The 69,665-nt window shown below is 50.7% G+C and overlaps 1 protein-coding gene and 1 long non-coding RNA gene across 2 annotated transcripts; both read left to right on the top strand.

The window, feature by feature from the left end:
• Positions 1-16,671: 16,671 nt before the first annotated feature.
• On the top strand, positions 16,672-18,894 carry LOC133208775 (uncharacterized). The gene is made up of 2 exons (XR_009724509.1): positions 16,672-16,943; positions 17,593-18,894. It is a non-coding gene; the product is annotated as an uncharacterized LOC133208775 (long non-coding RNA).
• Positions 18,895-30,584: 11,690 nt separating this feature from the next.
• DUSP7 (dual specificity phosphatase 7) lies at positions 30,585-38,667 on the top strand. Its single transcript, XM_061347013.1, has 3 exons — positions 30,585-31,233; positions 33,387-33,815; positions 36,251-38,667. The coding sequence occupies exons 1-3, from the start codon at positions 30,822-30,824 to the stop codon at positions 36,556-36,558; spliced, it is 1,149 nt and encodes a 382-aa protein (XP_061202997.1). The 5' UTR covers positions 30,585-30,821; the 3' UTR covers positions 36,559-38,667.
• Positions 38,668-69,665: the final 30,998 nt, after the last annotated feature.

Here is a 69,665-nt window from a genome sequence, read left to right as displayed (position 1 = left end):
GGGGCTGCACTGACCTGGGATGGAAGCTGACAGGCACCCAGAGGTAACCTGAACACTGTTCTTGAAGCTGAAGGTGTTCAAATGGGTCTTGCTGCATCTAAGCAACAGACGGGCTGCTGGTGGAACTGTGCAAAGGGTGGGAGATGGGGTTCCCAAGAGGCTTTCTATGGGGTCGTGTTTAATTCTGTGCTCCCTGTTCTCGTGCCATGCAGGGATGGAGTCCATCAGGTGGCTGCTGTGACTGAGGGACGATGCGCACATGGAAACCTCTCATCACCCTCTAGTGTGACACCCAGGTAAAGCCACAGAAACGATGTCAGGAGCTCCAAGGGACGCAGGAGATGTGAAACCTCAAGAAACGGGGTCCCAGCCCACCAGAGAGCTGCCTGCTCACAGGGCCCGAGGGGCCAGCTCTGGCTTGTGTCTGCTCCTACCCACCTGTGGCCTCTGCCAAGAGCCTGGCCCGGTGGAGCTGCGTTCCCAGAGCTGTGTGTGCTGTTTCCCATCACACCCGGGCATCTGTGGGGTCCTGCAGGCCCCACGGCTCAGGTCCTGCCTGGAAGGTGAAGCCTGGTTGAGAGGTTCGGGGTGGTCAGTGTGTAGAGGAAGGGGACCAGTGCCAGTGACACGTGGGAGCCCTCCTTCCAGATCCTCTCACTAGCATCAGGGCCATAACAGTTTCATCTGCAGAGACAGAGGGTAAATCTCCCTGCACTTTCCTCTGCTCATAGATCATGGCTTCTTATCCTTTCTAGGTGCGTTCTGTCTGCTAGGGTTCCCCCATGAAGGAAGAGGCTGGGTACAGAGAGGCTTTTGCAGCTTTCAGGGCCAGTCCTGTGAGCTAGACCTGACAAAGCAGGGCTGGAGGGAAACCACGCACTGCTTTAGTGTGCTGGTATTGTTCTGGGGCATGATATTCAACATTCAGCTGTGGATCTCGCCCGTGAGTCAACCTCATAGTGCCCAAAACGGTCCTTTGCTCCAGCACAGGATCCATGGAGCCCCCCCACATCCCTGCTGGTAGGTTTCTCGGTGCTCCTGTGTGATGAAAACCATCACGGAGATGACATGTCACATAATGACAGCATTATGCAAACAGCCTTGAGATCCTTGCTGGAGCCCTGCGGGACAGGAGAGGTCCTGCTCGTTCGAGCATCCCTCATGGACAGGGATCCTGACTCACTGGAAGGTGGAGTGACTTGCTTAAGACTGGGTAACTTGTCCACACACGGTCATGCTGCAATCCCCAGCTTGGACATGGAGAAGCAGGGTTGGTTTAAGCTGGCTGGGATGCTGCTGGCAGTGCAAGCACGGCACGGCTGGACCATCCGGCTGGTTTGCCACTGTCTCAGCTGATGCTTGCAGCCTGCGTGGAGCTCGGCTCCTGCAGCTGCAGTGTCTGAGCCAGCAAGAGGCTGATCCAGGATCAGCACCTGTGTTCCTGTTTCTTTTGGCCAGGCCATCCCATAGGACGCTCCTGGGTTTGCCTACTGGAAGGTGCCCCAGTGTTTGGGCACTGGATGGGGACACGGCGCTGTGGGGGAGAGTTTGGTTTGGCTCTGGGCTCCCTGTCCTGAGCTGGAGCTGGTGAGCTGTGCCCTGAAAACGTAGGCCTTTTTCTCCCCTAGACAGGGATAGTATTTCTATTAACAAGGTGGTGTGAAAGTCAAAGCCAAGTGAGCAGAGACCCTGCTCAAAGACCTGCAGGTGTTGGACAGCTACAGCAAGTCCACACTAGGGTGATGTTCTCCTTCCTGCTGATGCAGCCCAGGAGGCAGAAACAGACGTTGCTGAGGGTGAGCCAGTCTCTTTGGAGACTGCAGAGCAGCATCCAGAACACAGAGCCTCACAGCTGCCTGCATCCCTCACCGGTGTCTGTGCTTGGCTGTGGAAACTGCTCGTGCCCATGTTGAAATGCATGTGGTTGGGTCGCAGCCCAGGCGTGGAGCTGTGGCTCAGTGACTTGGCTTGACTGGTGGAGGAGAAATAGCATCTCCCATTGCCCAACAATGGTGTGTTCCTGATAATGGGCAGTGGGAAATCACCTCTCAAACCTGAGCCATGGAGCCTGTGCTGATGAGATAATAGTGTGCTGACGGGATCTGCCCTGGTGGGCCATGTTACACCCGTGTTACACAGTGGGTTGATCAGGGGGTGTTACTTCCTCCTTTAACACATTGGGGTGACACCCAGACTTTCACCATCATCAGGGTGGCTCCGGACACGAGGAGAGGCCAGCGCAGCAGGCAGGAGAAGGAGCCAGGGGTGAGGCTCCCACTGCTGTGGAGCAGGAGCATTTCAGGGGTGCTGTTAATGGGGAGTCCACAAAGCTTGGATGCGCTCAACGCCTGCCCCGATGTGAGCTTGACCTGCAAGACGCCAACCAGCAGCTCAGCTCCCCCTGAGCCCTGTCGCTGTGTGGGGCTGCGGGGAAGCCCTGCAGTTGGCATTGCTGCTGCCCAGGCACAGGGAGGAGCTCGTGGAACCCCAGCCTGGTTTGGGTTAAAGGGACCTTAAAGCTCCTCCAGCTCCAACCCCTGCCACGGGCAGGGACCCCTTCCACTGGAGCAGCTTGCTCCAAGCCCCTGTGTCCAACCTGGCCTTGAGCACTGCCAGGGATGGGGCAGCCACAGCTCCTCTGGGCACCCTGTGCCAGCGCCTCAGCACCCTCACAGGGAAGGATGCCATTCCTGATGTCTAATCTCCATCAGGTTAAAGCCATTCCTCCTCATCCTGTCACTACATCCCCTTGTAAAAGGTCCCTCTCCAGCTTTCTTGCAGGCCCCTTTAGGGACTGGAAGGCTTCTCTAAGGATTATTGAGTCTCAATTACAAACTGCTTTGGTTCCTGCTGCCAGCAGAGAGCCTGGGGGTCTGTGGGGCACCCAGTGTGGAGGGTGAACAGTGCTCTGGTGGTGTCTGTGGTCAGGCCAGCATGCAGATTGTGGGGGCAGATTAGGCTGCATGGGAGGCATAGCCAGGATCTTTCCTTATCTTAAATGATGTCTCTTATCTAAATGCCCTCAATTGTGTCTTCTGCAACGAAAGCTTCCGGGTTTGAGCAGAAATGAGGTTCCCAGGTGGCTGCTGTGGTGGGGAAGGGTGAGCAGCAGATGCCTGGCTGCAAAGAGGAGCCTGCAGTGACTTGTCTTTGGTGTGTGGTGCTTGTGAAAAGCCTCTGGGCTGGCTGTTTCAAGCAGTTGGTTTCCCTGGACCCCATGCCTCAGGCCTCTGTGCTGCCTGGAGCATGCGGGGTCGCCCTGGGGAGCAGAAAGTGGCAGTGAGGATGTGGTGAACGGAGGGTGGGCTTCCAGCTTTGCTCTGGTTGTGTGGAATCGATCCTCTGCAGCATCAGGACACGCTCCGCTGGTCTGAGCTCTAGGTGAAGGGTACCGGTTTCACTGCAGCACGCACGTCCCCTCCAGATGCCTCGGTCCAGGGCACGTCTGCTGTGCCCAGAGCCCACCCCGTGTTTCTGGAGGAGCTCCTTTTGGGTGGGATGTTTCAGAGCTCTGGCAGTTGCTGTTGCTGAGCATTATGACCCACATCAATACAACTGGTTCTTGGCTCCCGCACCGAAGGAACTGGTGCCGCTGGCAGCAGTGCTGAGTGTGCCATGGTCACGTATGCTCCATAGAATCATAGAATGGTTAGGGTTGGAAAGGACCTTAAGATCATCCAGTTCCAACCCCTCTGCCATGGGCAGGGACACCTTGCTCTAAACCATCTCACCCAAGGCCTCGTCCAACCTGGCCTTGAACACTGCCAGGGATGGAGCATTCACAACCTCCCTGGGCAACCCATTCCAGTGCCTCAGCACCCTCACAGGAAAGAATTTCCTCCTTATATCCAATCTAAACTTCCCCTGTTTCAGTTTTAACCCATTACCCCTTGTCCTGTCACTGCAGTCCCTAATGAAGAGCCCATCCCCAGCATCCCTATATGCTCCATCAGGAACCGAGCTGGGTCGACAGGAAGCACTGACTGATGGGTGCTTGAGAAACAGGTCGAGCTGGCAGCTCTTGGAAACGTGTCCCACCCACTGCAGGTGCTGAGGACGCGGCCAGGTTTCAGGGTGCATCCAGGCGGGTTGGGAGCGGGGCTGGGCAAGGAGGAGCAGGTACCCACTGGAAGTGGTTATAGGGCTGCCTTCCCAGTTAGCCATCTTTCCCAGTCCCCCCAAGCTGGGTACGTGTGCACAGGAGAGCTCTGTGGATCTTTTGCCATAAAACGTGCCCTTTTTCCAGCTGACCCGAGATCCGATAGGAATGTTTTGGGGTGGGAAGGAATCCGCCACCCTTAGCACAAACTCAGGTGGAAACGCAAGCATAAGGTGTAATATGCACAAGGATGCCAGAAGCTTTGAGCCTTAGTGCTCTTTTAGAGGTAATTCTGATCTCCCTTCTTCATGTGACATAAATGATATATATGTTTTCATGTGCCTGGGGAGTTGTGTTACAGAAGGATGCACTCAGCAGCAGCTTTCTGTGTTTCATTCACCATTTAGGGAGAAAAAACAGTGAATATTGTTTAATGACAGAGGGGAAAATGTATTGGGTTCTTTTGAAGCTGCCTGTTTCTTACTGCTGAGCTGTTCTTAGCCCTCCAAAAGGCCAAATGGGGTTTTGCTGTGGTTGTTGAAATCTAATAGAAGGCTTCCAATTGGATAGCACTGGGGAGAACTCTCTTTTCCAAAGGTGGAAATGATGGGAGTCTGTTAGGTGCATCAGTGGGAGTCTGTGGGGCTCTCATTCCCCCACTGATCTGCACCAGCCGCGTCGGTTCGGTTCTGGTGGTGGTGTTGGTGTAAACGGGGTTCTTGATCCAATAGTCATCATCCCTTTTGTTGGTGTCCTCTCCTCTGCAGGCTTCCGGGAGGGTGAGTTTTGTTAGCAGAAAAATCTGTTGTTTTCACAAAATGATGGGGTTTTTCTCTTGTTTTCCCTTTCTGGGTCTGTTTTAATCCTTCAGTAGAAGCTCAACATAAAGAAACATCCATATTTTAGGAAAAAAACCCACATAAAACTGAAGGGGGAAGGTGGAATCCAATTTGATGAGTAATAAATAATCTTGGGCTCAGAAAAGCCTCAGCTATTTTTCCCACAGCAGCCAGTGCACCACCAGCTTGCATGGCTGCTATAAATACTGGCCAGGTTCTTTCAACCCTTGTGAAGGTAAATGAGCAGCAGTTGCCAGCTTTGCTTGGTATTGCATGATGAAAGGGCCAGAGAACCTGGAGATGTGTGATTGCGAGTGGGGTGCTCAGCCATGTGGTCTGGGAGATCGATGCCAAGGTGCAGCAGGGAGGCTTGTGCTTGATGTGGGATCTCCCTTCGCCACGGTTCCTACCTGCCTGGAAGGTAACTGGCGCTGGCTCCGGATGGGAGGATGCTGAAAGCGTTCTTGCCCAGGTGAAGAGCTGAACCTGGGTGACGTGGCACCGGGTGCACCTCCAGCATCGCTGCTCAAGGCTAACACTGCCCATGCATCCCGTGGTGATGGAGCAGTTGGACATCAGTGGGCAGGCTGGTGCTGTGATGTCTTTCCTTCCTTCCTCATGCCGTAGAGGAGCAGTTCTGCTTCCTCAAGCCCCACACATGGCAGCAGAAGCTTGGTTCTCTCTCTGTTTTCAGTGAATCAAATTCTTATTCTGCTTTCCTTCGCAATCTGCTTCAAATGTAGCAGAGCCCCTTCTGCTTGACACCCTCAGAACTCTTAACTCACAGGACTTGCCTGTCTCTGCATCTCTCCATGCTTACAAAGCCCTTGCTGCTGCCCAGCTCCAGGGCTGCCATCCTCCTTCCAGGGCTGGCTGGTCTAGGACTCTGTGTGGTCCCTTTTGGCACAGCCAGAGCCTTGGATTTGGGCTTCTCCCCAGCCCTGTCCAGCACAGGCTTGAAGGAGGAGAGGAGTGCAGCCTTTATCAGTCCAACTGGAAGCATCTCCTCTTTCCAACAGCAACTGTGAGGGATGCCATGGGGTTAAAAGAAGAATTAGGGGCATGTGTAGACCCGTCCTTCCCCAGCAGGCAGCCCTTGGCCAGCCATGGTTTAAGCTCCACTTTGCAGCATAGATGGTTTCCAATCCATTGTGCTTAAGAGAGGATGGCTTCTTCTCCAGGAGTTTATAGCCTCCTTTTTCTGTCACAATTTCGTCTTGTCCTCCAAGCTCTCTTGAAATGCCCCAGTCACCAAAGCTGCTGTTACTTTCCTGAGGGATTATTCTATACCCTGTTGTTTGGGATCCAGGCATTGCCCACTGCCAGGAGGAGGACAGTGAAGACCTTTCAATTGCTTCCTGCTCTTTCACTTCCAGGTTCAAGACTGAGGAGGATGTGTCAGGCTGGGAGATGCCTTGCTCTTCACTGCATCGTCCTCTGTTTCCTGTGGTGGGTGATAACGCACCCTCACAGGGCTGGCTTGACTGGCCAAACTGCTGAAGAGACCAAGTCCTTGAGAACAGTTATCTGAAGAACAAGAACCATTTGGGGGTGTTTGTCCCTTGGCTGCCAAAGGGTTATTAATGACTTTTCGATGGAGCTGGTTAGGTAGGTGCATTGATAACGGCATGGCTACCAAGAGAAGCATCAAGTGGGCTTCCACTGGGTGCTACCTTAAGGGCTTGAGCCACCGTGGAGCCCTCTTGTCCGCAGTCTGAGTCTGAGGTGGTTCTGGGTTGGTTTTCAGTAGCTTGGCCAAAGGGGGTTCTCCATCAGCTGTGCTGCAGGGAGCCCGGCCGCGGTCCTGCCTCTGCCCGGCCACCAGCCCCGTAGCATCGCAGCCGTTTCCATGGCAACGTCATGTGCAGGGCCACGATAAAGTGGGGTTGCAGCCGCTTCCCTGCGTGCAGGCAGGAGAGGGGTTTTGTGGGATAAGAGCCCGGGTGAGTTGCTGAGGAGCGTTTTGGCTGGGGAGAGGCAGCTCCCAGCAGGCAGGGAGGCTGTTTGTGCGCTGGGAGGAACGCAGGGAGGCTGTTTGTGCGCTGGGAGGAACGCAGAGGGAGTTCTCTGGGATGTGCTGTTGCTCTGCCAAGCACACTTGTCGTAGGAGCTAGATTTAAAGGGTGCCTGTCCAGAAACGCCTATGGAGCAGGTCTCTGAAGTCTCTCCCTGTCCTACAGGGCCATAACATGGGCTGTGTGTTTTCTTAGTTGCTTTAAAGGTTGCTGTGGGATCCAGTCTCAGCTTGGTGGCTGCTCGTCATGGGCCAAACGCTGATGGCCAGGCTATGGGGAGAGCACACAGCCCCTGAGTTTGATCTCCTAAGAGCAAGAGCCAGGCAGGACTGTGTTTTGGCTTGGGTAGTGATGAAGATGAGACCATGTTTGCTCTCTTGCCATGGCCAGCCTGGAGGACAGAGCTGCTCTGTTAGCAGGGTTACCAGCATCCTTCAAGCTGATGGGGGGGGAATTGAAAGGTTCATTTGTTCTGCAAACCCTGGTTCGTGCTGCCCTCCTTCCATCATCCTTCTGGGGGAATCAGGGCACCACCCCATCTCATGGTCGGTGTCCTAAGGAGCCTTGGGCCAAAGGACTTGTGTAGTCCCTGTTCCCGAGTATCGCCTGCCCTGGCACGGTGGCAGTGCTAGTGAGATGCTCTTCAAATATCAGTAAGTTTTGGCAGCTTCTCTTCAGCAAAAGGAGGCAGGATCTCTGGAATCCAGCTTTGATTTCTGCACCCAGATCTTTTCAAGACGTCTCCCCCTTCTGCTCATTCTAGGATTAGGAAGGTTGGGAGTGAAGATGCTAAAAAAGGCTGCAAATATTGCTTGTGTTGTAGTTGAGAAATTAGAGTTTCTTCCCTTTCGTAAATGACTTCCAATGGTTTCAACATCATCTTTTTTGGCTTTTGTTTATGTTGCAAAAAAAGAATGAAAAGGCCAAAATGTTTCATGTTCTGGTTCATCTCTGAAGAGCTTTAGAGAGTAAAGCAGTGGCTCAAGCTGATTCCTGGGAAAAGGAAGAGAAATTCCATTTTCTCCATGTGATTTTTCTCTTTTGTTTCTTTTCCCCTACCCACTTGGAATAGTTCATCCTGCCTCTAATGACAAGGTTTGGTCTGGGACCTGGGGCAGAATGGGAGCGTCTGTGGGTGTGTGGGCAGGGCCATCCTTAGTGGTCCAAAGGTTTTGGAAGGGCAGGATGAAGCCCTGGCACTGCAGGATGGGCTATACTGGGGTTCTCACTGGGTGAAACCACAATGGGTGCTGCTGGGGTGGACAAGGAGGTGAAGATGCCAGCCCAGAAAACCTTTAAATACCTCCAGCACAGGAGCTCAGACCCCACTGCTGTTAATGTGGGATCTGCTCCCAGCTGCTCACCTAGAATCATAGAATCATAGAATAGTTCGGGTTGGAAAGGACCTTAAGATCATCAAGTTCCAACCCCCTGCCATGGGCAGGGACACCTCGCTCTAAACCATCTCACCCAAGGCTCTGTCCAACCTGGCCTTGAACACTGCCAGGGATGGAGCATTCACAACCTCCCTTGGCAACCTATCCACCTGGGGATGCCCCTTCCAAGGGTCAGCAGCCCGGGCACCCAGCATCCTCCAGGACAGCTCCTTGCCCTCCCTGCCCTGGGCATTTTGCTGGGCATCAAAGGGATCAGAGTTGAAGCCCAGCTGCAATGTGGGGTGTGCGTCCTCCCTTCCCATCGGAGCCCCTCTGGAAGATGTTCATCACTAACGCCATGTTTCTCGTATTTAAAAGAAGGTTTCTGCATCCATGTGCATCCCCACTCAGGCCACATGGGTGTCCACTGCAGGACCTTGCCCTCGGGGTAAACAGAGGCGTTACTGAGCTGTGAGGTCCTGGTTATCCACAGCATGAGGGTGCTTCCAAGGCGGGCTCAACGAGAGGGACCGAGTTGGGTGAGTTGTTTCCTTCCTGCCTTTTCTCAGCCTTTTCCCACTGGTGTCGCCCAGCTCCTCAAGCATCAGCCCTGTGGGGCTGCTTCTGCATGGCAGCTTACTGGGAGCAGAGGTGTTGGGTGCCCGGAGCTGCCGGGAGCAGAGCATCATCTGCTGGTGCCTTCAGGAGCCCATCCTGCAGCAGGGACCCCTCCTGTGCCTGCTTTCCCCAGCTGATGGTGTTGGAAGCAGAAGCCTTGCTGGGAGGGAACCACTTCACAGAGCTGCTCTGGGAACTGGTCACCCTCTCCTCAGAGCACGGGCTGCTGGACCGGAGCCCAGCGGAGCGCTGCCAATGGTGTCTTCATCCTCATACCCTGTTACAGCAGGGTGTGCAGACGCTGGGGCGATGCTGTTCACTGAGGAGGCAGCCAGCTCGGCCAATGGTGTGGCTCTGCTCAAAGCCCTGCGAGCCTCAAGGTGTGTTTTGGGTGATGGGGTTGGATGGGAGTGGATAAATGAAAGGAGGAAGCTGTTTGGCTGCTTCTCTGAAAGGAAATGAGTTTTGCCTGAGTGATGAACCCACTGTGGCTGCTTCTGGACCCCCAGCTCTGCAAGATGAGCATTTCCCCACTGACGGGTGTAATGATGGTCTCCAGCTGCACCTGAAGCACAAGACAGGAATCTCCTAATGCAGCTCAGCAACCTTGGGCTCAATTGATCATGGTAAAACAGACCCAGGCCTCAGCACTAAGATATCCCTGCAACCCACAGTCACAACAGAAGAGCGTGCAGAAACACTCCAGTCCTGGTACAAGGGCTGCACATGGCTCATCCGCTGTGTGTTGTACAGGGAGAGCTCCTGTCTTGTCCCATATCCCACACTGGGCTGCTTTTGCAAGAAGCATCAAAGGCATCTCTACTGGAGAGCCAAAAATGCTTTAAAATTACCTGTTTTCCATTGGGAAGGGGAAGAACTGCAGAATAAATGGTTCTTGTGAGTGTCTCACATGAAACACCCAAGGATGGAGGCGAGTAATTCATGGATAATTACTTAATTATTGGAAGGGTGCTGGCCACAGCGCTGAGAAGCAGCTATGGAAGGCAGCTGCCTTCCTTCCTTTGATCCAAACCAATGTGAGCACCCATGCTGGCCATCCAGAAACAGGCTCATGCTGGGATCCTGCAGTGCCAGAACCTGAGGTGAGTGATGCTTCTCTGAGTCAGGATCAGTAACCTCTGGGTATAACCAGAAACAAACAGGCGTCCCCCATGCTGTCCCATGGAGAAGATGTGGCAAAACCTTCCCTGGGTTCTGGTTAGTGCTCTAAGAAGAACAGGGGATGTTCCCAGCAGCCTGTCTTCCAGGCAATGAACCAGTTTCGGTGCTGTGGTTTATTGTATTAAACCACGATGGGATTTAGCTCATTTACCCTGTGCTTTTTCACACCCTAGGTGACCGCGTGGTGGCAAGTACAAGACAAAGCAACAGGAGGTGGGCTCCATGCCCAGCTCCACCACAGCCACCGGACACCACCATGCCTCCAGCCCTCCACCCGGTGATGGTGAGCTCAGATGTTTACACTGGCCGTGCACTGGGCATCCCTAGCAGGGGATCATGGAGCAGTCTGGGAGCCCTGGGAAGCTCCGGTGTGCAGGGAGCTGTTGCATCTTGCTGTGTAATGAAACCCTACCACACCTGTGCAAATTTCCCCATAGCCTGGGGCTAGGGTGGGAGTGTGTTGGAGCATTAAATCAAGCTCCTTCAGAGCTGCTTGAAGATGGAAGATGTGAAATCAGGCCTATGAAACGGAGATCGTGTCCAGGCGATCCCCTGAGCATCTGCTCTTTGCAGTAGCTCTGGTTCTTGGCTGGTGCCCCTGGAGGGACAGGCAGAGCTTGCTGGTGCAGAAAGCCCAGCTGTGCTTCTGCTCCGCTCCTCCAGAGCAGTTGGGGCTTGCCTGGAACGGCCGGGATGTCACCTTGCATTGAGGAGCCAGCCAGCGGGCTCAGGGCTGTCCTGCCTGTTAGGACAGGAGCTAAGGGGGACCTAGGCAGAGGCAGGCGGAGCTGGATGCAGACTCCAGGTCTTGAGGCAGCGTCAGTCCTGCTTTGTGGAAGCATGGATCCCTAGGGTTTGTGTGTTGCTCCTTCACATTCTCTTCCCAGGGAGTGAGACAACCCGTAGAGCCAGGACTGTGCGCTGGGGTCTGGTGATGCAGTATCTTTCCCTTTGGTAAAGACTGCAGGGTAGCAAGCTAACTGCAGGGGAGATTCCCCACCACATGGTCACCCTGCAGCTCCTCAAGGCACAATGCCATACCTTACCTTACCTTACCTCTGCGTGAGGGGATGGATCCGATCACAGCAGCCACAGTTTCCCCTTGGAGACCTGTGCAGAGCTGAAGCAGCTCCAAGCACAGCTCCCAGGCTCGGTGCCAGCCCCACGCCAGGCTGCGCTGGTGCAGGGGCTGGTGGAGGAATCCAGGCAGGCTGCTGGTGCTGCAAGGGCTGCAGGATGCTGCTGCCAGACCAGCTGAGCTGCTTCCTTCAGAAGAGCTGTCTGCTGCGGTGCAGAGCAGGGCCAGGCACTATTTACGGGTAAGGGAGAGGAGAACGGGCTCAAAACTAGGATTTTGGGAGTGGTTTTGCTTGGAGTTTCTGTGGTAGCTGTGGGGACCATCCACAGCATCTTGATGGGTCAAGTATCCCCAGCCCATGAGCATGCTTTGTAAGGCTGTTCTCTTTGGTGCTGCCTGCTCTCTCCATACAGCTTGTTACTAACGGGTCTCTGCATCCTCCCTAGGAGACAGCTGATGCTGGTGCAGCATGAGCCGGGCTACGGGTGGTACCCAGGGTGCCCAGTGGCAGGGCTGTCACGTTGCATCTGAAACCCAAACACGATTCACCCGGTGCCTGCTAAGCTGCAAGGACCAGGCACAGGCTGCTCCCCTGCCTGCAGGAGGCACCTGCAGCAGCCAGTAAGCGGCTGCTTCTTCCTGCTGAAGCATCACTGATATTCACCAGCAGCTTCTCCTTTCTGTACCCACGGCTCCGAGGCACTCAATGAGCTGGGGCCGAGGGAGGGGGAGCCGAGGGTGAGGCTGGTGGAGGAGCAGCAGGATTTCAATACAAACACACGAGACACAGGCAGCTTGTTTTCCTCCTGCTTTGCCCACACAGTGAGATGTCAGGCTGGCATCTTCCCCTTGTGTCTGTGTGGCACCGGGTTGCTCTGCAGATCCCTGTCCCCTCCATGGGGACAAGTGCAAACGCACTGCCTCTTCGGGTGATGCTCAGCACACGCTCCCTGCGTTCCTGCCGCCTCCCTGCAGTCATAGCTCAGAAGCTCAGGCTGGAGCATCCGCTATCTTTAGTTGTACAGCTCCAAAACGTGTCTTGGCTTCATCACATGCTTAACACTGTGGGATATGCCCAAATATTAAGTAACTTCCCAAGCTGGGTCTAGCTCAGATTAATGGGACCTAGAACTGGTTTCTTTCCACTCGGGTCACAGAGAGCATTTGGATAGATAATTAGAAGAGATGCTGCCCTCCCCAGCTTGCTGGTGGGAGAGGCAATAGTAAGGAGGGAAGTGGGTTGAAGCTTCACTGGGCAAGTCTACTGGAGATGTTTCACTGGGCCTGAAGGTACCTGGAGTCTTTTGGAGAGGATCAAACCTGATGCTCGATGGCTGCCCATCACTGTCAGAGGGGATATTCGGAAGCAAAAACCCAACTCCAGAGCTTGATTTTGGGTTCCTTTTTCTTATGAAGGGGGCTCAGCATTTGGGACCTGCCTCTCCCCAACAGGAAAGGGGCTGGGCAGCCCAAGAGGGTGAATAACACCATGGCTGTACCCCCTCATCCCCGGGGCAGCCTCGGGCAGCTCCCATTAGGTCATTTTCAAGCCAGCCCTGCTTGGCCTCTGTGTCCGATGTAATCAGCATGACCGAATACTTGCCCACGGGGAAGCCTTGTTTGACTCTGGAGGTAATAAGATGATTCGAACACAAGAGCTGATAGTTTCAAGTAAGTGAAACTTAACCTCGCCGTATAAAGCGTTATTGTCCTGGCACAGAACTCCTCTGTCTGGGAGAGCGCAGCTGTGGGGACATAAATGCTGCTCTTCTCTTCTCTTCCCTTCTCTTCCCTTCTTTCTCTTGTTGCTGTTTGTTTGTTTCAAACACGGGGCCCTCGGGTTGGTTTGCTCGTGTTGGCTGTGATGGAGCCGTTGGTGGGATGTGGGCGCTAAGCGCTGCCCAGGGAAGCAGGGGACTGGCGGGCAAATTCCCTTTAGTCCAGGGAATTAAACCCCAAGCAAAGCCATTGATGGTTGTGAATTTAGTCGAGATCCAGGCCAAATCCTTTCCCCATTGAAGTTAAGTGTGAGCTTTAAGTGGTTTCAGAGGGGTCAGGGCTGGGACCTGCAGCTGTGCGCGGTTCAGGCAGGGTTTATGAAGGAAAAGGGGCTTTTGCTTTTTTTTGCTTAGTTTTGTTTGTTTCAAACTTCCTGTTTTCTGGAATTCCTCACCCACGCACATAGGGCAGACAGGCAGGGCTCGGTCCTGCTGGGTTTGGCCACTCTCAGGAATCCCCATGGGGGTTTGCCTTCTGGCAGAGCTGGGATGCTCTCATCCCGCTCATAGCTGACATAAAAACATTTCCTCCGACAGAGCTGCACTTAATTTATTTGTCCAAGCAGAGCAACCCAAGGCTCTTGGTGTGTGCTGCAAACACCACTCCTCCACCCCTGCTAAATAGCTGAAGGGTGATACAAGGATGAGCAATCCCTGGCCAAGGGGAACGCTTTGGAGTGAATGAACGGGAGTTGTGAATGGGAATGGCTCTGTGTGAGCAGCGCTGCAGCAGGGGTGACTTCACCCCGTGTAAGAGCAAACCAACCAAGGCCATGCCCTTGTGTCCCAGGGCAGAGGCAAAGACCCTGAGCTGCCTGCTCAAGCAAGCTGCTTCATCCAAGGTTTTATGCTGGCATGGACCGAGGTCTGCATTAGTGCTTGATGGTTCATGCTGAAATCCGTGCTTAACTCAGCATCATCCCGCAAAGAGGAAGCAGTGATTGGTAAGGTGCTGTGGGACCCAGCTGCCCTGCTCACCAAAGCCTCAGCTTGCTCACAGCACGTTTGTTGAAGGTGTTTTACTGCTCAGGACTGGCATAATGTCACTTTACCATCAATAGCCAGGGAAAGGCTCCGAGGCTGTGTCTGTACTGAGCAGTGGTTCATGTGCTGGTAAAACCCTGCTGGTGTAAGGCATTTCTCATAGTGAGACATATGAGGTGATGGGGTTGCTGAGGTGCTGTAGCTCCCAGTGCACACCAGCCAGTGGTGGAAGGAGGAGACATCAGGTCCTGAGCTCAGCGCTCATTTTCTCCTCCTCCCCAGGTGATACCAGGGCCTCTCCTCCATGAGCACATGAGACCCAACCCCATGAGTTGCTTTGCATCCCCTAAGTTATTTTCCCTGGTTTATGGCATCTTCCTCAGTCCTTTTTTGAATGCTTAAAACCCTGCAGTAGGAGGAAATGTTTTTGACAGAAGATCCAGTCTTTTCCTTGCGTGTCCTCAGCACAGGGGCAGCCACTGCTAGCACAAAACCCCGGATATTTTCTGGGTGATGTGTTTCCCATCTGCCACTGTTGTGGGCACAGGGAGCTGCAGGAGCACTTGCCCAACAGCCGCTGTAAACCCTGCTCTGCTGCCTGCACCCAGCATCTGCCCCATGCTCCTCTTCCCCAGGGCTGCAGAAACTCAGTCTCCAAGCTCACACCAGTTTCCTGGTCCAGCTTTCCAGGCCCACACCACAAGTGGCCCAGCCTGGCTCTGCACCCTTGGAGGGGCTTGAGATGGGGGTTCCATGGTCCTGCACCCCGCATCTCTCCTAGCCCCATCTGCAGCTCCCTCAGGGATTGCTGGTGTCCCAGGACCGCAGCACTCCTCAACCTGAACCTCTAGCCCTTCTGTGCTTCCTTTCTTCCTTCTGCTGCCCATAATTAGGGGCAGATCGCAGACAATGGACCCACGTAGGAATGGGAACAGTAGTCGATGTGGTTTGGGCTGGCTAAGGAGCTCAGTAATGGGTAAGCCCAGGATGGCTGTGATCTCCCTAAAGGCCTCCCGGAGTCCTTGTCATCCCAACTCAGGGTCCTTCAGCAGGTGCCAGACTCAGATCCCAAGAAGCTCCAAGTCATGTTTCACGTCTGCAGAGCCTTGGCCTGCCCATCTCAAGCCAGAGGTGGCTGATGAAGCTCCTGGTGTCTTCCACAGGGATCCAGAGCAGGGGCCCTGGCTCTGCTTGCATTTCCCCAGGTAGGAAAACTAGGCTAAACCAGGGAAACTGGCCCAAAACATGGGTGTCTATCTGCCTTGTCTCTCAAGAAATCTTCTTTCTGTGTTTGGTGACCTGTGCCTTAGCTCAGCTGGAGAAGAGAGCTGCTTTACAGTGCATGGCTGGAAAAGAGAGGCTGGATCAGAGTGTTGGCAGGGTTTGGCTGAAGGTGGGGTTTGAGCACGGTACCGGTGGCAGGAGATGCAAAGGCTCAAGCAGCCCCCGTCAGCCTCCCCATCTGCACCTCTCCTAGAGGCAGCCCAGCACTGGAATAGGGATTTCTCTGTGTGTGCTTTGATGTGAGAAGGGCTTTGTTTCTCATGGGGAGGGTTGCATGGGAATAGCCTGATGTGGGAATCTGCTCATTTTACCAGAAGGGTTAAAGTCTGCTCCCTCCTTTCAGACTGACCATGGAAAATACTGGTCATGCCAGGGACTAAATGCAGGACAGGAACTAGGGCTCCTAGGATACTGTAATACAAATAACACAGCTTGTTCCATGAGCTGTGGAAACCAGCAGTGCCTGGTTTCCAGTGGCGTTGGGTCGCAGGGTAGAGGGTGCACATGGGCTCTTGCTGGCTGGTAGGAGACAAACACGTGCTCAGCATCTTCCCATCAGCCACCGAGCTTCCCAAAATTGCACTGGTACAATGACTGGGAGCCCCTGTACAGTGTGGCTGGAAGCATCCATGAAAAGGGGAGGCAGAGGGGAGGGGTGTGCGGATGGTATGGCTGCATAAACCCTGTTTCCATGGAACACGAGGCTGTGAAATAACGAATGCAGACAGAGCATCCTCTGGGGAAGTTTAATGACATTTCCACCAGTTTCTGCCCCAAACTATGCATCCAGTTTGTGATGATGCTCATTTTGCTGGAGGCAAAGGCACCTTGAAGGGCAGGGTGTTGGGCTGAGGTACTTTGGGTTCACAATGAGTGGAGGTGGTGTGGAGCCTCTGGTGTCCCCTCTGAGTGGGGAGAAGCCCTGGCAGAAACCTGTTCTTGAGAGCCCTGTTCTTGCCCTTACTCACCTGGGTAGGAAGCAGCAGGGTCCATACCCCTCTGCCCACCCTCTGAACCCAACTGGGGGAGTCGTGGCTCTGGTGTGTGAGGCCTGCCCCAGGTAGGGGGTGGGCAGGATGCTCCCTGCATTGCTGAGCAGGGCAGCCTGCAGGACGGCCCCGGCTGCGGTGAGTGCTCGCTGTGGGCACACTGGGCGCTACTGGGGTGTCTGTGAGGTTAACGGGAAGGGAGGAGAGGGTCCTGTGGTGAACAGAGCACCACGCAGGCGCAGCCTCCTCTGAGCCTATTTATATAACCCATGTGAAACCCAATTGACATCTCATCCATCTGCTGTGCCGCGTCGCTCCTCACCAGCACAGCGCGCCGGGGAAGGGTCTGAGCCCCGGCAGATCTGCCTCAAGCGTGAGACAGGTTGCTATGCAAACCCCGGAGCTGGTGGGAGGGCTGAGATGATGCTGCAGCGTCCTGCAAGGCTGCAGGGCACGCTGTCACCTTATCCTCCACAGCCAGCAGTAATGACACCAGGGGCAAGCCAGGAAGAGATGTGGATGCTCAAGGAGGAGCCTCCAAGGCTGCCCACTGTATGCGGGAGGACAAGGGCTCACCTCTGCCTTGTGCGTGGCAAAACCATGGGTGAAAGTGTTGGGCAAGGCCGTCTCTGCCTGACTCCTGGACCCAAAGCCAGTGCCCAAACCCTGCGGTGAGCCTGTGGCTTAGCAAAGGGAAGAAGGTAGGGAAATGTCCTCTGGGCTTTCCTGTGTTCTCTATTCATAACAAAACCGGGCTTTTCAGCCTCTCCCTCAAGCAGGCTGTGAGCCATGTGCTCACAGATGCTCAGTGCTCTGCTCGGGGCAGCTCAGCAGGGGCAGACGTGACCACAGGCCTTTGCCTCCCCTCATGTGTGGTCACTGAGACTGGGAGCGTGCTCCCTGCAGGAGCATCCATGGGCAGTGAGCGCGGGGCTGCTGCAGAGGGGTTGCTAGGAAGCATCTGCCTGCACACACAGGAGCTCCTTTCCCTATTGAAGGTGACTCACCCAGGGATCTTCGGACCTCTCTACCCAGTGATGCTCTGATCCAGGCTTTCAGCACTGAGGACTTCTCCTGGCCTTAAAAATAAAAACCTACTTTATTTTTTCCCTATTCCCTCGCAAATTGAGGCTTTCATGAACAGTTTGGGGGTAAACAAGCGACGCTGACACTGTGGAGGAACAGTTGGTCAAGTTTGCAAGAGATGGAGCCAGATCTAAATATGGCACAGCCTCGCTGGTGCAGAGCAGAAGGAAGGCAGCATATGTGTCTGAGCAGTTGGGTTGCTGCATACTCTGTTAGATTTCCTTAACATCAAGTGCGTCTCTTCCCTTTTCCTTTCTTTTTTAGCAGTAGGAAAAGGAGCGGAAGCTCACCAAAAATGTCTTTGGCGGAAACAAGGATGGGCTTCCAGGAGGTGATGGACCCTCCGTGTCCCCACTGGTTCAGCTGCAGGCAGATGAGTCTGGATGAGATGCTCTCCTGCCAGGATGACACCAGGAGGCAATGGCCATCTTCAGCTCATCTCCCACTCCAAAACGTGGCCTGGCAAAAGGCTTTTTCCTGTGTGACCTCCGTGCTGCTGCCAAGTGTGTGGGAGTGATGGAGGGGCTGCTCCAGTCCGTGTGTCACACAGAGCCCAAGACCTGCAAGAGGGAGAGAAGGTCACTAGTGCTCATCTGGAGATGCTGCACACCATCAGCCTTCCAACGGGACCTCTGCACACCAGCAACAAGGCGTCTTTCGCAGGTGCCCTGGACCATGCACTCAGAGCATCTCCTCCAAAGTCCCAGGCCACTTTGTCGACAGAGAAGCGGCTCGTCAGTGTGTTATGCAGAACGTGAGCTCCACTAAAAAGCCAATATTTGCCAGCAAATAACATATGTTTCTTTCTCTTGGTTTAATTGCCTCAGAGTCCGTCTCCTAATCTGCATTTTAGTTCAGAGGCCTCAGAATCCTCAGCACAGGAGAAAGAGCTACAGAGAAAGGATGAAACAGAGACAGATTCCAGAGCACTGGTTATGCTGTCTGGTGCGTTACAGCAATGCAGCTGCCTTAGAGTAGCACCCCAGTTTGCTTTCAGCTGTTCCTCCTGCCCTTTGAAGACCTGGGTGCAAATGACTATGAAGCAAAGTGCTCAGCCTGCTACTGGATGAGTAAGAGGCTGTTGGTGGAAGCTGCTTCAATGAAGAGGCTTAGGATGGTCCCTGACTCTCTGCATTCACATCCTGGGAAAGCAGGTGGAAAATGGTCCTGGTTTGGTTGTCCACTGCTCAGCTACTTCTTAATGTCAAATATGGGAGTAAAAAGAAGTTTAAGAGCTTTAATCACATAAAATGGACGTGCTCAGTGTTTGCATAAGGAGATGTTTCACATGCCCTTTAACGAGTGCTGAGATACATCTTGTTTCAAGGGGTAGAAACAGAGGAATATAAAAGCAGAATCTTCTGTGATGCAAAGCTGCTGCTTGTTTCCTGGTTCTGCTTAATTCATTTGTACAAATAGGCTTTTAATTCAGCTTAACTCAGTCTCTTTTCTCCCCCTGCTTCCCCTATGCAAGGCAAGCCCATTTGCGTCTAGGTTACTGGCAACCAGTATATCAAGCTCCCGCCAAGCATGTATTAAAATAAAGCTGCAATCTGCTGAAAAACAGGTTTTAAGATGGAAACAAATAATTAGAAACATACAAATTAGTGTGTGTGTGACAACAGGTTGAGCTCTGCACAGATTTAAACAAAGCTGCAATGGCAGGATGTGAGCGGTTCGAACCGGAGGCATGGATGAGTGTTGACTTCAGTGGGAGATGTGGGGAGGGAGCAAACCTGGGTGGGTTTGTTTAGGGCTGAGCATCTGAACTGTGAGATAAAATGGCAGCACTCGGGGGCTTTGTGTAACTCATGGCTGAGGACCAAAGCCTTGGATGAAGCAGGAGCTTTTAGCTGGTGGTACCAGTGCTGCTGCAGAGCCTTGCCTCCGCGCTGCTCCTCGCCTGCTGCCTGCCTGCACTGGTGCCCGTTCCTGGCACACCAGAGCTGCTTCGCTGGGAGGACTGGAAGCGCTTCCTCTGGTTCTGCAGCTCTGTTGTGGGGTGATTTATGCCTGCAGGCTCCAGTGGCCGGGCAGTGACCGGGGCAGGAGGCTCCCCGAGAGCCCTGCCCTTGCCCCTTGGCTGGGCGATGTCAGCAGCTCCCTGCGGAGATCCCATCGGCTGCTGGCAGCAGCGCTCTGCTCATTCACGGGCAGTGCTGGAACTGCCCCCCGCAGCACCGGCTGCGCTGCACACATCGCGATGGGAATCGCCTTGGAGACTGCTGCTCCCGTGTGCATTTGGGAAGCGTGAGGGAGCTGCGGGCCTGGAAACCCCCAGCACTGCCCCTTCCTCCCGCGGCACGGTGGAGCCCTGCGGCTCTCTGGCAGGGATGGGGCTCGGGGTGTTCCTTTGGTAAGGCAGGGGAAGGATCCTCGGGAGGAGAAGCCCCTACAGCGCCAGTCTCCAAGGAAACCCTCGGTGCTGCGTGGCTCAGCCTCTGCCGCACGCCCCGAGTTCGGGCAGTGGCTCACGTGTCCCAGCCTTGTGCCCGAATCCATCCTCCATCTGTCAGAGGCACTTCGGGAGTGCAAACGGCCCCGGTTTAGGAAAGGTGTGGGGATTTCCTACCCCTAGGTGCCACTTTACCTCGGAGATGCTGATGGTTGTGCTGGTGCACAGGACAAGCGGTGTTCTCCCATGAGCTCGAGAGAAACCAGCCCTATCTCTGTTTCGAATGCACATTCCTCACTGCTGAGCCTGAAAGGAGAAGCCTTTAATGCTCCCACACCTCCAAGCTTCTCAAGAGCTGGGAGCTGTGGTTGGTACCGGGGAGCTTGGGCAGCAGATCCGCTGCCATCAGCCCGGTAGCAGTGCCCGAGCCAGAGCGAGTCAGCCCCAGCTGTGGGGAAAGGAGGGCTGCCTCTGCCCACCGCAAGGCAGGAGGGGCAGGGCAGAGCAAGCAAGTCGCTACCTTAGAGGTTTCCAAAGCACCCTGGCCAGCAGCACAGGCGGGTTCACTGCGCACCCCCATTCGTACTGGAATGCTCAGACTTCACCTCAGTTTTGACCAAAAAACTGAGCTCTTTTCACCTCGATTAATTACAAACACAGGCAAGGTTTGCTTCGTTCAGGCTTTGCCCGTGCTCATCATCCCTGCAGGACCCTGCCTCCAGCCTGTGCCCAGGAGCTTCCTGCAGCCTCAGCTGATGAAAGGGAAAAGCGTGGATTCAGTGACCTTTGCTTAACTGCTGCCCACAGCCCCTGCTTGACATTCAAGGAGCTGAGTAAGTGCTGAGGAAGGTGCATGGTGATGGGGGTGATGGGGAAAACCAATGAACCTCAGTTGTTGGCTGAGTATCAGGGTGAGCCATGGTCTGTCCTTTCTCAGGAAGTCCCAATACACTTGCATGGTGGTGTCTCAAGAGGAACCAAGGACAAGAAACCTCTCTCCAGCTCCTCCCTGGCCTGGCAGAGAGTTTGGCCATAGTCTGTGTATTCCCAAGACCATGTTGTTGCCCAGAGCAGCAATGGAGTTGGAGCAGAGTGGGGTGCTTGGCTCTCTGGTTGATCACTGCGGGTGTCATGGGATGGGGTGAGAGCTGGGAAGGGACCTTGTCCTCACAACAGGGATGCTGGGAGTCACGAGGAGGTGGCTTGGTAATTGGTGGAAGGGTAATTCTTTGTGTTTTATATTCTGAGCCATTTAAGGTTATTTTAGCTCCCTTGCCAGTTTATCTACTGCACTTGCAATGGTCGGAAGTGTTCTTTTATTTTGTTTTCTTTGCTTTTAATATGAAAACTGAGCTTTTGGGGTTAGGGAGCAGAAGCTTGGCCACAGAAACTGACAGCCCTGGGCTGTGCCTGGCCATGAAAGTCAGATGCCTTCGCTGGACATCTGGCTGCTTTAGCAACAGATAGCAGTGAAGGGCACTTCAATATTTATCCTGAGCTAAAAAAACAAGCAGAACAGAGAAAAACACACAAAGTAGGCCATGAAAACAGGGTTTGTGAACAGCTGAGATCCGCTCCTAATTAATAGCAGTTCCCATCCCAGAAATCATGCCATTCAGCAAAAGTTAATCATCTTTGCTCATACATACAATACACTTCGAGAGAGAATGAGTCACCCTCATTGAAATGTCTGATGTTATGAAATCCAGTGTGACTGATGTAACAGACCCGGCTCAGCTCTCCAAGTTGGCCGGGCACACCAGCAGCGAAGCACAGCCCGTGTTTAACTTGCCTTCAGTGAGTTCTGCTTGCTCGTACCCGGGCTGGATCCCAGCCTTAGGTGCCTCAGAGCAGAGGTCCCACAGGCTGAGGGTGGGCAGGAGGTGCTGGTGTCACCAGGCCCTGGTGGTCCTCACCGGGGGGAGCCCATGGAGCCCATCCCCACCCCAGGGAGGAGCCCATGGAGCAGCTCTGCACAGGGGCCCTGCTGCTGCCGTGCCTGAGCACTGGGGTCATCCCCAGCTCCGCTGGGTACCGGTGCCAGCGCTTCCATCACAGTGCTCTGTGCCTTCCACCATCCACAGCCCTCAGGATTTACTCTGCATTCCTTGGTTCAGAGAGGAGCACAGGTTGAATTCAGCACTGAGATCCTGCCTTGATACCGGCTGTTCCCTCTTAAATTAAGCATTGTTACCTGCAACCACTTCCTTTTAGCACTGAAGCCATTCGCTTGCTGTTAAAATGTCACCATATGAATTACTGAAAGTAATTTAAATATTTAAAGACATCTACTTCAAGCCTGATTTTATTTGTAGCTCCTGAGCCAGACTCGCAGCTGATGCAGCAGATAACAGCTCGGTCCCGCTCCCCTGGGCCCTCTCCCAGCCCTTTAAATACATCCTTTGCATTTCCAGCGCCTTTCACCCAACGAGTCTGGGCTCTGAGATACTCCTTTTCTACTGTCACATTTGCTTCTATCTTTGAGGCCTTGCAGCCCTTCTACGGTGGGTGTGAATCCCTTGGTAGGTTCCTATCCCATCCATCCATCCTTGGCTGCCCTTCTGGGACATCTGCCCCATAGGGCAAACCCTAGGAGATCTAGCATCAGAAATGCCAGGTCCCCAGCAGAAAAGACAGCAGCACGCTCACATTTCATGTTTTCTGAGTAGAGATCTCCCTCCCTAGACAACCTTTTCATTTCTCGTTATCTTTATGAATAGCTAAAAAAAAGGTATCATTTCTGGCACATTGGCCATGCTGCTGAAAAGCTGTTCCTCTTCCACCTCCTCCTTCACCCACTCAGATGAGAAGCTCCAGGTAATGTTGGGGAGTAAATGAAAGGCTTTCCATGGGGAAATCAGCTAAAATAGTAAACAAAAGGCTAATTCTTAAAAGCAAAACAGCTGAAGATGTTACCAGGAAATCACGGTGATGAAACACTCCTGGTCCTCGGAAATTACCTTATATGCTCTTGGAAATTACCTCCTGACTCAACCGGCTTAATGTGTCTGACGCCACTTTGCTAGTAGCTTTTGCTTGGCCTGAATACCCATGGTTTACAAGGAAATAATGTTTCCCATGAGAAATGCCACCACCCTCACCCAGCCTCCCCTAGTTTTCCTAAGAAAGGCTTGGGTTAGGTGTGTGCTCCTGGGAGCAGCCTGCCCCAATGAGCTGTGCTCCCACCACTGTGTCCTCATGGGCAGCTGCTTTGCAGGGCCAGGGCTGACTGGCTGCGTGCTGAGCTGTGTGGGATCCAAGCCGGTCACCCCTCTGCCTGCCATCTCCAATGGTTGCCCTAATGCAAGGGCCCGGTTGCCTTTTAATCCTGCTGCAGGGACGTCCCCAGAGCGCTCTCCTGCAGGATGCCCTGCCCTCTGGAGATGAGCCTGGCTCCTGACGCAGAGCCGGTGACTCACTCCTCAGGATGTGCTTGCTTCAAAGCTGCCCGCTCCCCTCTCCATGGTCACTGCTCCAAGCTCTCAAATCGGGAGCAAAGAACTGGTGGCACACGGGCACAATGCACGTGTATGCTCAAACAGCACAAGATGCTTGCAGGATCCCCCTTTCCTTGTGTGTCCCCAGGCCACATCCTCCTCCCCTATCGTGGTCAGTGGTCGCACATCCTTTTCTCCTTTTCTCCCTGCTCCAATACTTGAGCTATTAAATGATGTGACCTCTCCCTGTCCCTACCAGCTTTGTACATGTCCTGGGGCCATCCCAGCTATAGCAGCTGCCTGTAAAAGCCAGGCAGTTGTTACAGCTGGGAAGGCTTCCCCCAGGTCCCCTTTGGCCACCAAAGCTGGCCCCTCCAAGCTACTTCCCAGCAAGCTCTGGACCCTCAGGAACCCATCAGAGATGGTGCTGTCAGCAGACACAGCAAGACACGTGCTGTCTCAGGCAGGATCCAGCAAGGGCCTTCCATCAGGATCACTTGTGCATTACTCCTTCATGCTAACACCACCCAGTGTCTTGTTTACTGGGGTTAGACTGGGCTGAAGGCCCAGCAGAGCTTCCAGGGCAGGCTGACCATAAGCCAGCAACAGTTTGGGCTGCAGTAGGAAGAACACTGATAGCAGGCCAAGGGAGAAGGAAGAAGGTTTTGATTCCTCCTTTGTCACCAAGCACTGCTGCCACTGTTGGAAACGGGATCTGCACCTTGGGGGTGTTTCTTGCCAGCTTTTGGGTCCAGGAAAATGCTGCATGAAGGGACTTTAACCCCATCTCAAGGGCTGGGAAGCAGGACACAGAGAGAGGGAAGGGACCTGCGCAGCATCACACCATTAAGTCAGTGGTGAGTGGGAAGGGACCAGTCTCTCTCCTGACACCTGTGTGCTGGATCATGTTCTTGCAGGTCACAGATGTGTACCCAAAAGCTGTGAGTGTACCCAAGAGCATCAGACGGGCTGGACCGGGGACTGGCAGCGATTGCTGAATGAGTTCACAGAGAATTGGAGCTTTGTTAAGTGCATTTAAAAGAAAGCAAGTGAAAAAGAGCCTGTTCCAAGAGCCACTTTGTGTTCAAAAGAAACCTCTGTTTCCTGGAAACTAAACTTTTTCTGGGGAAAAAAGTGGGGTTCAGCTGAACGTTCCTAACACTGGGAGGAAAACAGAAGTTGGTTTACAACGCTCTGAGAAGGGAACCAGCCCCTTGCTCCCAAAACGCTTCACAGAAATGCCTTCTTGGGGTTTCTTTTATGCTTTATTTTAATTTCAATGAGGGGTTGAAAAACCAGGGGACTTGGGCAGGAAAAAACCTCCAGGAACTAGAACATCTTCATGGATGACTGACAAACTTCTCAATGTAAACCAGTGTTGCCGCACCATGAGAGGCGAGACCTTAAAGTGGGGCAGGAGCCTGGGTTGCTCATCCATTCATAGCCACCAAATCCATCCAAACCAGAACAACTATGTGTATGACAAGCAGCATGGTGGGGGGACATGCCCTGGCTGGGAGACCTTCCTCCTCGTTGGAATGAAAAGGTATGAACTATAATTGTCTGCTTGCACCCATCCCAGGCTCTCCACATCCCTCTGCTTCCCCTGCCCCAAGCCAGCACCCTAAGAGCAGCTTGGGAGAGATGGGGCACAGAACTCACCGCTGGGCATGGATGGATGGGGAGCTGGGTTAGGGATGCAGAGCTGGGTGCAGCCTGTGCCCACTGTGCTCATTCACAGCCCCTCCTGGTGGGTGGGGAAGCTGCTTTCGCAGGTGTTTCCTGTGCAAACCCACACGAGGAAGCTGGCCACTGGGATCCTTAGGGAAGAACTGGTGCTCTGCAGGAAACTGCTGCGTGAAAGCAGCCTGGGAGAAGCTGTCGAGGAGCTGACGTGTGCAGGGCAGGCAGCCCAGGGTGCTGCAGAGCTGGGGAAGCGATGGAGACAGGATCAGAGGGGAGGTGCTCAGATAGCACCACCAGGTCCTGCACTCACTGTCTTGGGGCATTCCTCGCTTGTCTGACTGTTTTCCAAGGAGGAGAGGCTTTTTGGCATGCAGAATGAGGAATGATTGTAATTGGGGTATGTAGGTATATATTCAACTATACTCTGTGCAGTCTATATCCAACACATGTATGAGAGTAGATGTTGGCTTTTCAAGTCCATGTGTGCTCCGTCACTGCAGTGGCAGCCTTAGTGGTCTAACGCCAAAGGGAGCACTGGAGCTGCCCCCTCCTCTAATCCTCTGCAGGGAAGGCTTTGTAAGCATGGTAGCACACAGCTTCTGTACCTGCCCATTTAAAGCCCATTGCTAAAAGGATAAATAGTCTTAAACCTTCTCAAGTTCTCCCTCTGGAAGGAGCCTGGAGCACAGGAAGCAGAGGCAGGGAAGAAGGGAAGCCGTCATTGCTCAATGATGTTTTCCCACATTAGATTGGAGCTGCTGGTGGAGCCCATTGGGGCCCTTGGCTACTGGTTACTTATGAGCCCCCTTTTCTCTCCTTCGTTCCCTGGAAGTCATAGTGGCCTCCTGAGTTTTTGGCTATTCCAGCAGGGGGGAGATGCTTGTTAGGGCTCAGCATCCTCACAGGATGGAGCCCACCAGGGGCTTTGCCCTGAAGAGGGGCTGTGTTAGGAAGAGTGAATGTGTTCCCATCCCTGGGTTAGATGCCTGCTGGTGCTCCACAGGGCCTCTTGCTGCAGAACAGAGAGCCCTGAGCATGGATCCTCCCTCTGAGTGTTTGTGGGTGAAGGATTCACCAGGCCAAAGTCATCTGACGCTTCTCTTGGGGGCGGGTGAAGCTAATGAATCCAGATTAGGCTGCGCGGAGGCCGGGCAGCGAGCTTTCTGCTGAATATATATGAAGACAAATGTAAATTCTAAACTTTCTAGGGAGTATTTTTACCCTGGCTCAGTGCTAACGTTGATAAAAATAGTCACAAATTAGTGCAGGAGTAGAAAGCAAATTTGTGCCTTTCTCTCTCTTTTTTTTTTTCTTTCTGTTAAAACCATGCATCTATTTCTTCTACCAGGAGTTAACCTCTTACGTACATGAAGGAAACATGGGGTAAACCATCAACAAGTGCCCTTCCCTGACAAAACCACTCCTACCTCAATTAAGTCATTAGGAAGGAAAGCTGAAGTCAAAGAAAAAGTGTGTTAGGTTGGTTTTGGGTTTTTTTCTTTTAGGTAGAATAAAAGCCATTCAGTCCAAGGAATTCAGCACTGCAAGGGGATGTTAACATCACACCAGCCCCCTGCTTGGTTCTCTAGCAACCAAATGCCTGCAAAGGTGATGGGGAGGCACCAGCCACATTCCACAGATGTGAAGGCAGCAGTACAGGGAACTGATTTCCCTCAGCATCACAGAGCAAACCAGAACTACCCCGGGAGCCCAGGTCATGCAAGCAAGTTCCCAGCTGAAATACGGCTCGCAGAACATTGCCTCCAGCTGCCAGTCCATCCACCATCAAGCTGACAGGCAGAGCATCCTCTCTTGGTACTGATGGGTATTTGACCACAGGCACCTGAGACAGGTGAAGACAGCTGCTAGAAGGAGCTTAATAGCTTTATGGATTGTATCTGGGCCATGAATCATACCCGATGCTTGTTATTAGATGTTGCAAACAGCTGACTGAGCAATGTGAAGTTAAGTCCTAGGAAGGTTTATCTGCTACAGCTCGGAGTTGTTGGGGGAAGGGAGCTTTGGCAGCTGAGACTGGAAGGAAAATCTTTTTGGGGTGCAATGCTGCTGAGAAAGTGCCTGTTAAAAATGAAAACAAAAAGCAGAGGTGTTTTTCAGAGGTTTCTTTTGAAGAAGAAAATGTGGTTTAACTTCCAACCAGGTTCTGATTGCAAATTCTTCTGCTTGACTCTTCAAATCCTTGGGAACCCTAGCCCCCACCTCAGCCGTACTCAGACTCTGGTTGCTCTCTGGTGCAAAGTAGTGTCTGTCACATCCTTGGGAGCAATGCCACCGGTGTGCTAAGTCAGGACCTGGACTGAGGTTTGAGTAAACATCTAAGGATGCATTTACCTTGTGTTCTGCCATGATTCATGGGCTTTGTTTCTAAAACGCAAGACAAGGATCCAGGTGGAAAAGAGACATCAAAATACAGCCTGAGGGCTTGGCATTCGGAGAACGTGGGAGAAGAGTGGTGGTGGCAATGGAAATGAGGAACCTGAGATGGGAGCTGCATTGGCATCATGGGAGACCAGAATGGGTGAGCACAGAAGTAATCTGAAGCCAAGCTGACACGATGTGGCTGTGGGCATGGGATGTTACTGATCACCATCGAGTAGAAAGACTGTTGGAGGAGTCTTTCCACATCAGAACAACAGCCAGGAAGATACACACAACCCTGTGCATTAGAAACCCGACGCCAGCTGCAGTCATACAGCAGAGACGATGGCAGCCCATCTGTAGAGCAGTTACTGCTTTGTGCTGTCCTTGTCACAAGCACTTGGGGCTCTGGAGTTGAGTTAAGCTGCTCATTTCCAGACACATGCTGGTCTTATGGCTCTCAGCAGAGCCACGAACGTGGGGAGGCAAACACCTCCGAGACCCTTGAGCTGCCAGCCCTGCTGTGCTGAAGGAGGTGCTGGTGCACAGCATCCGTGTTTCGGGAAACCTCACGTGCACGAGATGCTTTCTCCTTGGGAGGGCACCTGAGGGGGATGCACACAACGCCCTGCAGAGCAGGGGGTTCTCTTTTCACGGGAGAAATCCCCCTGCATGGCAGCATCCCTCTGCTGCGGGGAGGACGCGAAGGGGCCGGGCAGAGGGATGCTGGTGACTCGGCCCGGTTTTCGGCCGAGGTGCATTTTGGAGCGGCTGACTCCAGAGGGCAGCACGCCGACAGGCTGGCACCCACCGGAGCCTGCCCTGCCTGTGCCTGCAGGGTGAACCGTGATCCTGAGGGCCCGGAGGTGGGAGGAGGATCCCCCCCGTGTCCCTCAGCTCCTGGCTGGGCAGGCAGGTGATGCCGCACCAGCGCTCACTGACGTTACTTTACTTTCGCCCTCCCCAGGGTGAAATCTGGTCTTGTCTCTGCAGGTGACGCGCCCGGAGCCGGTCCTGAAACTGGTGCGGTTGCTAATGCGACCGCAAAACGGAGGTGAAACGTTTCATCCTGGTTTCAGAGCACCGCCTCCTTCGGTGGGGTCCCTATGAGATATCTGGGCACTGTTTTCAGTCCACCAAGGGCTTTTGACCCAGAGTAAGTTCTTTGTAACCACCCTCTGTTCCCTGTATGAATTGAAGGTGCTTTGATAAGCATACTGAAAGGTCAGCTATTTTCACTGTGACTGGGGCTTGCATAAGAACCTCAACGTCCTCCGCTGCAAGAGCGGCGTTAGTAACTTCCTACTGCAACACTGAATCACAATAGCTTCCCACAGCAACCAGCAGTAAAAATAAACTGGGCAAGGGGAAGTGGACAGCTTCTGCTGTTCCGCTTTCTTGGGCACACTTGAGTCACAAAAAAAGCCACGTCGAACACGGCGCTTGTTTTGCTGACGCTGATGAAATCCACAAATGGTTCGGAGCATCCGAGCACAGAGCGTTTTGCAATAGGGTGCTCATCCTGCTCGCAGGGCTGTGTTGTGTCTGTGTTTTCATGAGGATCCAGACTTACGAATAAGGCTAAGAGGAAACAGGGAGCCCAGCGTATACGAGTGCTGCTTTGGTACTAAAGACAGAGAAAAACGTCCTCTTTGGGATATTCTGTGTGTCAGTGTGTGACAGTGGCTCTGTTACGGTGTCAGTAGTAGATCTTGGCTTTTTGGAAAAGCAGATCCTGACTGTCTGAAAAGTACCTTGAAATACAATCCAATTTGTACTTTTTGTCTGAGACATCATTTGTTCAGCACAGTTTTAAGCTGTGTTACAACTATGGTGCTGTGTGTGTGCACGTTTGTTTGTGTATTTTAAAGAACAGTATCTTTCCTGTTACACAAGATACAGCCCAGGTCTTGAAACGCAGCCAGCTGGGAAAAAGCCCTGTCAAGAGGGTCGGGCCAAGGTTTCAAGGCAAGGCTGGGCAGAGCCTTGAGCTACATGGTCTAGGGTGAGGTGTCCCTGCCCATGGCAGGGGGTTTGAGCTAGATGATCTCAAGGTCCTTTCCAGCCATTCTATGATTCTATGAGACACAGTCAGGTTGCCAGGCCTGGGAATCAGCTGGTGAGGCAGATCCTGGCTCTTCCCTTTGTAACAGTGTTTGCTGAAGAAGTTTATAGTGAGACACCAAAGAGAACAGAAGTTAGGGCAAAAAAAGAGAATGTCTCGTTTGTCCCAGAATGGGGAAGGGGGAGCTGTTCCCTCTCTTACTCATGTCCATGGATATTTGGAGAGCAAGGGCTTGTAGGATAACCCAGGTGAGAAAGGACCACAGGAGGGCTCTAATCAAACCTCCTGCTTAGATCCAGGTCAGCCCTGAGGTCAGACCGGGTTACTCGGGGCTGTTCTGAGTCTGATCTTGAAAACCAACAGGGGGGGAAATTGCACAGCTCTCTGAGCAGCCCATCAGTGTTTGACTGCCTGCATGGTGAAAATAGACTGCCATGGAAGCAGTTCACACAAAACCACATTTTTAATGTCATCCTCCTCATTAAAAAGAGAAAGATCAAATCTATTTTGTAACAGGAACAGTTTGTGTGAGGCATGGAAAACTTCTGGAACCAGGGGACTGATTCACATAAAAAGGCATGTAAAAGATGGAAGGAAACCAGAAGGATGCCTCCAATTACATTCCTGCCTTGAAATTTCAGTATTGCGGCACAAAAGGTTTGTATTTTTAGTAGTGGATAGCAATGGGGAAGCTACTCTAAAAATAAACGAGAACGCACAGATAAAATAATCTATTTTGAAGCTCAGTCTGAGAACGAAAGTGACTCCGGAGGCTAATGAGTGGCAGTCAATTTAACTTCGGAACTGTGCGTTGCTGTCAAAGACCGAGGCAGGGCTGGGCATGACCCACTCAAAACCCACGCAGGCTCCGCACCGCCTGCCTGTGGGCCGCGTCGCTTCACTCCCAGTCCTTTTTCCTGCACTTTTGGCTGAAAACAGGGGGAAGGCGGTGGGAGGCATGGCCCGCCGCGCCAGCACCGAGTTCGCGGCCCCCCGCGCGCCTTCCCGCGCTCTGCCCCCGCCACGGGCGCGGCGCGGGCCCCGCCCCCTGCCCATATTGGGCTAACCCGCTTTCCGCCGCCGCGCCTCATTGGCGCAGGGGGCGTGGCCGGAGGCGGTGACGCGCGGCTGGGGGCGGAGCCTCCTCTCGGGGGCGCGCCGCCCGGTGCGTGTGCGCGGTTCCGCGCTGAGGCGCTGCACGCCGGCCGCGGCGGGCGGGGCTTGCTGCCGCTCGGCCGGCCCCGCTGCCCGCCCCGCCTCCCGAGGCATGACACGCCGAGCCGCCGGCGAAGCCCCGCTTTAATTGAGGCCGCCGGGATGGGGCGCACCGCGTAAGGCAGAGCGGGGGCCGCCGCGCTCCGGGCCGCAGGCAGCGCGTACCCAGGGCCGTACGGAGCGGCGCCGCGTCCCGCACAGCGCTAAGCTCACCCCGGGCCGGAGCCGGGAGGAAGCAGCGGAGCCGGAGCCGCGTCCGGCCGCCGCGTGGGTGGCCGGTGGGGCCGGGCGCTAGCGGCCGCCGCTGCCGAGCCCCATGAAAACGCAGGTCTGGGGGAGCTCCCCGCGGGCGCCCATGGCTGCGGCGATGCCGTGCAAGAGCGCGGAGTGGCTGCAGGAGGAGCTGGAGTCGGGCGGCGGCCGCTCGCTGCTGCTGCTCGACTGCCGCCCCCACGAGCTTTTCGAGAGCTCGCACATCGAGACGGCCATCAACCTGGCCATCCCTGGGCTCATGCTGCGCCGCCTGAAGAAGGGCAACCTGCCCATCCGCTCCATCATCCCCAACCACGAGGACAAGGAGCGCTTCGTCAAGCGCTGCAAGGCCGATACCGTGCTGCTCTACGACGAGGCCACCGCCGACTGGCAGGACGGCGGCGCCGCCACCTCCGTCTTGGGGCTCCTGCTCCAGAAGCTGCGCGATGACGGCTGTAAAGCCTATTACCTGAAAGGTGAGCTGCCCCCAGCCCTTTCTGCAGCCCTTGTACGGCTGTCCCCCCCCCCGTAGCTCCCGGACGGCCCCTGCATCGCCATCCCTTGCGCGGCCGGGGGTGGCTGGGTTGTTATTATCCTCCGCATGATTTGTTTGGATGGTTAGGTACGTACTGCGCGCACACGCGCTGCATCCCGCTTTAATCCCCCGCACAAAATGGTCGCAGGCTGGAGGCGCTGGGAGCGCTCCGCTCCTTCCTGCCTCCCCTCCCCTCCCCGGCAGCAGCAGCAGCAGCGAGCCCCCAGCCCCGCCGCGGGGGCGGCCCCTCCGCTACCCTGTCCCGAGCCGACCCCGGCCGGGCGCCCCCCGCCTCCGGTCCCGGAGAGCCTTCCGAGGGCTCCCGGCGCTGGGCTCCCCTCCGGAAGCGATGCTCAGTTTAGTTCTTGATGTGGGGAGGGGCCCTCCCTGGTTTTATTTTGTGCCCCCCATCTCCGCTTGGGGTTCTGCCCCTCTTTCGCTGGCAATGCTGGCGGGGCTGGTCCCCCGGGCCGGACGATGGAGGAGCGGGGAGCCCAGGCCCGCAGCCCGGGCATCCCCTTACGAGAGGGCGTTTTGTTTTGTTTTTCTTAATGTTTTCACGTCTATATGCCTGTATATACACGTTTGTAGGTATATTTGTATGTTTGGGGTTTTTTGGTCATTGAAAGATCTCAGCGGGCCCCCGCAGCGAGCTGGGCAGAGCTCACAGCTGGGCTGCTGGGAGCCTTCCTCGCAGTGCGGTCGCTGGGTGGCGGGTTTGAGGCAGGAATAGCAGCAGAGCGGAGGCGTGTGTGTGTGTGTGTGGAAAGTTGCCACTTGCAGCTCTTTAAAAAGCATTGCTGCTTCTCCATAGCCCCCTTTTTGCGCAGCCGGGGGAGCCCCTGCGGTGACGGGGAGGCAGGCAGGGATTGGGGGACCAGCCTTCAGGGCTGTGCTGACAGCACCTTAAAAAAGGTGACATGGAAGGGATGCACATACACAAGCAAGCACGGAGGTTGAGCCCGTTCCCCATCATCCCTCCGTTCCTTGCCAGTGCCAGAGGGTGAGTCCCTATCCTATCCCGATTTGGGGTTTCCCTATGGCTCCTTTGCTGTGTTTTCCCATGTCTCTCCTCATCCCTGGGAGGAAGGAGCAGCTTTGCAGTTACTCCTAAGCTCTCCCGTGGGCAGGGGAGGAGCTGAGCCCCTCTCTCTGCCTTCTTCCAGGAGCCTCGGTGGGAAATGTTTCCAATTAAAATTCCAAAATGGCTCCTCGGCGCTGCCTGCCGGTGCGGGGGGAGCAGGAGGAGGAGGAGGAGGAGGACGAGCCTTTCTCATGAATGGATGTGGCAGGAGCTGTCTGTCCTGCGCAGTGACCCGCCACAACCACCGAACCCACTAACAAAGTTTCCAGGAGGCCTTTCTAATGAAACCATTTGTCAGTGTCAGAACCGATGGCTGAGCCATGGTTTAATATTGCCTGGAGAGGAGGTAGATCTGGGGGGGTTTTGCTTCCCTGCCTCTGCCTTCCTTCCCAAGCTATTGGGGTGAGAAGCTGAAGAGCTGAAGGGTCCCATCCCTCCTCAAGCCTGCTGTGGTTTGGGTGAAGAACCAACCTGTGACACTGCTCTGTCACAAAATGTGTTAGTAGTGTGCAGGTTACTTAAGACCTTTATTCCTGCTTGAAGGAGAATGCTTTTTATTGGGTTTTACTGCCTGGGCTGGGTATTTGGTGCTGGTTCTTTATCTTTTTAGATGCAGATACTTTTTGTGACCAAGTGGCATAATAGCTCTTGCCTAAACTGCCCCAGACCCATGCTGCTGAGAAGCAGAACAAGGCAAGATTGTCTCTTGCCATTGATTTTATTTTTGGGCTTTTGTTTCTTTTGTGATTGAGATTTGGACCTTATTTGTCACAAGCAATATCAAACTTTGTAAGAAACACTCTGGTTTCTTGGGGCCTGTTTGGGCAGTAGCAGTCTGCCCAGGGAAGATGAGAGAACAGGGAGATGCCTTTCTTGGCGTGAAGTTGAAGGCTGGCAAAGACTTAGCTAAGTAACATGTATATATGTCCATGTAGAAGGGACTTACCATTCTGAACAATAAAACATCTTTTTCTCTCTGCCTCTCCCCTCTCTCCTTTCCCTCTTCCCAGGTGGCTTTAACAAGTTTCAGACTGAGTATTCAGAGCACTGTGAGACGAACCTTGACAGCTCCTCACCCAGCAACTCCCCCCCAGCATCTGTCCTTGGCCTGGGAGGGCTGCGGATAAGCTCTGACTGCTCAGATGGCGAATCCGACAGGGAACCCAGCAGTGCCACGGAGTCGGATGGGAGCCCCATCCCTAACAATCAGCCTGCCTTTCCGGTCCAGATCCTCCCTTACCTGTACCTGGGTTGTGCCAAAGATTCAACCAACTTGGACGTCCTGGGCAAATACGGCATTAAATACATCCTGAATGTAACTCCCAACCTGCCAAACATGTTTGAGCACGACGGAGAGTTCAAGTACAAGCAGATCCCCATCTCAGATCACTGGAGCCAGAACCTCTCGCAGTTCTTTCCCGAGGCCATTGCTTTCATTGGTAGGTAGTTGGCAGAACATCTCTTTTTGTACTCACTGCTTGGGAATGTGGCAAGCTGCTTCCCAGGGCTGTTGCTCATCTCTAGCCTCACCTCTCTGGGGCACAGCATCAGCTCATGCTGCCAAGGTGGCACTTCTGGTCTGTGTCACCTGGCTGGGTTCAGGGAAGCCTCCCCTTCCAAAATTCAGCCCTCTTACAGCACCTCAAGTTACCCGCAGGTGTGAGACCAGCCCCTCTGTCTCTTGCTCTCCTATGGTATTTTCAATTGTGTGGAATGGATGCAATGAGGCGGTGGGGAGCTCCTTTGCCTGCTTGCTTGGAGGAATGAGTGATGATGGGAATTGCATTAACATGACTGGCACCAGCAATTCCATAGCCCCAAGTGTGGTTAAAATCTGGGAGGGGGGGGAGAATGTTCTTTTCCTGAGGGGATTTGCTAGTCTAGCTGTGATCCTGCTGTAAGTCTCCCTAGCATAACTAACTCCTTGTATGGATGCTGCTCCCAAGGTAAGTGTCAACACAATGAGTTAGTGATTATAATTACACTGCAAAGCTCAGCTGCCCCTGAGAGGGCTTTGGCTGGTCATGGGGGAAGGCTGCAGGGAGGCAGATCTCTTCTCCCAGGCTAGCACTGGCTTTAAAACATGCTTCTTATTCTGTGAGAAGTGTCTGTTGGGCTGCATAGGGATGTACACTTGCAACATGAGCTGTGCTGTCTGCTCGTGATGGTCGTTAGCCTAATCAGTTCTGATTTATGGGGGGCAAATGGCACAGGTAGTCATTACCACCATTAAAAACCCGATGGCTCGATATCTGATTAAAGACATTGGTACTGGTAAAGGAGAGGGGGATCTTTTCCGTCAGGCTGAAATCTGTGCAGCCTGTTTCAGTGTTGCTTCGTTGACCCTGCTGTATGCTCTTGCTGTGCTGTAAGGCCTGAAATGGGGCAGGGCAGTGGCAGGTCCTCGGCTGCTCTTCAGCCATCCTAAACCCCTGGTGTCCCTGTGCTCTCCTTTGCCCCCAGCTTCTGTCCTCCTGTAACATGACTGTGGTCAGAAGCAGCTTCAGTGGGGCAGCAGGGACCCATCTGATGTCCTGTCTGCACTTCCCTCATGGACCGTAGTCAGGGGTGAGGCGTTTGGGATCTGTCGGCTCCAGTCAGCCGACGGCTCTGTGAACACTGCGCTTGTGCTCCAGTTAATGACAGGAAATGGAGGATTACCTCACTCCAAAGCCAAACACCAAGAAATGCGGCGCAGGTCAGATGAAAAGCAAAAATGGCTCAGAAAAATGTTGAATGGGGAGGGCTGGGTACACAGGGGGGTGATTCCCCGCTGTACTGGAAATTCTCGCCTGGTTTTGGAGGCTGGGGCAGAAAACCTGTTGTGGCTCTGGTCTGGGTTTTGTTTTGTCTCTGTCTTCTTTGCCCTTCCCTGTGCTTGTGATGCCAGAGTGTCTCTTACCCCTGTCTTTGCCTGAGGATCCTCTTTCTCCTGCCACCGTCTCCCTCCCTAACAAGCTCTCAGTCAAATGACTGACTTCAAATAGGGCTGCCCAGAAGTAAGCAGTGCTGGGTACTTGCATGCATTCAGTGCTCTCAGTGGCGTGTCCCTCTTTGAGCACTAAGATGTCGATTCATAAAGGGATCACGCTGTTCCGGCTGTGCGAGAGACAATGAGTGTGTGTGTGCTTTTCAATCGGTGGCAAGGGAGGGGAAATCTCCTCGCTGTTCTCTCGCCATTTTTTGGTCCAGCCTGCATTCCTGCTCCCTGCTACCATTCATCCTAAGAGGCTCCTCCAGCACAAGCGTTTGTTTGTAGTGAAGGGCATTTCTGTCGATCCTAAACAACGATTTCACAATAAGGGAAGTTCCTGCACTTCAGGCTCTGCTTCAGTTCCCTTTGACTACATTCACGTAACTTTCTAGTGGAAGGAGGACAAGAAAAGCAGAAGAGAATAGCTTGTGTGGTGCTGGGCTGCAGCCCCACATCGAGTGCCTAGCCTTCCTTGGTTAGTTGGTGTTGAGGTGGGTGTGCTGTGCCTGACCGCCAGCATCTCCCTGGAGCTGTTGTCTCCAGCTCCGCCTGCCTTCTGTGGGATTTTCCATTTCTCTGTTTGAATAGAGGGTACTGATGCTCCTGAGGCAAGGGATGCGTTGCTAGGCTTGATTAATAACACTCGAGCACGTGAGATGGTTGGTCTTGCTGCGCGGTACAGCGATGTGCATCTTCACCGTGCAGTGGGAACATCTCAGAAGCCCTCTGGGGAGAGATGTGGGTGTCAAAGGGCCATGAGATGTTGTCACTAGGAGCTGGGATCCAGTTCTGGCAGTCATCCTGGTCCTGGGAGCTTGCAGCTGCCACCTGGCCCTGCTCCAAAGCCATGCGTTTTTGGTGCAGAATAATAGACTCCCCCTTCCCCTTGTCTTGTTTCAGATGAGGCCCGTTCCAAGAAGTGTGGGATCCTTGTTCACTGCCTCGCTGGCATCAGCCGATCCGTAACAGTCACTGTCGCCTACTTGATGCAAAAACTCAACTTGTCCCTGAATGACGCGTATGACTTTGTGAAAAGGAAAAAATCCAACATTTCCCCAAACTTTAACTTCATGGGCCAGCTCCTGGACTTTGAGAGGACTCTGGGACTCAACAGCCCTTGTGACAACCGCTCGCCCAGCGAACAGCTCTACTTCACCACCCCTACCAACCACAACCTGTTTCAGCTGAACACTCTGGAGTCCACATGAAGGGGGTGCTGCCTGGTTGGGAACTCGAGCATCAAATGGCTTCTCTTGAGCATTTCAACCCTTACAAAAGTATCTGTCTTGCCAGGCGGCTCTGAAACGACTAGCTTCTCTGGGCAGAGGTGCCTGATCGCTGCTTTACGAAGGCTAATGCCGTTCATTAGTATCCTGATCAAAGTGGTTTGAAGAGGTAGTCTTTTTACAGGGGGTTATTTAATATGGGCGATGTTACAGCGTTTTGAACGCAGCTGTCACCGGCAATAACCGCTTTCCTGGGTGCATTGGGACTGTCAGAACACGCACATGTGCGAAGAGCTACCAGGGGTTAGCTTGTTGTGGAAAGCGAGGAGATTTATGCACTTGGAAACCTTGAACAAAAGGTGTTGGGCCAAGACTGTTTTAAAACCCAAGTTTACTTTTATTTTTTTCTTTTTGATTAAAAACAAAAAAGAAAAGGTAGATCTTACTCGAGCTTTGGGTTCAAACTCTTTTTAAATATGTAAGTTCCTGACTGTTTGTACAGACGAGGTTGCAAAACCAGTATTTTATTCTGTTTCTTGGTTGATCATTTATTATTTTTTTTTAATCAAATGTTTATATTGACCAAATGCATTTTGCACACTTTGTGAAGCCTTGGTATGTCCTGGCATATTACTGGGTACTCCAGAGAGAGAAACATGCTGCTGCTGTTGTTGTTAGCATCTGGTAGGAAGCTTTGTTATGTGTGAAGGCCAGTTGGGCTTAAACGCAACCCCTTCACCACTCCTGCACTCACAATCACAAACTGCACTGATTCAGCCAAGGTGACTAAGCCGCAAGCTTTCTTTAATGCCACCTCTGCCAAAACCAGTTTGCTGTTGCCAGAGGTAAAACTCTTGCAGCCTCCAGAGTTGGTAGAAGCATGTCTGAGCCCAGCTTCATTCTCTGCTGCCTGTTGACTGACTTAACGTCATCCAGCTGGCCCGAAACCATTCCAGCTTCCCGAGTACAGAAGGTAGTTGTGATGCTGGCGTTTCTTGTGCACACTCGATCCTTTCCCACGTGTGCAGGGCAGAGGGGGGAACCCAGCGAGCGCCTGGAGCAGAGCAAGGATTGTGTAGCGGGACGGGACTGAATCGTCACGCATGGAGCGTGTGAGGGGAGTGAAGAGATGTGGAAATGATGAGGAGAGCGTTGTAACAGAGTTTTTTTTATATATATATATATATATATGAATATATAAACTGGCAAATTCTGAGATGATTGGAGCTTTCAACAGAGGTTCTGATTTTTTTTCTTTCCTCTTTCAAATAACTTTATGCTGTGCCTTCTATTCTGAGAAGACTTGTTTATATTTCTGGCTAGTGTTTGGCAAACACCTTATACCAAGCTGGGAGGGGAGGAAGTGGTGATCATTTCTGGGAGGAGGGCAGAACGGAGTTGGAAATTTCTTTATTGGCTGCAATGTAGTCCCTCCTTTCTCCCCCCTCCCTGTCCACTTTAACTCTCATGTAACTGAAAAGAACAAAAAAAAAAGCCACGGATTTTTTTCTAAATATCCAGTTTTTTGTACTTTTTTCAAGAAAAAGAAAAAAAATTAAAAAAAAAGTCCATCTGGAGGAATGTTTGACGCTGTCACATCCCGAAACCGGTCTTTTTTTGTTAAAGATGTTACCAGAACGTTGGAATGAGCTTCTCTTTCTTGTTTTCTGGTTGTTTTTTGTTCGTTTGTTCATTGAGTTTTGTTTGCAGCGATGTTGGGATCGTGGGTCATTGGAAGTTAGAATGGGTGTAAGTACAGTTGTGAGTGAGAAAACTGAGAATATCCTATTTGCATCTTACCTCATGGAGGAATTTATTTTTTCAGGGATTTTTGGACAGTGTATCTGTATTGCATTACAGCTAAGCTGGTTTGTAAAGGCTTCCTGTGCTCTTAGTGGTCTTTCTTCTTTAAAGAAAAAAAAAAAAGAATAAAAAAAAGATGCATCTTCTGATTAGTCCAAGTGAGAGCTTGTTAGTGAGGAATGGTTCTGCTTTCTGAGTTATGAAGGAAAATCGGACCCTATATATACTGATCCAATATTGGGACTTTGTTTATATTGCAAATAAATATTATTTTTTCTTTAAAACTGATGTTTGTGTCAGATGCTTGTTCTAGCCTCTGCCCTTCCAAGTTGTGCTGCTCTTTCCCATTGTTTTTATGGTCGATTAGTGTTCTTCTGTGACCATGAAGAGCATTTGCTGGGCAGTGTTCAAGTGGGGTGTTTGGTTTCATGCACAGCTTAATTTTTAAGACCGGTGGTAAAATGGAGAGGGGGCGGTGGAGGGGTGAGGAGAGGGATAAGGGGGTATTGGATAAACTGGAGAACAAAGAACAGCTTGAGAATGGGACTGGCTTTCACCCCAGCCATTCCTCTGCGCCAAAAATAAATAGATAAACTAAAGGCACTTTTGTTCGCTGTTTAAGCGTGGCCTACAAAGGCATGGAAAGGCCTTTCCCACAACTGTTGGGATAGCAGACTTCATTTCACTAGGAAAGCAGAAAGTCTTGGCCTTGTGGGCAGCCACCTGATGACTTCTGGGTCTCCCAGGGAATGCGGGAGCCCCCTCCTGCATCCTTGGGTAGGGGCCAAGCCTCAGGCCATGGATGCAAGTGGTTGGTGGGAAACCTGGAGAGGCTGATGAAGATGCTTAGGTTGAAATGTGGTTCCAGGCACCTGAGTGCAGCTCAGCTAAGGGAGCAGTGGCTCCTCATGCTTCTGCTTGTAGCTTGGCAGGAATGGGTTTCCCCCTCCTCCCCAGTGTTTTTTGCTTTAATACAGATGGCAAGAAATGAAATGACTATCTGTTCAATTGTTCAGTTCCTCAGCATGTGTTGCCTTGTTCTTCTAACCTTAGGGCCTGAGTACCAAAGATGGCTAGTTTTATTCCTGCAGGAGCTCAGGCTGGCAGGAGCAGAGCCCATTGCAGAGCAGGGGCAGTAGTTAGAGGCTAAAGCAGGAGCCAAGGGAGAGTGTGTGTTTATTTACTCCTTGACTGCATGATGGGAATCTATGTATTGATTTAGAGATCTATTTGTGCCTTGACAAATGAGAATCTACCAGGTATGCGGGGAAAAGAAGACCTTTAGGTTTTCCCCTGTAATTACATGGTAGAGTAGCTCTTGAGGAAGGTGTGAAACCATGCTGCAGGCTGGCTGTGCACTGATGGAGCGTAGAACAGCTTGTCAGGTGTATGGCTATATTTGCTTCCATCTAATTTCCTCTTAGGATTTTCTGCTAATTCTGGTTCTGTGGAATAGGATGTTAGGAGTTAGTTCTGTAAGCACATTTGCATGGTAGTTGTGTTGTGGCTGGCTGGAACAGCACTGCTGCTGCTTGTGACAGCCTCAGTGGAAGAACTGGTGTACAGGCAGGTCCCTATGGGTACCTGGCCCTGGGAGATGAGAGTCTGTTGTAAGTGTGCCACCACTGCTGCACTTGAAAGCCCTGCTGCCAAAGGAAGGAGGTGGCTTGTCTGAAAACCATCCTGCCATCTGCAAAAGCTCTTTCCTCCCTGGACCCAAAGGAGTCTTTTCCAAGCTTCCTGGCCTTGACAGCAGGGAGCAGCCAGCATGGCTGGTCCTCAGCCATCAGTGTTTTGTTAATGTCTTGCACCATGCTTCTTGGCTCAGAGGGGTTTCCTTGGAGACCCTGATGTCTTGTAATTTAGTGAGAAGACAAGAACTGACATCAGGAAAGGGACAATGCTGCTGGAGAAATAGTTACAGAGAAAAGAGAGCGTGGGGTCTGTCTGCACTCCCTTGCAGAGGCAGGCACGAGCACTAGCTGAGTGTAGGAGCAGGGGCTGAGTGAGAAAGCTGGTTATGTTCAGATCCGTGGAATTTGGCAAGGAGATACGGCTTCCCACACGCAACAGGGAAAAGCTCCTCGGTTAACCCATTGAGACCAGACAAGCAGCTTGTGTGATGCTCTGCTCTACAAAACCAGGTCATCTGCTTGGGCACAGAGATCCGCTGTCCCTAGGTTTTCACTTGCTATGCCACAAGCCCTCAGGCAATACGTGTGGCAAGTTATCTTCCAGCAGCCCTTTGCACTTCCCATCCCGCTTCCCTCTGTGCTACCTGGCAGAGCCTGGCTGCTCACCCCAGGCAGGGGGAAGGAGAGCAGGGTGACTGCTTGACATCTTGTGAAACACGAGAGCAAAGAGGAGCCTCGTGGGGCAGTGCAGTGAGGATTACTTGTGGTCGTAGACAAGGATACGGAGACAACGCAAAGGCAGGAGAGATGTGTTCCAAACAGATGCAGGAGGGAGGCATGAAGGACTGGTGGAGGCAGCACCAGGAGCCCAGTGAGCAGGACATGAGCTTGGGGAAGGTGCTTTGGGTTTACTTGTAGTTTTCTTTCCCTTGCTTGGGTCCCAAGGGAAACCCATCTCCTAGGCCCTTATTTCTTGGTGTGGCATCCAGCATGCCCTGAGCATGATGCAAGTCAACCTCTGCAGCTCTGGACTTGCCCGCTGTTGCATCAAGCAGAGATGCATGTGGGAAAGCAGGCTCTTCATGCCACCATCTGAACCGGGGTGCTCGCATTTCCAAGGTAACCAGGTTATTTGTGGGCTGTTGTTTTCTTTTTTGATCCTTTCTGTTAGCAAATCAGGCTATTTACAGTGTGGCAAAGGCATGTAAACAGTTCAGTTAATCAACACATCCCTGTATTACACCCGACTGGCATGGACTGTGGTAGTCATGCTCTGGGCTGCTCAGAAAGTATGGGAAAGTGGGCTTTCTTCCAGTTTTTGTGCCATTTGCTCCCGTGCTTCCTCAAATCTGTCTCTTAATCATGCTTGAGGTCTGAGTGCTGGGCGGACTAAATGTAATTTGGGATGAGAGTGGCTGAGGAAACGCTTGGTAGGGAGAGCAGCACAGGCCCACAGACCTGTTAGCAAGGCCGCCCAGAGCTGCCACAAGATCGCTGCGCTTGTATTGCACCCAGGAGGCTCGCCGTTAACAGGGTGGGGGCAAGCAGGTCCTGAGGCCTGCCCTGGTGTGGGGTCCAGGCTGCCACATGTGGCTCAGCAGGTGATGTGATGATGAAGCAGCAGATGTGCCTGTCTCCTGGGGGCCATGCTCTTCAGACAGGTGTTAGCGTGGCAAGTGCGCGGTGTTTGCCCTGAACAGGCGTAAACCCGGGCAGTGGGGAGCAATGCTTCATTGTACCTCAAGGTAGCGCTGTCGCGGGCGGCCAGCGGCAGCCATTTTGTGCCCCTCTCTCCACAGAACGACCCTTCCGGTTCCACCTCAGGGTAGCGCTCTCCCCGGGTGGGCTGTGGCAGCCATTTTGTGGCCCTCGCCATAGCACGCCTTTACCTGTCGTGGCCGCAGGTGCCCTGGCGGGGGTGAACGAACCCCTTCCTGGGACAGCAGCCCTTGTAGTGAGGAGTGGAGAAGTACCCCGGTGAGCACGGCCTGCTCCTAGCCTGGCTTTGTCTCTGCTCTTCCCTTCTTCCTCTCCAAAACACCTGAGGAGCTGCTGTGTCACCTCGTGTGGCACCTGAGGAGACCCTGACTGGTGCCCGAGGAAGGCTTTGAAAGACTCCTAGCCATCACAGTGGTACAGAAACGTGGCTGGGTCCTGAGGTGTGGGAGGGTAAACCGTGGGGAGAAGGCTCTGTGTGAAGAAGCTGACCCCCTCAGCCTAAAATGGTCGCAGCAGCCTTCGGCAGCCATGGTGGCACTGGCACCAGTGTTCAGAGACTGTGAGGTGCTCGCAGTGGAACTGTAAGTTCTGGGTGCCTGTGGGCTCTTCCCTCACACCTCCATGCTGCCCTGCTCAGCCGTGTCGCGATGGTGGTTTTGGGGTTGGGAGCTGGGTCAGGGCGGAAGCTGTGGTTCAGCTTTGATGGCTCACTCAAGGGTTGGGGATTAATTATAGGTTGGGAATTCATCATGCAGCAGGTGCAGACACCCAGGCTGGCTGTACAGCCGCAGACTGCTGGTGCTCAGCATCGGTGGGGTGTGGGGACCCCTCTGTGCTGGGGCACTATGGACCCCCCTCCCCTGCCTGGTGCTAGGCGAGACCGCAGCACTCTTTGGCCTTTCTTTTTCCCTTCTGGTTGGTTGTGCTCATAGCTGAACTTGCACTTGTTCTGCATTTCTTCTGATTTTTGTGTCTTTGAATAATTGGGATTTGAGGTACTCTCACCTGGCAGCTGCTCTTGCAAAGCTGAGGCCCTTCTGGAGGAGAATGGAGTCCTGGCTTTCTCCCAGAGGTATTGAGGCATGCTGGTAGTGGAGACCAGCTGTGCTATGGGGATAGGGGATATTTGGGAGGATGTGTGTCACTTCTGTGCTGCTCAGTGTTGCGAGTGATCCAAGACCATGTAGGGCCTCAGGAAGGAGCCATGTATGAGTGGAGGAAGGGGAATCCAGACAGATTTATTTATTTTCTTACTTTCTTTCCCTGGAGAAACATCTGGCTTACGTAAAGCCATTTGCTGGGGTTTTCACTGTTTTACTTTGAAAGTCTCTGCATTTAGGCACTCTGCTCTTCTCATCTCCCTGCTCTTGTCATCTCCCACCATTGCCTCAAGGGCAGGTTCTTCATGATTTGGGGTTTTGTTTTTATGAAGTTTACTCTTTGTTTTTGGTCTGTGTTGCCTTTTTATTTCCTTTTCTTGTAATGGACTACTGTAGTTTGGCTTGTGGTTTTGTCTTGTTCTCTTTTGAGAGGTGAATTGTTGTGATAAACCCTGCACAAAGTAGGAGGGAGCAGACTGCTGCATTGGCAGGACCCTGGTCACTGGTATGGCATTAGTGAAGCCCTGTGTCAGTGAGAAGCTGAGCTCTGAGGTTTGATTTCAGGTGTAGCATGCTAGAAGCACAGCATTTTTTTGATATGGGAGCTTTTTGAACTGAAATATGTATGGGGGGTACAGTTAGAGGAGTTGTGACTTTGGGTTGGAGTAAATGCTCTTCTTCCTTTTTCCAGTGTGGCTCTAAATTGGTCTTGCCATTTTACCATGCTGTCCTGGCAGTGAAGTGCTCAGTATGTGATGGAAGGTTTACACCTCCGCTGCAGTTATGCAGTTTGGTTGGGTCCTACTCTAAATTTGACACTTTTATCTCCCTGGATGGCTGATCCTCTGCTGCTTGGAGCAGGCAGCGGTTTAGGCAGGATCCTCTTGGAGCTATGTAAAGTGGGATGTTGAACACGAGTGTGGGGGGATTGAGGGTGCTGAGCCCACAGAAATCTGCCCTCTTCTCTGCCAGAACAAGGATCAGCACTGCCATCAGCTCTGTTTCCATATCCTCTCTACCATTCATCACATTCCCTCTGCCCCCATTCAGCCTTTGAATGATCCTGCGCTAGAGGTTCAAGCAGGCTCCTGCATGTCTTGGCTTTGCATCCAGTTGGCAGGAAGCTGAGGGAGATGTTTGGAAAAGTCTTGTTTGGGTTTTTTTATTTTTTATTTTTTTTAAATAAGAAGCTTCACTATTCATTCATTCCCCAAATAGCTTTCCCTCTCATTGGACAGCATCTTCCTGCTAGGACAGTCCAAGCCTGTTCTGACAGGCGGCTTATCTGCCTTGCAGCTCTGACTGCTTCCTCTGTCTCTTCTTTGTGTGGGAGGTGTTTTGTCTTTACAGACTTCTGCTGACTTCAGTGGGCACTAGCTTGTGCCCAAACATGCACTGATAGTACAGTTCAGAGCTGACATTCACCACTGATTTTTATTTATGTCCATGCAGCATGTTTTTCTTTGTAAAGGGATGGATGTTAAGTGGTTTGGGGGGAGGGCAGGAGGGTTGTTGAAAGTTAGTGAAGCAGAGGTTCTCCACTGATCCTGTCTGCCTCAGTCCAGGGAGTCCTGCAGCAGAACATGGTGAAGGCAACAGTGTTGAGGGGTGCCACACTGATGGAAGGTCCAAATAAGGGGCTGAACTACACAAAAACTGTATCAGAAAAAGCCCAGAGCAGCCAGATTGCTGCTTGTTTTTGTTGCCGGCTGCTCAGGCAGCTTTAGAGAAATTCCCAGTCTAGTTTTAAATCTGGTAAAAGTGGAGAGAATTGCATGCGTGTGTATGCATGAAGCAAGTTTTACAAATGTCAGTATTTTTAATGAAGCAAATCCAGTCATGTTTGAAGCTGCTGTCTGCCAGTGGACATCCGTGATACAGACCCAGTGCTTCCGCTGAGGTACAGTTTCCATTCAACATGATGGGATTGACACTTCTTACCTGTGGCTTGAACCAGCAGTAGCCAGGAAAGCCCCATCTTGTCCCTTTTCCATGTTCCTCCTGGAGTGTCTGTATCAAGTCTGGTGTCTGCAGCCTCATCCCCCAAGCTGGGCTATCCTGGCCCCCCTCAGATGGGAAGGGAGAGGATAGCTCCTCTTAGTAGACTGACATCCTTCTTGTGAAGAGGACTTCTGGACCATACATACCAGCTCTCCTGGGAAATGGTGGGCCCTTGCAGCTTGTGTTCGTTGACCACTGAGAGATGAACCACTTGACCTTGGAGATGGGACTGGCGGTGAGTTGCATGCAAGAACTCTTCCTGCCTCACTGTTAAAATCTAGCTCTGATCTCTGGCAGTCCAGAATAACTGCCGGATGTCACTGTCCTGAAATAGCTATGAATGAAACTCTGATGATGTTACCATTTTCTTAAATTGTCCAGAACTTCTATGAGCCTGGTCCTTCTGTGAAGATATCTTTGGCTTTGTCTGTGGAGTTCTTCACTTTTCTTCCTGAGCCATGGGGTACGTCCTACTGCCCATGCAATGCCACCAGGAGGCCCAGGGATGTTTGTAGGTCAGGGATGACAGATACTTGGCAGGACTCATGGGTGCTGTTACTTAATTGCATTCCAACAGCAGCGAAAGCAGTAGCAAGAGTAATAAACAAATTATAATCTGCACTATGAAGCCGACAAATGCCACCCACTTATTACCTGCCTTTAACCACTCTCATTACTACTCAGTCTTTGTGGGAACTAATCTTGCTGCTCAGTGCCCGACTTGTTCACTTACTACAATTATCTGAAGCAATCGGCTGCTCCTTATGAAAGAAGAGGAAGGTGCTTTTCCTGAGGCCTGTTCTCTGGGTGTTGAAATGAGGGTAGCTCTGGGGTGGAGGAGTCTGAAGGAGCACTGTGCAAGAGCATGGTGTAGCTAGGGGCTGAAGACTGAAGTCTACAGGGAAGATTGGTGGGAGGGTAGGTGGCAGGATGGAAGATTGTCACTAGGAGGAAAAGGCTGTGCTTTGTTCATCTCCTTAGGATTGAGGAATAGTATCCAGCAAAAGGAATATTAGGAAGAGCCCCATTTTTTTTCTCTGGATGTTTTCCAGGATTTGGAAGCAAATTGGCTTGCATAGTAATGACAGGTCTCTTTGTGACTGCCCCAAGCCCAAGGCATTGCAGGAGGAAGTCCTGGTAGTGTTTCTGGGGACCTGTTCAACCTCCCCCCTCTCCCCAGGAAAAACAAACTGAGCTCCAGGAATTTCTTGCAGTGGTCTGGCATATCTTGAGCTCATCAGAGTCAAGGATGCTCAGCCAGAGAGCTCAGCCTCCTTGGTGCCTGGCTGCTGCCATTACATTGTGTCAGACTGTACTGAACGTTGGGAACCGTGGTGTGCCTGGGGTGTAGCTCTGCTCATTTGCTTGCTGACACCACTGTGAGCCTTTCCTGGGGGAGGTTACTGAGGCCTGAAGCTGAGTTGGGCTGAGAGAGCAGATGGGAAAAGAGGTCTCTTTCAAGATACTCCATGGGTGGCTGAATCCTGGCCAGCCAGAGGTCCTATTGTGCTCTCTCTCTAGGTTTGGGATATCTCATGGGAGTCTCTAATGGGTAAATAATAAGCTGAAAGATGGGAAACGAAGACTGAGAGGCTAAGAGCCAGCTTTCCCAATGGAGAATTGATCAGTAAAATGCGACAGGGGCCTGTCAAAGGCCAGAGCTGTTGTATGTATCTGTTAATGGTAAAAAGGAGTAAGTGACAGATGACAAAGTTTGCTGTTGACTATTCAGAGTAGCAAAAAACAAGAGCTGCACTGAGTAGCTGTAGGAAATCCTTGCAATGGAGTGTTGGAGTTGCAGCATATGATGCTGAGAAAAGCAAAGCAATCCAGGGGAAAGAGGGAATCACCTTAATCTAAAGATGCAGAGCAGTGGGTTCAGAATGGGTTACTGCCACATGGGAGACATCTCTCAGAAGTGCAGTGCACTCGATATAGGAGCAAGGCTCAACTGGGAGTATGATCAAAAAACCCCCGGACAATTGAATTCTAGGAAAAGAGCTGAGAACAAACTGTATAAATGCACTGTATGAATCTGTGGTGAACAAAGTGTTTGTGTAGGTTTGGGAGCTATTGGAGTAACTAATGCAAGGAAAGTCCATTGAGTGCTATTAATCAATTGCAGTCTCTTGCTGGAAGTCCCACAGCTACAAATAGCTGGAGCCTGAGAAAGTGTTTGTAATGAAACAGCTACATTGTTTGGCCTGCTCTTATATTCTTTCCTAGGTGTTGCTACTAAGTACTGTTGAAGACAAGACCACACAGCAGGATGAAGCTTGATCCAGCTACATTTAGTAGCTCTGAGTCCTCTGCATTTCCAAGAGGATGTTGTCCGGGAGTAAGCCATGATTGTGTGTGTGAAGAGCTTGGAGATACTGTGTTCTCCTCTCTGCTCTGTGAAGAGAGGTGCTGAAGTGCATAGCTGGAGGAGAAAATTCCCAAGGTTAGTGTGCATCTGTTATCAAAGGGGTGTTGAAGTGTAGTGTAGGACAGCCAAAGCAGAGAAGAGGGGCTTTGTACCAACAGAAACATCTTGTTCTTCACCAGCACTGGTAAAGTTTCCTTAGGTGGTGGAAAGCCATTGCCTGAGTCAACAAACCTGCCTCTTGTCCCTCCTGAGAAATGTTTGGGCAGGAAACCCACTCCAAAAGGATTTGCTTTCTTTGACCTGTCCCCTCCCATCACTTCTTAAGTACCATGCTTCTGATAAGAGAGAACTGGATGACATGGAAATAGCTGATGGGCCAGGGGAATTCATCCTGCCCTCCAAGCCCCCATGTGCTACTTTAACACACGCCACTATGTGTGAGACAGGGGTGAGACACTGTGTGGGAGCATGAGACAAGTTCCTAATGTTCTTGTTGATCGAATGGCCCACTGAGTCTCCTGATCTGCTGTGGTGATAAGTCATAACAAGGACTCTCTCTTAATCCTCATTATCCTCTGTTGGCACTTCCTGCCCACATACACTAGATATTTCCTATCAACAGGGGAGTAACCTCTGTGGAAGATAGGATCAGATTCCCAGGAACCAGGCTGTAGTAAGAGTGAAGGAAGAATGAGGAAACTGTCCTAATTTGAAGCTAATCTTATAAATACAGGGCAGGATACAGACAATAGGAAGAGAAATGCCAGGAGAGCTTCAGCGTTTAGTTAGGGAAGGATCATCTTTTGCCAAAAGTGGCCTTAATTGTAACTTACAGTGTGGTAAAGTTGCTGTTTGATTTCAGCTTCAGCAGAGGGGTAGAGACAGATCCTGCTTTGTGTCACCAGAGCAGCAGCCTGAGAAAATAGCAGAGAAAAGTATCTTCTAAAGAGATGTTTTTTTTCTTTCATATACTAATTCAAGTTTCAGTGCATGGATGGAGTGCTTTATTTCTCAGTTTTGATTTGGGTAGCACACTAAATAAGGAGGAGGAAAGGGCTGTGTGATTTTTCCTGAAGCAGACATGCTAATGTACCCATCAGGTACTTAATGTTGCATGGCATTTCTAGAAATGCAGAAACCCACAAATCTTTTCTTCTAGCTGAAGTGGGTTGGTGGGGTGGGGTGCTTCTTTCCCCTACCTAGACGCAGAGCTGGAGCCTGACCAGTCAGAGATTTAGTCTGTCCCTCATGCTCCCCTTTCATGTGGGCTGGGTGGAGTGTGCTGAAGCTGTTTGTGGTGGGGAGTTCTCTACAGACAGTTGCTTTTATAAACCTTTTTAGACAACCTGTTAAGAGTTGCCTCCTACATGTCCCTGTCCTGTCCACATCACAGCACCATGCCACAGAGCCCGTGATGCGTCTGCATTTCATTTGCAAGCAGGGCATGTGCATGTTTGTGAGAAAGGAATTGCCTTTACAGGTGTGCATGGGGGTCCTTAGCCACATATTCATGAGCAGCTGGTATTCCAGCATGATCCCATAGCCATACAAATGACTACAGTGCAACAAGGTGTGGACACTGGGTGCTCATCCCCACCCTAAAAGCAGTGTCGCAAGTTCCTGGAATATGCCGTCACGTACTTGCGGGTTTGGACTTGTTTGGCTTTTTACTGTTCATCCTGCTCACGGGTGCTTGGTGGTGGTGGTGCTTTCTTTATTGCCCAGCTCTGGGCTGATCTCTAATTCTTCTTCCAGAAGCTTTAGAGGCCTTGTCTTGGACCAAATTTGTGAAGCTACAGTGGTGTACAAACTCCCTGCTGCTTCCTGAAATCTTTCTGTCCCTTTTAGATAGGCCAGCTTGGGCAGAAGATCTCACCAGGTTTGGCCTAAGACAGGTGCTATAGTTAGTTCCCTGTGCCCAGGCTTCTGTATGAGCTTATCTTAGTTTCCCACTTCCTATCATTTCTTGCCCTCCCATGATAGTTGATTTTTGCCTGAAAGCAGGGGAGTCAGGCCATGTGGACTTGCATTCCTTCCCCAGGTGGCTTGCTTTATAGTTTTCACCATAGCAGGTTACGTGATCAAAGGGTCCTTACTTTGTAATACATAAAGAGTACACATTTTGGCTCCGATGGCTGGTTTGGGTGGGATTTGGAGAGGGTGGGGGTTTATTTTGTTTCTGTTTTTTTGTTTTGGGCTTTTGTGTGTGTGTTGTTTAGTGTGGGGAGTTAGTGTTTATGGTTGGTTGATCGTTTAATTTTAAAACAGCCAGTGAGTGTGGGCTCTGTTTAAGATGAACTGTAACAGGGAGCAGGGCTGGCTCAGAGGAGTGCTGGCCACAGTGGTGTGGCCACACAAGATACTCCTTTGTGCTAAGTTTACTTTGATTAAGGATTACTAAGTAGTGCCTACGGGTGGGTGATGTAGCTGGATAGTGAACAGAGTGCTTGTAATTGCTTCTGCTATCTTCTGGGATGCGCTTCCAGCAAGTCACGAGACCTGGTAATGTGCTTGTAACATCTGTTAACCTTGTAATGTTATAAATGGAGCTTTAATCCCGCCTGGTTGCCAGTGAAGTCCAGGAACATTAACTGTGGTGCACCATAGTCCCTGCTAAAATGCTGTGTCTGGTCACTGAGCTCACTGGATTTCTCTGCCTTCCCTGTCTGCTCCTCCTTGCCAGATGCTCCACTCCTTCATGCAGGTCAAAGCCCACCTTTTTAGTTTTCTCCCCGAGGCCTTCTGTTGCATGGATGTTTGAATGTTGATCCTTTGCTAGCCAGGTGCTGCTGTGTGCTATTTCCCTCTTTACAGATACGGATACACTGCAGTGAAGAGCTGTGAGGCTGACGGGATCAGCATTTCTGCCAAGCCTCAAGTAGCCTGGTGGGGCATTGGAGTTTGGGTAGGTGGAATGACTGGAGCGAGCTTATGCTTGCTGCAGAAAGATTAAAGATTTTGTGTTGCTATTGTCTGCTGCAGGAAGGGGAGTCCCTGTGCACACACCAGCAACAGAGTACTCAGACAGGCAGGAGGTGGATGAAAAGAGATGTCCTGCACAGGCTGAGAGCAGACCCCAGCCTTAGCCACCAGCAGAAAATTGATGGCAGAGCAGGAATTGAGCCCTTATCTTTTAACAGCCAGCATTCACCAGAACCTCATGGCTGAGTCTTCTTCTTTAAGGCCTTCTCTAAGCATAGGCATAAGGTGTCATGCTAGAGTACCCAATTGCTGGAGTACTGACCTGCAGCCATTCCCACCTGGGATCCTGCCATGTGGGAAGCCCTGAAGAGGAGACGGCTCAAACAGGAGATTGTGCAGAGCATGCAGGAGGATCTTGGGGTGGTGTTTCAGGACAGACTAACTTCCAGGTCCAGCTCTGGGCCAGCCCTGGTAAATGTTCTTCATGGCAGTGGGAGGGACTGGTGTTCAGTGAGCAGGGCGGGGTGGATGCTTTGTGCCAAACTCTCGCTTGTCTCCTTTCTCCTTAGGGCATTCTTCATTCATGAAACTTGCCATGAAGGTGGCTTTGGTAGAAGTAACCAGTTTCCTAAAAGTGAAGGCCTTTCCTGAGTGAGCGCCTGGTCTTGGGGTTTGGGTGATCTGCCATGTTTGGAAGAGCAGGGTGGGAAAGGTGGGGAGTTTTGTTGTGTGTTCCACTACCAGTGACCATGGACAAGAATATGAAGCAACAGCACCAAAGAGCGGAGACACAGTTTTAATAGCCTGTAGTCAGATACTCCTGAGGAGAGCAAAGCTTTGAATGGAGACCACAGCCTACCTCTAGTCTCTTAAGTTTTCCTCCTTCGTGGCTCTAAACGTAAGCAGTGAGAGACAGTTTAGGGTAGGTGCCATCTTTTGTTTTCCACTTTCTTCAGTATCCCAGTTAGCAAAGATGTGATCCCAGGCAGCACCCCTGTGGCACGGCTGTCGTGCAGAATAACAAGCTGGCAAGTCCTGACTCCTAATTTATATTTTAGTGAAGGTTTTTATCATGTTTCCTGCAGACAGACTGAGAGGAATGGGTGGTTCTGCTGTTGGCATCCCTTTCTGATAAAGGCTAATGGCTTTTAGCAAACCTCACAACTCTCGAATTGCTGTTGGGTCTCGGTATATCCCATTTTGCTGCTTTATATGACTACTGCTGAGCCTGCTCTAAGGCAGGAGTCTTCTGTGCAAGGGATTTTTAAGAAGTTGCTTTGCCTGTTTACCTTTCAGTTTTATAACACTGGTTGTTTGAATTTTCTTTTTATTCTTCCTCTGCCTCAGGAGCCTCTCCTTTACCCTTCCCAAGTAGAAAATATTTACAGGAATCTGTAATTTGTTAATTAAAACTGCCTCTTGCTTTACATGGGGAAAACAAAAAAAAGGCAAACTAAGACTGCAACACAATGGAAGTGTAAACAGGAAAACATAAAAAACCCCTTCATGTTGGAGACCTATTCCCTTAAGAGCTCAAAACCTATTAGGCCTGGAAGGTCTGTGAGTCAGGTATCCATTGGTGTCATGTACCAGAATGTTCAACTTTATGTCCAGTAGGGCTCAGTGAAGCCTTCAGGGAAAAAAACAACGCAGTATTCAAAGGGAAATGGCACATGGGGCTTCCGGCTGTGTATGAAGCACTTTTAAGAGTTTCCTGGGAATGTTCGTAGCTTATTCTCAGCAGTGTCTGTGGAATGTGAGGTTGTAATTTGGAAACTTTCGCACGACTTGCAGATTTAAAAAAAAAAAAAAATAGAGAAATCTGGCCTAGACTGTGAAAAATTACTATAGATGTTCCCCCCAAATAAGTGGAGAGATAACTCATAAGCAGTGTCTAGCAACCAGGTCCCTTAAAGCTGTCACTACTTAGAATCTGACTTCAATAGGCAGTTTAGGTGATCTTATGTTTGAAACTCACCATGTGTTTTTGGGCAAACAAAGTAACAATTGGTGAATTATCTATTAGCTCTAATACAGGCACATAAACCATCTACTGAGTAACTGAATATAATGAGTCAAGTCATCAAACCTGAAGTCTGTTCATGGCTAATTTGTGAACTGACAAAGGAACTAAATCATTTGATGAGCACTTGTTTCCAGATTGTACACCTGGTTCTAGTGTCCAGCTGCAAAAGAGCAAATTGTTCAGTTAAGCTCAGTATTGATGGTTTATGAAGATCAGATCTATTTTTATTAGTATTGCTTTGTTTGGAGAAGACTTCAGAAGTCTTTGAAATGTCTTTTTCTGTTTTTTTTAATTCCTTTTGGCAGGATAGCAGCAGGTCAGAGCCAGATACCCCTCTGCACTTAGTCAGACATTCAACAAGCTGTTTATTTGGTCTGGAAATTTGCAGGGGTCCTCTCCTCTGCTGTGCTGTGATCTTGCCAGGCAGGACAGCACTTCTCACTTCTGCAGCTTGAACTGGGGCAGAGAAAGAACAAACTGCCACTATGAGCTGTTCCAGCCAACTCCCTTCTTCTGTCAACTGCCAACCATGATTTTATGTTTAATTATTTGCATTACATCATTAATCCTGTGCTCGGTGTTGTACAAGGGTAATGATGTAAAACCTCTGCTAGGTTTAGACACTATACGGGCTTCCCTGTAGGGCGTATGTGCTGAAGTGTTTGAAGTGCTCAAGGAGGGGAAGCAAAATATCCCCTGTCCTCTCCCCCTGGAATAGTAAGATATTTCACATGTTTATTTAGCTTGATTGGTGAAACAGAATTTTCTTCTTCAGAAACACATCCCTCCACTGCTTAGAATCAACTTTATGCTTTGTGCATGCATCCAGCAGGACACTGCTGGGGGAGACCCTTTAGAGGTCCATCGTGCTCTTTCCACTATGCCAGGCACCTGGTAAGGCAGTTCAGAAGTGCATCAGATCAGTTATTTGGAAACCGTGGGCAAAGCAGAATGTATCAGTCTTGGCTCTCCAGAGCACAGGGTCAGAGTATGTCTTCTGAAAGTGCCTGGTTTATGAGCAGATCTCATCCCTTCCAGAGCCTGTGGTGAGGGTTGGCTCCTTGTTATTGCCCTCATGTTATTTCCACACCCTCACAGTCTGTATGTACATGCATATTTACACTTGCTCTTTTACCACCTTTTCCTTTTCTCAATTTCCCTTTAGACTGTTGATAAATTGCATTGCTTAAGAAGGGGAAGGGTGTTGTGTTTCAGAGGGTCTGGCAGGGATTCTTATGGAATAGCTGGGTGCACAGGAACTACTGAAGTGCAGTCTTGCAATCGGGCAGTACAGCCTGGTGGGAACGTGCTTGCTGCAGATAACAGCTGGTATGATGGGGGTGAAACTGGGAAAGTGTGTTCTGTGTACTGGTAGTAAATCTCTGAGCAAAGTGGGCTAGAAAGTGGAATTGGCAATGCTCGTGGCAGAGGAGGCCTCAGTTGGAGAGCCCCTGTTCTACCCTCACCAGGTCTGGTTTGAGAGGGTGGAGAGGGAAATTATTTCTTCTCTTGCATTTTTGGTGTGTGCCCTCCTGGTCTTACGCAGGGCTGTATGTGTAGTGGCTGCAGAAGCAGAGCAGGTGCCCAAGTGCCTTGCTTTTTCTTGATCCTGTGCCCAGTTGTCTGTCAGCTGAATCAAGCCTGCCTTAAGCCTGGTGGAATTGAGGTCAGAGACTAGAGGTGGGATGCATCCTCCTGTCTCCAGGGTTAGCCATGGACTGAGAAACCCAGGAGCTGATCATACTCCACTGCTGTGATAGGAGATCCTTGCCCTTTACCACTGTTTGAAGTGGTTGATTCTGTCTGCACTGAAAAATGTTCTGGCTCCGGAAGAGGAAATATTGGGCCTGCTTGTGTGAGATGCTGCTGGGTGGCCAAACATCCTCAACAGATAGAGATCATGTAATTCAGGTGGACCACTAAACTTTTAGGCAGCAATTAGGACTTATGCAGTAACTCTGAGTCAACTAATACATCTGGGTGTTAACTTGGCGTACTTCCGATGGCAAATTCTTCCTGTGTAGGCTTGATGTTCTTACATTCCCTACTGGCCTCCCAAGTGCTCCACTTGGAAACCTGATCAAAAGCCTGTGGTGATGCCAAAGGGAGATGTCCTCTTCAATTCCTTGGCTTTCCTTTGGTTCTCTAAACCTGCAGATGATCCCAGGCATTTTCTTTGATGCCTTCCTCCCCAGTGGATGAAGTAATTATGATTCCTGTGCAGCAGGCTAATAGCTCTGAAGACTTTAGTCAGACTGATTAACAACAACAACAACTGTGTTTTAATAAAAAATGTTCTGGTAAATCCTTCTCAATTGCAGCCCTAATTACTCTGCAGCCTGATGTGCAGCAATGGCAAAGCTAATAGGAGCACCTGAATCCAGTTAATGAATCCTCTGTTATGGCTTGCTGTGACTCACAAGATGTGCAGTGTTTTTTCTGGTCTCCCCTGCCCTCCTCCATTCTCTGGTGAATATTTATGCTCTGTGTTGCCAAAGGTAAGGGGGTGTGCGCCTAAACTTTGAATGAATTAACTTCAGTATATGGGCATCCTTCCTCTCATTATTTCAGGGGACTTGTAAGGACCAGGCTTTTTGCTTTGGTCTCAAGGTGAGCTCATTCAAGGAGTCACCAGTAGCTGCTATTGCCTGATAACTCTTCAGGCTTATGGGTTTTGGTGAGACGTCTGTTCAGCCCTGTTCTCTGCTTCCCTGGTATTAGTCTGCATTTCTGTTAGAGAACAGAGTTAGGAGAAACACACTTACTCTGTGCTAGAATTTTAAGGCAGATTATCCTGCATCAGGGAAGAAGAAAAAAATCAATGTGAAAGTAATTTGTTATTTGTTTTGTTGGAACACATTTTTTTTTCAACCCTTTGTAGGTAAACTTGCTTGTGCTCTCTGGCTGTTCTCTTCACCCTCCCTCCTTCAAAAGGAAAAAGGCATATTAGCCCTAAAACCAAGTTCCAAGCTTATAAATTGGTGATATGATTTTGGAAGTCTCAGGAGCTGGTCTGTGGGCAAGCAATAGGGACCTAATGGTGCTTTTGGTTTTAAGGTGCCTTTTTTACGATAGAGGTTCTAGATTTGAGGCTCATTGGCAGGCTGTTGTGTTAAAGGATCGGCTTCAGTCAGGGATCAACAAGGATTGTTTGAAAGTGGCCTTTCAGAACTTCCCTCCTGATTGTCTTTTTTTTCTAAATATACTGTATTTCTTACATAGACTCACAGGATTAACTCCTGCACTTTAAAATGTGCCTCTAACCATGTACCTTGTAACTACCATAATAGCAAGGAAGCCTGTCTGATGAATTTAGTGGCAGGAAGCAAAGTAAACATCTGAAGGATGTAATAAAGAGGTTCAGGTGGGTAGGACATGGCAACATACCAGAGGAGGGACTTGACAGCAGCTACATTTCTGGTCCCGTAGCTCCAGTGCTGTCCTTTACTAGACATAATGCAATGAACTGTTTGTATTAACTGCTTATGGAGTTGAGGGTGGTGTAGAAGTGCAGATGTGGGGCCTTGAACAACTGACTGTCCCCCATCTATGAGAGTATTACTGGAAAGGGGAGGATACATGGAGAGAATCTTTCTTTTTCCCACTGCTCACACTACAGCTGATTTCATGTACAGGTCAAAATGAAGAACTCCAGCTCACTGTGAGGATATTAGTGGAAAATATTGTATTGGGGTTTTCAGATGCTTCATTAAATCTTTTAAGAACTTCAAGACCTTGGGGAAGGGGGGGAAAATGCAAAATGATTCGAGTGTTGCTCTAGAAAGAGATGAATGAAGTTGGAAAGGAATTGTACAAATATTTATTGCATGCTGGCAACAGATTTTAGACCAGCCCATTACAGCTGGGAGGAGGGAATGGCACTGGTTTTATTAAGCAAGGTTTAGGGGCAAAAACCCAGAAGAGGCTTGGGTGATGTTTGGAGAGAGGAACAAAACGAAGGCCAGCAAATCTGCTTGTAAACGATAAGGAGTTGGAGGGCAGCAGAGGTGGTGCTGGAGGGTTTATGTTGCTTTCCTGGACATTAGAAGTGCATTATCATCTCTGTGGCTGCTCCTGCCTAGCTGGGACATGCAGAAAGCTCTCTTGAAAGATGGGCTCAACATGGGAGGAAAGGAGTGCACTTTGCCTTGGGTTTTTAAATATAGCGTCAGACTTCTGCATGCCTGGCCCTCCCCTGAAAGGGAGAAGGGCTGCGCTTTGAAGGCTCCTCTCATTTCTGGTGTTTACAGGCATTTATCCTCTGCTTTCTGTGCTGAGCTTGTTAACTGTGAATGGATTAGGAATGTAGGAGCTGTAGGATGGGTAGATACTGGTTTTGATTGTCTGCAGTGGATTGTTTTTTTTTGTTGTTGCTTTTTGTTTTTGGTTTTCTTCTTCATTGAAGAAATGCGTAATGTATTTTGGGGCTGGAGATAACTTGGACCTGACCTCTGACTCCAGGATACCGGATGCCTTGGCAGTGACATTAGCTAAGTGGCCTGGGGAGGAAGGGAATGAATGCCTGTGTTCCTTCAGTACCTCCCAGAGGGTCAGATAGGCTTTCTTGTGGTAGTGCAAGGGAGTCACTTCTCACCTCTTCCTCAGATGGAGCAGAGGTTAGCAGTCTTGCTTACACTGCCTGCAGTCTCGCTGATAAATATTTGTATTTTTGATGTTTTGGAAGCTGAGTGCAGGAAGATCAAAACTCATGCTTGTCAGCCCTTGGGGAGAGTGAGAACTGGCTGCTTCACACATGGCGTCTGTGGGATTGCTTCACGTGGCTGCTCTGTGCTTGGGCAGTGCCTTGTCTGTCCCTAGAAGATGCTCCGGGCCCTAGGGAGCTCTCCATGGGGACTGGGCATGAAGGAGCATAACTGTCAGCTGGGCAAAAGCAGGACCTGGTGATCAGGAAGGATGGAGTTTGTTTCTGGCTCCATCTAACATTGGCCCCCTGGCTTTGGTGTCTTAGTGTGATGGCCAGGTATGAGAGAGCATGGCAGAGCTTCATGTGCTTGATGCTGCTGGTCAGCAGCAGACTGTCCCCACTTCACCGTATGATGGCAGACCCGATCCTGCCTGCTGCTTCCTGTGCCAGTTGCTAGTGCTGAGTCTGTCCCACTTGATGCCTGCTTCCAGTAAGGCTGGAGGGGGAGCTGTCCCAGAGAAACACCAATCGCCTTCTCTCTGAACCTACTGTGGGAGTTTTTGGCATGCCCCTGAGTGGGACAAAGATTTAAAATCCTTACCCTAACCTATGCGGGGAATATGCAGGAGGCTTTCATCTCTGGAGAATGCACTGGGTTCTCTGGATGAAAGAGCTATTATTTACCTATCAACAACATAATCCCCCCTTCCTACAGATTGCAGGCAAGATCCCCGGGCAAACAGCACTGTAATTAAGAACAAATATTTACTATGAAGGACTAGCTGAGGCCTGGCTGGGCAAGCAGCCATGAGCCTTGTCTGAACTTGTCTTCTGTTTGTTCCCCTTTGAAAGCAGGGAGTCAAAGTCTTTTGTCAGAGGAGTGTTTGTGAGGCACAAGATGGTGGGTTGAGCCTCTGAAGCAGCCAGGAGCCATCGGGCTGTTTGTTCCAAGCGTAGGAAATTCCTCCCAAGCAGAGTTACTTGCATCTGGAGGCTCTTCACTTCTCTGTTATGGGTTCCTCTCAGGTAGATGTGCAGGTGAGGGTGGGTGCAGAGATAGACCTGCATGTGGGGACTGCAGCTGGTGCCATGCTATAGGCAAGTCTGTGGAAATCCTTGTCTGCTCTAAAATCATGAATTAATTTAGGCTTTGTTTGCATCTACTTTCCCTTTTGATTTCTGTTGCAATTCCAGCATTTACTTCCCAGGGCTCTAGTCCTGATGTTTAGATGCAAGGCAGCTTGGCTGCTGGAGAAAGCATGTCCTTACAGAGTTGTTGGGGCTGTTGCACGGCTCAAACTCACAGCCTACTCACCTGCCCTGTGCCGCTGTAGTCACAGCAAGGAGGGTGACTGGGATCTTGCTCACCTTCTGGCAAGGCTCAGCAAGCTGAAATTTAATAAATAAGTCAATTGTGAGTAATCGAAACAATTGCAAGGATGTGGTGTGTGGTTCAGCCAGCTATCACTGCTGTGGTAATGCAACAGGGCATGTGATTAGACTGGGAAATTGCTGTAGCAATACCAAGATTTACAGCATGAGTCCCACAGAAGGAGCAGACATGGGAGACATACACAGAGCTTGCAAAAGGACTGAGTGAAGTGTCTACATAAGGCCAGCACCAGCTTCCAGGGTGCTGAGGAAGCCATGGAAGTGACTGGAGAGGTGCATTGCAGCATGCTGGGAGTGTGTGTGCTATTAACTCAGAGTTAGAACTTGGTTTTGAGGAATATGTCACCAGCTGGTCTGGTTTAAGGGTTTTTTGGTTTCTTCCTCCTTGTTGTAGGGTATGGTTGTGCCTTCTCAGCAGTGTTAACAGCTGACCACAGGGCTTACGGGTGCCGATGCTTGCTCATGGGCTGAGCCTGGAGCTCTCATCTGTGAAAGCTGCTTTATAGAGTAGACACCTGGTTTGTTTTTAACATAAACTCCACTGCTCCCAGAAAGAAAGGTTTATTTGAGTCTTTACTCTGCACACTGTGCCTCTTTTTGTTTGGGAGCTTAGATACAGCACCAGGGAGAATGCAGGCTTTACCTAGTACAGTCAGTACTTAGCACAGTCTGGTACCTAGTCTGGGAGGCCTGGGAAGAGTGAATGCTCTCAGCTGAGAGCTAGGAAGTCACAAAGAGGAAAGATGCGAGCTGGAGAGCCTCAGTGGGCTTGACCTTAGTGCTTCTTAAGGTAAGAACAGTTTCAGCAGTGCCTGAGGCTGGGGCTTTATCAGTGCCCACCTCCTGCTCCAGCCCATTAGATATATGCAGGGACACAGGCGATGCCCATCTGCTGCGGCTCTTGAATGTGACCCATATGTTAACACTGGTGAACCCCAACTAAACCCATAGCTCAGGTGGAACAAAACTTGCTGACTGTTTTTTACATTAAACCCACACCATCCTGGTTCATGAGTGTGTGTGCTTTTTAGCTTCAGTGTCCAAACTAATGCCAGAAAAGCTGTCAGGTTTCTGGTTTGGCTTCAGCAAAGTTGTCCATTCCATTGTGTCTCGTGCAGGGCTGTAGGAGGAGAGCGCTGCTTTTGTCATCTTTGCCAGCAGTCAGACATGGAGCCTCCCTCTGCCAAGCCTGCAAGAGTTGTGCTTGGTTGTCAGAGGGAGGATGTGAGTAAAGCTGCATGGAAGATGTGCTGTGGTTTTTGAAACAAGAGTAGGCATTGAAGTTCTGGTCAGAGAAAACAGGCTGGCAACTTGGGGAATTGTTCCTGCCTCTTTTTTGTTGATTCCTGGTACTGCTGCTCTTTCATGGTCATGCTTGCTCCTTGGCAGGTTGAGAGACACTTGTATTTGGCATAGTCTGTCCTGAAAAGGTGAGTTTGGGTGAAGAGTGTACCTACAAGAATTTTCTGTTGATGCCTTGGTTGCCTTGGCTAGTGTAAGATCCCAAAGCCAGATAAGCTACTGGACAGAGGTTGTGCAGAGACCTCCATCATCCTGGTGCCGCAAGTAGTTACTAGGACTGGGGAGACTGTGTTTTAAAGCTGTGTTTAGAATTGCAGTGAGTCTGTCCCTGGGACTGTATATACAATGGAGAATTCCCTCATTTCTTTAAACTTACCGTGTTAAAGAGTTGGTTGCTGAAATGTTTCCTATTTCTGCTCTTCTGTGTCAGCTTAGAGACAAGCTTAATGATTATCCCTTGAAAAAGAAAGAACTCAAGATACTCTTTTCTGTCTGAGGCTACAAAGAGACTTTGACACCTCATCTCCAGGGACTAGCAACTATGTTGTCTTTTCTGACAGTTACCAGACAAGTAGACAAGGTATTTCCTAGCACTTCGGGTACACAGGACATTCTTGGGTGGACCATGGGAGAGGAACCTGAGGAAACTGAGGATCCCCAGAGAGGTGAGTGGGAGAATCAAGTTGTTGCAGCCTGCAGTCTTACACAGAGCTGGTGAGGAAGAGTTAACTCTGAGCTGAGCCGAGCAGCAGAGGGTGATTGGCTGAACACTGGAAATCCTCTCTTCATGCCAGGTGTAACAAGGATCATCTGGTAAAAATGTGCGTCTGCCTGAGACACAGATCTGCCTTAGACATGCATTAGCACGAATGGAGTTTGCTGTCTGCTGGAGGAGCCAGGTCCCCAGTTGAGCAAAGCCTAACGGAAATTGGAACCAGTCCAGAATGTCTGGATGGCATATGATATTTACTGAAGTATGGCATTGCTTGTGTAAGCAGCACACCCTTCTCCTTTACTCTGGAAACCATCTGGGCTTCATGTGCAAGCGGTTAAAAACCAGAGCAGGAGAGCATCTGATGCTCTATGGCTCTTCTGATGTGTTTCCTACTCTGGCCCCCCTCCATGGGTGTTTCTGCATTTGCAGGCATGGGAGTCTTAGCCATGCCCCGATGTCATCTTAATAACCTGCTGAGGATCCTCTTCCCTTTCTCTGCAGTGGCTGTAAACAGAGTAGGGTTGTATGAAGAGTTTGTGTAGGGCTTTACTGACAGGGCAAAGGGCAGTCTCTCTTGCTCAGGCCAGGGCACAATCTGTGCTGGCCAGACCTTCCTCCATTTCTAGCTGTGTCCACAGCCAGTGGTTCAGTTCACTCTACTGATTTTTATAGCAGCTGGAGTCAAAGCTCCTGGGACTGAGGAAGGGATATTTGGCATGTCTGTGCACTTGCATAGCAAGTGTTTTTTCCAAAGGGAGCTGAGCACCCATAGGAGTGGCTTGGGACTGGGCAAGGTTCACTGTCATTCGCATAGCCAGCCTGAGAAAGGATTTGTCCAGTTGCTTTGTTGTAAGGACAAGAGGGACCAGGGGAGTACAGAAGATTCTCCCCTGTCTGCCTGAAATGATGCAAGTTTTGCTGTGCTCTTCATTAGCTTCTGGGATGGGGTTTAGTCAGAGGTAGCACCTCTGGGGTGGGGTTAAGGTTTCCTCTGCTGTTTTCATGGCTTTCCTTGTAGCTTCCTTTCTGTCTGTGTATGCACACTCTGTGGGTTTTGTTTCTTAAAAGGAGAGTCATATGACAGCCTCAGCATCTCTGATCTTTCTGGCAAACTGATCCCTCTTCCTTCCTGAGCTTGATAAACAGTCCAAGAAACGGTGCCTGTGTGAGTTCATGTACGCCTCTGAGACCTGCAGCTCGCTTCTCCAGTGCTTGGTGTGGTTTTTCTATTCTTCCGGCATGGTTTCTGGTGCTTCTCTGCTTTGCCTTCCCATCTCTCCTCCTGCTGTGGTTTACCTGCTGCTGCTTGACATGAAGATGTAGGTGATACAGCCATTTCTGAGAACTTTGACCTGTGCTCTCCAGCCTCACACCCTGATGGCACATGATTTGAGGTGGTTGGGGTTTCAGGAACCCTTGACAAGATGTTGCAGTGCTTTCTGAAATCATCCTGTTCTTTGAGTGGTGTCAGTTTCTGTCTGCAGCATGGATGCTGTGGCTTGCAGGCTACCCAGATGCCCAGTGCAGTCAGATCCTGTTAGAAGAGGAAAGCTGCCTCTGTGTCTCTGTGCAAAGCACTGTAGCACAGCAGAGCTCTGGTTCAGAGACTTTTTCCCTGACTCCAGCTGTCTTTGGCCTAATGTGGCTAAAATACAGAGAGGCATTAAAACAGCCTCTTGCTTCCAGCCCCAGAATCTTGTGCTTTTGTGGCTGGATCTGGCTCCATCTTTGTAACTGCTCTTGGAAAGTGAAAATATCCCTCAAGTGGAGACACCCATCAAGGCCTGGGGGATCTGGAAGTTGAGCTTTGCACCTCTGCTCTGAGAAGGTCTCATGGGCTGGGACTTTCTGAAGCTCTTTGGAGCTGTGCAGTCTTTCAAGCTGAGAGGGATGCTTTTTCCTCATTTCCTGAAATAATGCATACGTTTGAGTCTCATTCTCCGTTCTAGATCATTGCCAGATCTGAGTTCCCAGAACCAGCTGGACTAGCCTTGTATTGTGTCTTCAGCTCTTCCAGCTGAGTCTGTTCCTTTTCTTGAGTGAACTGGTAACTTGAGAAGTGACTTGTGTTTGTCCCCATCCTCCAGTGTAGGAGGAAGCTTCACACTTCTATGTTCTCTTCCTTAGTCTCTCAGAGTCTTGGGTTGATGTGTTAGCTTGGCATTCGGTAGCAGCATTTAAACAAGTCACTTCAGTACTAAGGTACCTTCTCTCCCCCCTTCCTTCCTTTTTGCTACTTTGGCAGATTGCCTTGCATGATTGATTGCATTTTGATTCATCTCTGATATCTAATCTCCTCCATGGAGAAAGATGGGAAGGAGAGATGGTGTTGCTGCCCCAAGGTAGGAATCAAGAGCTGTAGAGTGTTATTTCATTCAGTCCCCAAAAGCCCTCTAATAATACAGAGGACGTGTTGTGCTGTAGTGAAAGGCAGCTTTGAGAGATCATGTCATCTGCCCTCGCCTGGCTGTAGGACTGTAATCAAAATACCATCTTAGATACTGCAGCTCAACTGATGGTAGCTGCTTGAACCGATTCCATCTCTGTGTTCTAGAGGAAGATCTTCTGTCCTCCTTCCCCATCCTGGTCAGATGGCATCCAGGAAACTTGGTGTCCTGATGAGTTGTTCTTTTTTTGCAGGGAGGTGACCTTGTGAAGGAAGCTGACAGCTTTGTAGCAAGAGGAGGTGGGTGGGCTGAGGATGTTGGAACAAGAGAGTGATGGGAGGGAGCAGATGAAATGATGGACCCCGTCTCTCAGCCAGAAGGGTTGTCGCAGTCAAAGGGTTGGAACATGGATGAGCAGCTGTGAGGCAGAGGCTGGAAAGAGCTTTTTTTATTTGTGCTGAATAATGTTTGATCCATTGGCTGCCTGTCTCTAGCTGTGTGCTGTCCTATGGGATGTCCAGCAGCTGTGCCCTCTTGTCCTTCCTCTTCCTCCAGCCCTGGGACCTTAAGGCTGAGCTGCCTCTGAGGCCCCTCTCTTAAGGGACTGAGGGCCCTGTGATGATGTGCTTTGAGCTTTAAAACAGTGGGGTTTAGCCTCTTACCTCTAGAGAAGTGTTTCTGGTTCTGGTTTGCCACCACAAGAGAGAGGTGGGGGTACCAAGACTTCCTTGGGCCAGTGTTGAGTGAAAGAGTAGGGATCAAAGCCTCGATACAGACTGAGTTCTTCCAGATGAGACTTTCTGTGCCCCTTCGTGTTGTCTGTGTCCTTTGGCAGAAAGGGAGTAGGATGAGAGCCTGTGGATGTGTTATTTTCTTCTGGGCCATATCTCTCCAAGGTCATGCATTTGCAATTGCATCCATATGGTTGGTGCCTCTGCCTAGCTGAGCTCTTGGAAGCCCACCAGGAGACAGACCTCATATGACAGCAGAGATTTTATATGGCCGTCTGAAATGCCGCTCTTTACCAGGACAGGGCCTACAGGGGCAGATCTCTGAATGGAGCCAAGTCAGATTTAATTTCTTCTGACTACTGCTGCCCCAGTCCAGCTTGCATATCCAAAGCTTTCTGAGAACAGGGTCCTGTGATGTTGTTTTGCTCTAAGCACTTGTTCCTGTGTGCTGGGAGTGTCTGATCTCTTCAGGGAATGGTGCAAGGGAGTAGTGAGTGTCCTTGCCTTGGCTGTGGCTGTGTTTCCTCCTGAAGCTCAGTCCAGTCTTCACTGCCCCAGTGCTTCAAAGGAAGCAAACTGCAGCTTTATTTATGTGACATGGGTGGGGCTGCAATAAAAGGAAATGAAGAAGCCCTCACTAACAGCAATGGCTTTTGTTTTTCACCAACAATACTGCAAGCCTGCCTTCACTAAGGAACAAATGTTGAGTGGTCAGCTGCCAGGCTCTGTTCTTGTCTGGAGAGCGGAGCAGAATCAGGCCCTTTCCTCGCTGCAGGTCCAGGCAGTGGGAGTGATATGATGCTCTTCCCAGGAATTGCCATTGAATGAGGCATGTGTGTTAACTGCAGCAGATGGGGCACTCCATGTGTTCTGAGAGTAAGACCCCCTCCTCTTTCCAGATGGTGAAACATCTCTGAAGAGTTCTCACTTTGGATAGGCTTTTTGCTTTAGCTGCTTGGCTTTTGTCCAAGGGAGTCTGTGTGGCTTTATGGGAAAGGATTTTTAGTTGAGCAGTAATGGTGTTGTGCACATCTGAACATGTGTATCCAGAGGATCCTTCAGCTTGGGGGGGAAATTCCACTGGTGACAGCAAATGTTTGTGCATATGCATTGATTGCACTTACCTGTAAAGTTATAATTCTTACTCAGTTGAAGCTTCTGATATTATATTATCTGTCTGTTATTCTCTGTCTGTGCTCTGCAAGGCTCTGTTAAGCCTTTTCCCACCTCCCTCCTTCCCTGCTGCATGCTTGTCTTTATCATCTTGTGCCTTTGCACCCCAGTGGAAAGTGGCTGCATCACTGGGCCTTGCTGCCCAGCTGTGCTGGTGGGAAATAAGTGATTGCCTTGGGCTCTGGTGGCTGAGGACCCACACCTTCCCTTTGGGGTCCGTAAAGGAGGATGATTTTTCAGTGGCTCCCTCAAAGGATGTGTATGCTCTGTATCTGCAGGAAGATAGACCAGATCTGGCTTCTAGAATTCTTCTAAAGGGCTGTGAGGAAGATGAGATGAGGAGAGAGGAAGAGCTCTGAGAATTAAAAAGTGAGGGTCGCATAAGACTGGTGGTATTAATCTAGGTTTGAAATTAAGGGGGTTTACTATTTACTGTGCTGCTGAGACATGGAAAATGTTCCTGTAGGGTCAGAGTGAGATCAAGTTGCTTGGTGGAGAGAGTCCTGTTGGTTTTTGAAGAGGCTTGGTTGTGAAGTGGTGCTGTCTGCGCTAACGGTACTTTGACTTGGTGTCCTGGGGAGTCCTCCTTGCTGTGTGTCTCTGCAGTCTGTGATTCTCGGGTTTGTTTGATGTCTTGAAAGCCTTTTGGCTCTGCAAGTAGAGGAAATGCTGTATCAGTACAAAAGTATTGCCTCGAGTGCCATGGACTGAAGGGTGGAAAGATGTACTCCTGTCTGGGGAACATGGTTTTGGAGGGGCCTGTGTTTTTTAAAGGGATGTGTTGCTGATGGGGCCTTTGTTTGTCAGCTGCAGAGTAATGATCTTGGGAGACAGCATTCGAATTAGCATCAGTGCTTGTGTCCTGCAGATAAACGTGGCTAATGCTGAAGCATGACTTACCAAAAGTTAGTAGCACTGATAGCTGCATTCCTAGCTGAAAGAAGACAGGGTTTGCATCCTTCAGGGGTAAAGAGAGGAGGGGAGAATAGCAGGCTTGGAAATGCCAGAGTGGGGGACAAGCTTTCCTTTCTTTTGCTCAGGAGGACAGAGGAAACAGGGCTTTTTGGTACATGTACAAGGGGTGTTAAGGAGACCATTGGTATGTCTTTCTCTTTTTCTTCCTTACTGAAATGGGTTCTGTTGCAGCTGAACATAATACCTAGAGCCACAAAGCCTGCTGGAGGCTCCTGTCTGGAGAGACATTGTGTGGCTTCAGGTCATATTCCAGCCCTACTCTAAAGCCTGCCTTGTGACCTTCAGGAAAATTGCTATTCCTTGTGTGTGCCTCAGGTTTTGGTGTGTCTCTCCTTGGCTGGATCAGTTCTCTCCCCAGCAACATCTTCTCTTGCTTAGTGGCAGTGCTGTGGCCCTCAGCCTGAGCTCAGTTACTCTTACGAGGTGGTAAGAACTCAGGCCTTTATGGAAGCTAAAGTTTCCAGAGGGTCTGAGCTTCATCTCATCTGCTCCAGGGAGGCACATCTGGGAGAGGAAGATGTAAGGAAAAGTTTTGGCAAGATGGAGCAGCATGATTTTTATTTTTCTTTTATTCAGAGCTTTGGTGGCCGGGCAAGGCCTGAGAGTGCTGCTGTTCTCTGTCAGCTTCTTTCACTGGGAACTCCAGCCCTCTCCTCTCCTCTACCTTGGATAAATGACTGCTGTCTTAAGAGCTGCAGGAATGCCTGCATGGAAAGCATTCCCTTCCTTCAGACTCACTGGGCACACTGGGCTGGTTTACAGCTTGCTGGTATGTGCTGTTGTTCAGAGAGCTGGCCAGGCACTGCCTCCTCAGCACTAGCAGAGGGAAGCCAGGCTCTGGGGCACAGAAGTAGAAGAGAAGGGATTTGCATGGCAGATGAATGCAGCTGACATGTTGTGCTTGTCATTGCAGAAATGTTGAGTGGGTCCCAAGCTTCAGGAAGACAACCTGCTCAGCCTCCTAACTATGCTGCTTTTGTCTGGGCCTCTTCAAACACTCCTCAGCACCTGTGCCTCAGAACAGCTCTTGGACTCAAGTAACTCAAGGAAGAAAATGTAACATGCCACAAGTTTGAGGCCACAATGCAAATTAGTGTCATGGTTTGTGATACCCCCAGAATATAATTTTGCCATTCATGCTTGGGCACTGCTGGGTACCATTGATTTTCTGGTGACATGCTTTAAAGGGGAAAAAACCATTCTTACATCCCATTCAGCATCAGTCTTTTCTCCTTGGATAGAACCACTAAAAGTGGGAGGGCTTTCAGAAGGAATGGGGAGCTGGCAGTGGTGGGAATGCCTACAGGAGAAAAAGCAGGGTGTGGAAACAGTAATGTGGATGGCAGCAAGGTGCCCAGGAGGGCCCCTGTGTGCTCAGACCTCTCACTGGGACTCCAGCAACCTTTGGCAGAATTGGAGAGGCAAAGTTCAGAGTGATCATAATCTACAACCCTTGTTGAAGTGGCAGAAAGAGGACTTATCCAGCATCAAACTGTTTTCAAATGGCACAGCTCTTAGGTAAGCCTTTCTGGAAAAGATAATGTCCCCTGACATTATCAAAGCAGGATCTCCTTGCCTTGATGATATAAGTGAGTTGTGCTGAATGGCACTGCAGTTAGTGCCACAGGCTGCTTGGCTTTCTGCAGCAGAGTCCCCTCAGCCTTCAAAGTGGTAAAGAGGTACCTTGGAACATGGTGGGGAAGGCTTTGCAGTAAGACCTGAGCTTTTCCTCAGCAGCCCCCTACCCACTGTGGTTTGGAGATGTATGCATGTGCTGTGGCAGTGATTGAGGCTATATGGGTGCTCAGACCGGGTTCTCCTTCACTTGCCCTCTGGTATTGGGGTGTGGGCTTGGGGCAAGTCTTTGTGGGTTGGTGAATTTAACTCAGACATGAGGGAGAAACGAGCTCACCCCTTTCTGCCCCTGCAGGGCCCTGCTCCGACAGACGGTGCGTGTCTGAGCTCTGGAGCGCTGGTGCTGCTCCAAGGCCGCCAGCCTTGCGGAGAAGGAGATGGTTTTGTTTAGTATGCTTATATGAAGAAAGAAGTCTGTCAAAATAGGGGTTTGGGAAGGGGAGGGGGGGGCAGGAAGTCTTCCTGTTAGCATTTATTAGAAGGGAAATGGATGTTTCATGTTCGTGGGCCCTGCTGAATGTGCAGTGCTCAGGGCCAGTGGTGTGGTGAAAGCCTCCTGACTTGTGAAGTGAGGGGTGCAAATGTGATCTGGAATAAGCAAGAAAGGACTAAATATAGAATGCATTGGCTGCCATCCTGCCATGGCAGCGCTGCCCTCACTGCGCTTCTGGAGGCAGCAAGTTCTGCCTATTGTTCCGGTCACATTCCTGTGTCCCACGATGGGGCCTCTGTGATGGAATAAAATGAAGAGAAACAGATGGGAAAACAATAACCCAAGGAACAGGCCCTGAGCTTTTCTGGAAGCTTCCAAAACCCCATAAATCCCCAAATGCGTTTGTGCTGGATTAGGGAACTGAAGCAAAGCAAGGGCCAAGTACATGCCTTGCTGTGTCCCATGTGCTTTCGTACAGAGACATTTCTCTGGGGGGGCTTTACCTTGCAACATGTTATTGTAATGGCAACTCTTAATGTTTTAATTCTGGCAACTTTGCCAGCTGTCTTGTCTCTGCACTCCCTACCCTTTTTGTCTTGCAGGCCTGGATAAAATGACTGCACAAGGAGCGAGCCCACCTCTCCATCCTTCTCATGTACATCTGAGCTGGCAGCAAGCAAAACATAGTGGGACCTTTGAAAGGCACTGGTGCAGTGCCTCTGAGCTGCTGGTAAGTGCTCTATAGAAAGGAATAACCGGTAGTGACGGTGAGCCTCTTGGAAGGAGGGAGGAACTGACTTGGGGACTGAGCAGGGAATACGACCTACCAGGTAGCATGTCTGGTGACTGTGAAGGTGTTAAAGTAATTTGAAGTCCTGATACAGCCACAGTTTGCTTTTTGTTTGTGTTTGAAGTCAGTGCATAATTGTTACCTAAAGTATCTCTTGATTGTGTGTGCAAAACTCTGGGTCAGCAGCGGGAGGATGGGTGATTCTGGGGGTGAATGAATGAAGTTTGGTGCTTTCTGGAGAACTCTGCTTTACTTTGCAAACACCTTGTTTGCTCACCTGCCTGTGTGTGGATTGGCTTTGCTCATACTCTCCAACTGTTGCTCATACATCTACAACTGTTTCCTTCCCTAACATCTTATTTGCTGCTGTCTTTTGGGGATGAAGCAGTTTCCCAGGGGATCAGACTGATTTTGTAGCTGGCCCAGGGGAAGAGTGAGGCTGTGCTGTGGGGAGAAGGAAACAGAATGGGGGTGAAATGAAATAAGAGTCTTATTGAACCAGCTGTCTTGTGAAACCTCATCTTTAGGATCTGAAGCAGGAAGAACTGCACACGCTGAAGCTGTGCTGCTGTAGCTGTGATGTTACAGCATGGGAGCTGAGTTGTTTAAAGCCAGATAGGGATCTATACACCAGTGATCTTCATCCTTGTTAAAATTCCTCTTTTCTCCTCCTGCGTATATTCCCCAAGCATATATTCTTTCAGTCACCCTCCTCCCTGATAAGTCTGCTCTTTCCTACCACTACTCCATGTTAAACAGCTGTTGTTGCTCTGAATGGAGATATCTATCCCTGTGCAAGGAAAGAAATGGTGAAACTATTCATGTGCTGAAGGGGCTTGGTCCAGAGCTGCTGAAACCAACGTCCTGTTTAATGGTCTTTGAATTAGGTTTGGTGTTACAGGCAGTTGCATTTGCAGGAGCCAGGTTTTCTGTTGTGTGGCTGGTTACTGTACTAGGGGGTGTTTTGTACAGACAGATGGGTACTCTGGGATTGTAGTTAACATAGTTACATGTAGATTAATAGTTTATTGTTCGTTGCATTTGAGTTGGAGATTTTTTTTCATTGAATGATGGAGTGTTTACGCCTTTGGTTCTTTGTGTACATGAAATCACATAACCACCAAGTTGCTGGTAAAAAGCAAACCTGAAATGGACACAAAATGCTGTGTTGTACACAGGAAAGCACATTGCTTCCTTTGACCAAGTGTTCTGCTGCCGAAGTCATTTCATATCCTGTGTCCGCCACTGTGCTAGAGCACTCTGATGCCCCTGATGTGCTCTTGTGTCCCTGCTTCTACAGCTGGGTATAAAGAGCACACCTAACAAAGTTTATTTCAG

The sequence above is a fragment of the Neopsephotus bourkii genome, unplaced genomic scaffold (genome assembly GCF_033783945.1).
Source record: "Neopsephotus bourkii isolate Nb327-2 ecotype Australia unplaced genomic scaffold, CSIRO-AGI_Nbou_v1 NB_284, whole genome shotgun sequence".
Lineage (NCBI taxonomy): Eukaryota > Metazoa > Chordata > Aves > Psittaciformes > Psittacidae > Neopsephotus > Neopsephotus bourkii.
Note: the sequence above shows the minus strand (reverse complement) of the source record. Positions and strands in the feature narration are given on the sequence as shown.

What these genes read in the sequence shown, in the direction of transcription:
- DUSP7 (XM_061347013.1), top strand. Translation starts at nt 30,822, where the DNA reads ATGAAAACGCAGGTCTGGGGGAGCTCCCCGCGGGCGCCCATGGCTGCG. An exon ending in TAAAGCCTATTACCTGAAAG is followed by an intron (nt 31,234 to 33,386) that starts GTGAGCTGCCCC and finishes CCCTCTTCCCAG; the next exon opens with GTGGCTTTAACAAGTTTCAG. An exon ending in CGAGGCCATTGCTTTCATTG is followed by an intron (nt 33,816 to 36,250) that starts GTAGGTAGTTGG and finishes GTCTTGTTTCAG; the next exon opens with ATGAGGCCCGTTCCAAGAAG.